This window comes from Euphorbia lathyris, chromosome 7 (assembly GCF_963576675.1).
Source record: "Euphorbia lathyris chromosome 7, ddEupLath1.1, whole genome shotgun sequence".
NCBI classification, from domain to species: Eukaryota; Viridiplantae; Streptophyta; class Magnoliopsida; order Malpighiales; family Euphorbiaceae; genus Euphorbia; species Euphorbia lathyris.
Window position 1 is genome coordinate 68,573,982 of NC_088916.1, and position 72,089 is coordinate 68,646,070.

Consider the following 72,089-nt stretch of genomic DNA (forward strand, 5'->3'; position numbering starts at 1 on the left):
ATGCACTCCATTTAAAAATGAGAATTTAAAGATATAGGACCATTGGTAGGACATCAATTTATGCATGAAAACAATATTATGATTGATAATGAAATACTATTTAATCATGCAAAGCAAGAATCATCCTAAGGCCTATATGCTATTACGAATGCATGGATCTCATTATTTCCACACATTTTTATTTAGTTTTTCAAGTTATATATATTATATAATTAAAATATTTTTTATTTTAAGTTGAACAAATTTTGAAGGAGTCCCATTACAATACATGTGATCAAGACTGCCCATCACATAAAACCCCAAATTGAGAAGTCACAATTTAATTTTTAAATAGAAATTTATATTAGTTTGTATTATATAAGATAGTACAAATATATAGAGTATTTTGAGTTTTTAATAATTTATTCTTATAGAAATATAACTAGTTTTTGACCCGTGCGATACACGAATTCATCTTGACATATAAATATTAAAAAAATTATAATTTAATAATTAAAATTAATAACATAAAAATGTTATCTAAATTAAATTTTATTATTTTATTTTTGCATTTAGTTTAAATAATCATTTTATAAATAAATATAATAATATAATTAAAATTAATCTATTATATTATATTATATTTTTTATCAATAAAAAATGATGAAGTGATACCTAATCTCTGTCGTTGCTGTTTTATATTATATATAGATAGATTGTTATACGAAAAGTATTTTAAAATATAATTTTTATATAACAATATTAAAGGTATGTATTTTTTTTTTTATAAACCATTGGTTTAATTTGTATATTTAGCACATAGGATTCTAAAAACGAACATATAGCCTCAAGCTTAAGGAGTTGTGGACCGCAGTTGAAGCTCAGAAATTAGAGGTGTTTGTCATGTTATAATCATGTTTTGTGATATATATAAACGAATTAAATTTTGGATAAATCCATTATGTAAGCTTTACATATATATAGATTAAAGTATTTTGTAAATTATTAACTATTATAATAAAGTCTAGTTAAATGATTTAATTTGGCTTATAAACTTAAGGAACAAATCAATTAAAGTTGAGTTGAGTGATTAAAGGCTTTAAGTCGTTTAAGTTATGTTATCGGATTTATGAGTGACAAATCTCTGATTAGGATTCTGATCACCTAAAATCACAATAACCATCAGAAAAGGGACCGGAGTCCGGCGAACCTTCTCTGATACTAAAGTCAGTGATATTACAGAGAGAATATCAAAGACCAAACAAAATATATCAGAATGATTAAGAAATTATATACCTGAAATCTTGGAAATTTAAGGGATTTAAGGGATTTCGGCCCTTGTCTCCTCCACCTGAACTTGGCGAATAAGTCAACATACCACGCTCCGTGTCATATAACCCACGCGTCGTGTTAAGTAACGGGCGCGCTGAGTAGCGATTGCCGCTCCGTGTGGGTGACCTTCTGCCCTCAATCGCCCAAGGATTGCCCTTCTCCCCTTCGAACAATGGCCCCACTCGAAGCGTGATCTAACTGACGCGCCGCATGGGGGCTAGTTCCTTCGTGCCTTCTTTCCGCTCCCACTTGGCACTTGCCCTCTTCAGCTCTTACTTCAACCCCCGGCCTCGAACTAGAGATGTCCTCATCACATCGAGGAATCTGAATCTCCAAGAACTTCTCCCCAAAATCAAACCATCGAGATGGTTGAGCATCTTGAAAATGAAGATGAAAACTTTACCAGCGAAGAATTAGCCAAACCCTGGAAGATTAACCCCAAAGTTTTTAACCAATCTTCCACAATTTGTGAGTTTCGGTTAAAACTCTTCCAGATATTTACCCTTGGTTGAAAGAATTGACATTGACTATGCCCAAAAAGAGTGATAGAGCCCATCTTCCCCCACCTCAACAAAAATGGGTATGTTTATCCAGTTCCTTGAATGGGAGATGAAATTCGCCCTCCCTTCGGACATATTAGCTGTTATGTACGAATTTAATCTTTGCCCTTGTTAGATCTCTCCCAACACCTGGCTAGAACTTCTTACCTATCACGACGCTTATTGGATTCTTTTGCCTCTCTTAACTCTACCCTTACAACCTCTATTTCTTATGCATGTTCAGCTCTAAGGATATTCAACGACTCATGAACCAAGCCTAGGTTGTAAATGAGTAGTTTGGTTATTTTATCCATTGGTCAAACTTTGGATTGACCACAAGGGATTCTATTATGTCATCATCTGCATCCACTAAGACCTTATTCCTTGCAGCAGTGCTAAGGTTGAATGTTGGAGGATGGTGGGATGATAAAACTATTAAGCTCAGTTATCGCGCCTATTTTTCAAATCCATGCTCATTTTACCAAATTGATATGAGGGGATCTGAACTAAGCTTGATGAGTCTTCAAGGTGCCTGAGATAAGATAGAAAAGTGGTCAAAGAGGGGCCAGAACCAGCGACTCTGCTCTGATGCCTAAGTCAGTGATTGAAATAGATATTAAGTAGTATGTAAACTTAGATGAGCAATAGGAATAAATGAATAATTTTTGGGTATTGTATATCATGCATATCTAGATTGTGTGCCCTAAATGTGAGTAGAGGACCACGTGGAAATTATTCAATTGTGAGATCAATAACGATTAAAACAATTGCACCTGTGATTCTGCTATCGTGGCACGAGATGTGGGTTAGAATGTGCATGAAATTAAAGCCTCTTTTGATTGCTCGGACATAGAAGAAGTTCACCAACGGCAGAGTACTATCGCACATATTCTATCCTAGTAATTGTTAAGAAAAAAATATATACTTTTAGATCTATATAAGTGATAAGGAACCCATTGATCTAAAATCGCAACTGACAAATAAGGTATAAGAATAACTTTTATTATTATTATCTCTAACACATCTCAATACACGAATACCTCCTAGACTTGAAGTGTGTAAAATGGAAGTCATATTGTTGCTATGCGTTGAGATTGTATTGATAAATGGAGTTGTAATGATTCGGACTAATATCATGCCAATGAACCAATTAATCAAATGTTTAAGCACTAATATGATCATTTGCTTGTTTTTTTTTTAGAGTTTTGGAGTTCGTTCTCTTAGTATATACATATACATAAGCTTTGAATACAATAGGATCTAATGAAATTCAAAGTTAGGGATTTAGACGAATGATGAAATTTCCCTTATGGGTTATATTAATTTACCGATTATTAATAAGTTATATATGCTTCCTCTTACCCCGTAGATGTAAGCAAAATAAATCGAATCATGTAAATCACAAATAAATCGAATCATGTCTAACTTAATGTTCCTCGTATATACTAAACTCAGTATAATCAACAATTGATCCAATAATCAAAACTTAGTTACATCAACATGAATCAATACAATCGAAATGATGAAGTCAAAATATATAAAAAGGAAAGAAAGAATAAATTGTAGATTATAAGAACAATATGGAAACATGAGAGTATACATGAGGGGAATATGCATGAGGGAGTGTGAGAATATTCACTACATAAGAAGAAGTTAAGGAGTACCTACCTTCTCTTGTTTTAACTCACGCACCAAGAAGTTAAGAAGAATACAACAAAAAAACTTTATGGCTCGAGGAAGTAGGAACAGAATAGAATTCTACATCACTTGCTCAGGCCTTTCACCCCAACATTACCTCTCTCATGACCGGATTGTTATAGGCCCACCAACTTCCGCTTTGTTTATACTCGAATCAATACATCGTATGTAAAGAGTTGGTTCTGATACCAATCGTAACACTCCAGTCCAATACCATTAAATATTGTTCGTTTTGACTCAAAAACACATTCGCTTTAAAATACATCTGCATATATTCATGCATTTCAAATATACTTGAATCACTCTTTCTCTGTTTCAAATATCTCATCGCTATCCTTAGCATCACTCCTAACTCGGACTTTTCTCCTGGTGCCAGATGTTACATTCTAATAACTTTGCTTTAACTTGTAAGATCACACCAATATTGATATATTTTTTCTCACACATCATTAAAGTCTGTTTCACGACTTTATATAGACCTCGTGATATTTATCCATAAGTTTTTTTTTTTAATAAAAGCGGAAAGCTAGACAACAGAGACTGAATAGTACATCGATCCATATGTATATCCAATAGTATTTATTACACTGCATGTAACCTAAAGAGCAAAGCAGCATATTGAAGTACAAATTGGAATTTTTCTTCAAATTTGTGATTCGGATGTATTGTTGTTGTTGGAGGAGTTTGGTAGATGCATAAATTAGTGAGAGAGATAGAGCAAAATGATATAGAGTTTTGCAATTTTGCTATTGGAAGTTGAAAAGAAGAGTGTGACAAGTCCTTGGGGGTGTAAGAGGCCAAATAACTAACTGATCATGAAGGAACAGCTAAGCTAATTATGCTTTATGGACCAAGCAAGAGTTACCCTATAAATATAAGCACAATGTCCTATTACAATTTGAAGTAAGAGAGAGAGAGATGGAGATCAAAGTTGTGCAAGAACATGAACATAATGAGAATATGCAACAAGGGTCAAGTTCAAGTCATCCTAATTTAGATGCTTTTAATGTGGAAGTTGAAGGAAAAACACAACCTTCTGTTGTTCCTCACCTTGAGGATTCAACTCTTTACCAGGTATGTGTAAAATTATTACTGTGGGTACCTTCTGGTCTCTCATTTAAACTATATTTTTAATTAATTTTTGAGTTGATCAAGAGGTTCAAAATTAAAAACGCATTAAGTCATGGTTATGCTTTCACTTTTCACTCCAAACAGTAGAATATAAGTGTTCAAGAAAAATCGCGTCTAGATCGCCTAGAGGCGTTCAAAATCGAGAATCCATTCGGATTATCCCCGCCTAGGCTCTCTAGGAGTTTTTTTTTTTCTCCTTTACCAATTTTAGGCCGTTTAGGTGGCACCTAGGAGGCGCTTGGGTGGCCGTTTAGGGATCACGTAGGCAGCACGCAGAAAAAAAAAACATTTTCTATTATTACTTTGATTTTTTGTTTTATTAGAATTTACTTTGAACATTATCACATGATTGTTGTGAGTTATGTTTATTATTTTCAGATATTTTTATTTAAATGCATTCTCTACTTGTTTTTGGACTTTAAGGATATTGTTTCATAATTTTTGGTGTCTTATGTTATTATTTATGCACATTATTTTTTACTTGTTCCATTTGTTCCAATGATATTATTATTAAAATATTATTTTTAACACATTTTTAAAAAGATATATGTTACATATATACAAGTTTTTATATTAAACTATCTTATATATATATATATATTTTTTACTATCTTATATTATTACTTTGTTAATATAATGCATATTTTAATTGAGTTTATATAATAATTTGTTTATTTCTATGTAAAAAAATACAAAAATACAAATCCGATTAATCTCTTATTAATTTTCAAGGGTCATGTTTGTCCAACTAGCACCTAGAATTGAAGATTAATATTTTTAAATTCGATGAAATATTTGGATTTTTTTATCCTAACTCGTATAAAATACAGTATAATTATTTTTATTATTTTTTTCACATCTGTTAATCTTGTTGTGATATATTACTAATAAATGATGTTGTAAAAAAAAATAAAAAAAAATAAATGATAAAATGACGCACTTGTAAAATGTAATGACACGAATCATGAATGAGAAGACAATTTGATGAATTATTTTTCAAATTGACCAAATTGACTAATGGTTCAGACATTAGAAATAAATTTGCTCCTAGCTATTGATATTAAAAGTATTTTTACATTTTATATTTTTATTCTACCCGTTCAAGGCGGACTCCGTTACTGACACCTGCTCAAAAGATCTTGTAATAATAAAAAATGATTGGACTGAAAGTTATGAATTATTAAATGAATATATATTCCTTGAACTAATTATAAATAGATTGACTTAATATGTTTTGTTTTGATGAATAGAAAGCAGGATGGAGGAAATTTGTATCGTACGTAGGACCAGGTTTCTTGGTTTCATTAGCGTATCTTGATCCTGGAAATCGTATGTCTCTTTTTTCATTATTAAAGTAAATATTCTATTAGTATAAAACAATATTACTGTACTTAACTTAATTAAATGTTATACATGTTTTTAACAGTTGAAACTGATCTACAAGCTGGAGCTAACCATGGCTACGAGGTAAAAAAAAAAAAAACTACAAATTGATTCCAAAATTAAACAGAGAAGTAAAAAATTAGAGTGTAATTAAAATGAATTAATGGTAATTTTTTCCTTTTATATTTTCAGCTTCTATGGGTTACTCTTCTTGGACTTACTTTTGCTCTTATAATCCAATCACTTGCAGCAAATCTCGGTGTCACAACCGGTAACAATTTACGCATTTGGAGATAATAATAAAAGTTATTTTTGAAATTTATCGGTTTAAACTTTTAGATTAATCGATTCTTATATGATATTAGAACCGTTTAAATCATATGAATAGGAAAGCATCTATCGGAGTTATGCAAGTATGAGTATCCAAAGCATGTCAAGTTTTGCCTATGGGTTTTGGCTGAGATTGCTGTCATAGCTGCTGATATACCTGAAGGTTTTTTATTTTTCCTAAATCTTAATTAATTTCATTATGTTTAATTATAATTAATTAATTAATCTCATTAATTTATTTAAATTTTGCAGTGGTTGGGACAGCTTTTGCACTGAATATTCTGTTCCACATTCCCCTCTGGGCTGGAGTTCTCAGCACTGGTCTTAGCACTCTTCTTCTACTTGGCTTGCAGAAATATGGGGTAATTTTTGCAAAAAAAAAAAAAAATCATATTTTTTTTTATAAATTTTTTTATTATTCAGTTCGAAACTCGTCAGCACCTTTAGATAGATCTTCTCCCAATTAAAGTTTTGGGCGAGATCACTAGTTTAAACAAATTGAAACTTTAATCACTCAAGTCAACCTTAACCGGTAAAATTATATATTTTTTACTGAGAAAAATTTAGAAATAACTGGAATATTGTTCATTAAAGGTTAGTGATTTGAAATCTGATCCGAATCATTATCACGACTATTTATAGGAAAAATGATATAAATTAAAAAGATTGCATTGAGGAATATAATTATTATAATAAAAAAAAACTAGTAGTAATAAATTTAGGGCAATCTTAAAAGGACATTACATATTCATTTATTATTGTTATATCATATTCAAAAAAAATTATTTGATTGGTACACTTAACAATAACTCCTCATATAAGATAATCTTTCAGTTAACGCACTGAAAATAATCTGTTGTCCTTAAATTCATATTTCCTTTTCGGTCTCTCTCGCGAAAAAAATCTCAATTTTTTATACGAGTTCTTTTGACTCACACGTTATATTATTTTAATTAAATATAGATTTATGTGGATAAACATGAATTTAGAAACAACATATTATTTTCGACTATTATTGATTCAATTATGTTATTGTAAATATGATTAATTAGGTCAATTATGTTATTGTAAATATGATTAATTAGGTGAGGAAGCTTGAAATGGTGATCGGAGTGATGGTATTTGTAATAGCTGGTTGTTTCATTGGCGAAATGAGTTACGTTAAGCCTAGTGCCTCCTCGGTTTTCAAGGGCATGTTCATCCCTAAGCTCACCAGCCACCGTGCTACGGGGGACGCCATTGCCCTTCTCGGCGCCCTTGTCATGCCGTAACTTCATTCCTCTATTTTTAAGCACAACAGAAATGAAAATATATATGTATATTGTTAACATTATTGCTTTTGTTTTTTAAAAAATAAAACAGGCACAATCTTTTTCTTCACTCAGCTCTTGTACTATCTCGAAAAGTACCAAACTCTGTCAACGGCATCAATGTAAGTATACAATTCTAATTTTAATTTATATTTGTTTTTTTCACAAAAATTATTTAATTTTATTTTTATTTGACAGGATGCATGCCGTTATTTTCTTATAGAGAGTGGATTTGCATTATTGGTAGCATTCATAATAAATATAGCTGTTGTATCGGTATCCGGTTCAGTTTGCTTAGCCGATAATCTATCGCAAGAAAATGCGAGTCGGTGCGACGATCTTACTCTTAACTCTGCTTCTTTCCTTCTTAAGGTAAAATTATTAAATGTTAATCTATTTATATAAAATGGTATATAAACATATGAGAATTATTAAAAACAAATTATTATTATATGATAAAATTTTAAATTTACTAAATAAAATTTAAAATGCAGAATATGTTGGGGAAATCAAGTAACATTCTATACGCAATTGCCTTATTAGCCTCTGGCCAAAGCTCTACAATTACGGGCACTTATGCAGGGCAATACATCATGCAGGTGAGACATGTAATGTTAGTCGACCCCAAATCATTCGGGACTAAGACTTTGTTGTTATTGTAGGGATTTTTGGATTTAAAGATGAAAAAATGGATAAGAAATGTGGTGACGAGATATATTGCAATTGCACCCAGTCTTATTGTGTCTATTTTGGATGGACCAAAGGGAGCAGGTCGACTAATCGTTGTTGCTTCGGTGAGAATTAACACTTCTTAATTACTATTATTGTGTTTTTAACGTTTCCAACTTGGAATAATTTTATGTCTAAATAATTGCTCAAATAATCAACTTCATAAAACGTAATTCATACCATGATTTAGAGGTAGAGAGTATGGAGGTGTTGATATTAAGAACTCGTAAATTAAATTGGTAATAAGGTGATGTGTATAAGTTAAAGAATGTTTTCAACTCTTCAGAGAATCTTTTCAACCAGATTATTTCTTTATCTGCTTCAGCAGGTGAAATGTACTCTGCTTCAATCGTAGAAAGTGCAATGTTCGGTAATTTTAATTGTTAAGAGATTTCTCCCCTGCAAATGTAAATACATATAACCCAAAGTTGACCTTCTATGATCGAGGTCTCCTACCATATCAGCACCAATAAAGCCTTATAAGATTGGTTCAGATCCTCCGTAACATAAGCACATCTTAGGATTTTCCTTCAAGTATCTGAGAATCCATTTAACATCTTCTCAAAGTTGTTTTCCTGGATTATCTAGGAATTTGCTTACGACTCCAACAACATGTGCAATATGGTGTCTTATACAAACCATGGCATACATCAGACTTCTGAATGTAGAGCAATATGGAATAGTTCACATGTCTTCCTTATCTTCGTTGGTTGTAGAACAAGACTATTACTCAGCTTCAGCTGACCAATAGGTGGAATGCTTACTGATTTAGCATTCAACATGTTGAAACGATCTAGTACTCGTTCAACATAATTTTCTTATGACAACCACAACTTTTTAATGCTTCTATCATGAACAATTATCATGCCTAAAATTTGTTATGTTGGTCCCAAGTCCTTTATGTCAAAGGACTTCGATAATTGCTCCTTTAATTTACAAATCAATAGAGCATTTTGTCCCACAATCGCCATATCATCAACATATAATAGCAAAATGATGAAATTGTTACTAGAAAATCTTTTGAAGTAAGCACATGGATCTACTTGGACCTTCTTGTAGCCATGACTACTCAAGAAAAAGTCAACCTTCTTGAACCACTATGAGGGTGTTTGTTTTAACCCATAGATACTCTTTTGCGGCTTGCAGACCATGTATTATTTTCCTTTCACTTCAAATCCTTCTGGTTTCTCCATGTAGATTTCTTCCTTCAAGTCACCGTGAAGGGATGTTGTTTCCATATCTAGTTGTTCAAGCTCCAAAATCCAGACTAAATGCCAATCTTAGAATTGCTTGAATTGTCATTTTAACCACTGTTGAAACCCTTTTACTACTAGACGAGGGAGTTCAACTAACTCATATGCTTGTTTTTTTTGTTCAAAGAAGTCATCTCATCTTGCATTGCCTACATCCAAGATTCTTTATTCAAATGAGTTAGAACTTCCTGAACACTATTTGGCTTTCCCTTATCTATAAGGAGAATATACTCAAAAGTAGGATACTTTAATATCGATCAACGCTCTCTAGCAGATCTTATAAGTTGTTTAGCTTCTTCTTATTGCGTAGGTTTCTCCCTCTACTCATCAGTATCTTTTGGCTTATGTCGCTCCATCACTTCTAGTAATTCATCATTGAATTGAATTCGTACACCTTCTCCACGTGTAGCTTGTTTAGTGGCAAAGGGAATTGATCAAAAATGGAACCAATCACATATTCTGACTTCTTATTCTTGTTGAAGTTTTTTGTAGTCTCATTTTCTTGAAAGAATGCATCTCTGTTTCTAATGATGTTCTTCTTCTCTAGGTTCCACGGTTTGTAATCGAACTGTTCCTTCTCATATCTAATGAAGATACAAGGAATTGATTTATCATCAAGATTTGGTCGATGCTCTTTAGGCACATGACAAATTTCTTTCATTCAAACACCTTCATATGAAAGCATCGAATATGTTTTCCAATCCATACTCTTTCTTGAATATCAAAATGTAGAGCAGTATCTAGAGACCTGTTAATGACATAATAAGTTGTGTAAGCTACTTCTCCCCAAAATGACTCGGGTAACTTAGCCATCTTGAGCATGCATCTGACCTTCTCTATGATGGTGTGATTCAACATTTTTGCTAGACCATTATGTTGTGTGGTATCTGGTACAGTCTTTTCATGTTGAGTTCCATGTTTGGAACAATAGTTCCTAGACTCGTGTGATGTGCATTGACCTCCATTATCCGTTCGGAGACATTTCAATTTATTGTTAGTCTCCCTTTCAACCATGATATGGAAATTCTAGAATGATTGAAATACATTATCTTTTATTCACAAGAAGTACATCCACAGCTTTCGTGATGCATCATTAATAAAAATAGCAATGTACTTGCTACCTCCTAAGGTCTTAGTTTCAAAGAGGCCACATACATTTGAGTGCACCAAGTCGAGAACATTTGAATTTTTAGATGATGACCTGTTGAATAAAACTCTATGTTGGTTACTAAAAAGCAATAGTCGCATGAAGATACTGTTGTACCACTAGCAGGAGCGAGCGCCTTTCTTGCTAGTATTTGCAACCCTTTCTCCTTAATGTGAGTCAATCTTCTACCACAAGTTAAGTGAAGGTTCCTCTTTAAGAGCATGTAATCCATCTTTGCAAATGACTGCATTTGTCTTGTACAAATTACAATACATGCTTCCTTTTGCAATCGCCAAGGAGTTTTGGGTGAGCTTTCCTTTCTTACTCCCAAAGAAATTCTCGAAGCCTTATCGATATAAAATACCACTAGAAATTAAATTAAGCCTCAAATCAAGAACATGTTTGCCTATTTGAGAATGGTTGTGTAGCCTATATTTGTCTTGATACAAACATCACCAATTCTAACAATTTTGGAATAGCCATTGTTGCCCATATTTAATGTTCCAAAATCACATGCTTTGTACATGGTGAAGAACTCTTTTTTAGGAGTGACATGATAGGATGTTCTAGTGTCAATCACCTATTCCGTCTCATCATAATTTGAGACTTATAGACACTGTTCTCTATTATTGAAGGCAAGGACCATAATATCCTCTATTATCGTAGTGGTGTTCTTATCATCTTTTTGGTTATTGCCCATTTCTGTTCTCACCTTAGTTTGTGAAAATTCCTTCTCAAATAGCCTTCTAGTCCACAGTGGTAGCATTTGACTCTACCTCTAGAGTTGGATCTTCCTTTGAACTTGTCTTCTCCTTTGAATTTATCAGGATTGTTGGGACCTCTAGTTTTGATCATGCCTCTGTGTTTTATAATAAAAGCTTGACTGTCATATGTGATTGTAGCTCTCCTCCTTATCTCCTTATTAAGCATGATACTCACAATGTGGTTGATCGATAACTTGCCATCAGGAGAAGAATTTCTCACTGATACCGCCAAGGTGTCCTAACTTTGTGATACAGTGTTAAGTAGCAATAAGGATTGAACCTCGTGTTCCAGTACAATCTTCATAGAAGACAATTGGTTAAATATCACTACAAAATTCATTTAAATATTCAGTGACTGAGGTACCTTCCTTATATTTGAATTGACAAGCTTCCTTATCAAGAAAAATTTATTGTCAGCTATTTTTTGATCATACAGCTCCTGTAACTTCATCCATAGCTCACAGGCAGACGTTTCCTCAGACACGTGGTGGAACACGTTGAAATCTAGCCACTAATAGATGGGTCTGATGTCTGTTCAACGTGTTCCAGTCTAGATCCTTCATGTCTTTGGGTTTGGCTTGTTCTCTTTCTATTGCTTAATGCATATCTATGCAGTATAAAATATCCTCCATCATTGGCTTCCAAATTTAACTAGTTTGAACCATTTAATTTAACCATGAAAGGTGAAGAAGAATTTTCCATTTTAATTGTACAAGCATTTGTGTGAAGGCAATGCTCTGATACCACTTGTTAGGATCCCATAAATTAAATTGGTACTAAGGTGATGTGTATAGATTACAACAGGAGAAATTTTACAGTACTCCTGGAGTAATACTCCCGACCAATGAAAATCGTTTTAAATCCCACTACATGGACATGATTGGTGGAAAGAAAAACTATATATGTATGTGTCGCGATTTTCATTGGTCGGGAGTATTACTCCAGGAGTACTCTAAAATTTCTCTTACAACAGAGTAATAATCAAATTATAAGGATAAAAATAAAGCAATAAAGATACACATAGATTTACGTAGAAAACCCTTTTGTAAAGAAAACCTGTGGAGCACCGAAGATAACTCCACTAATAATAATAGGACTATAAAGATTAAGGCTCTCTCAAGCACACCCAAACTTGAGGTATATAATAAGTTAGGAGACAGTTGAAATACCCAGATTGTAACCTTACATCCCTTAGTGTAGCATTTTCCGAAGCTCTCAACTTCCCCTCTTTATTTTTCTTTCTGCCTCTTTTATAGAATGAACTCTGTAAAAGGAAATGATTTTTGTTTTCTTGGATGAGTTTTCAGTTCTGCACCAAACGCTATTTATAAGCTATGATATGCACAAGACACCTTTATTTTTGGTAGGGGTGGGCACGGTTCGGTAAACCAGTCCATTAGACTATTTTATTAACCGAACCGAATCTATCGGTTTTTAATATATTAGAACCGAAACCAGTCCATTAACGCCGGTTAACCGTGTCAATGGTCAACCAATATTTTCGGTTCAATCTTTCGGTTAACGGTTTTTAACCATAATTTTTTTTAACTAAACCTAACTATTTAAATAATAATGAAATACTAAAATTTGAAATTGAATACTTTTAACAAGGGAATGAGGTGAGTTTTCTGAATGTATTAAATTTAATTACTATACATTACTTCATTAACAACAAAAAGAACAGAAACGATACTTCATCACATAATGTAATTATTTAATGGGAGAATTACTAAACTATCACCTTTTAAAGGGGTAGTTTACATTTCTAGCTCCTTTTTAAAAACTCACCAAAACTAACACATTTCAACAAGTAACTTTCAAGTTTACCCTCATCTTCTTCCTTAACATAACTGTGTGTCTTTGTCTTTCCCTCTCTCTCTCTTTCTCGCGCTCTCTCTCTCTAAAAAACAGAACAATCTACAGAACGACTACGAATACTACAACAATCAATCCAACCCACAGTTCATACAACAAAATTCCTACAATCATATAAGTTTTTCATTGGTTTTTAGTTTCATTGAAAAGATTTAAAGTTTAGTCCATTCATCGTTAAGATCTAACAGGTTGTTTCTCTACAACCTAATGTATATTGTTTCTCTTCATTTTTCATGTTTTTACTGATTGTGCGAATCCCAAAAACAGTGACATTGTTGTCTAAAAATACACATTGGTTGGAATGTCAGTTTCAGACATTTTTCCCCGACAGTGTCGATATTTGTCGATATCTGTAGATATCTGTAGATATGTGTAGATATTTGTAGATATCTGTAGATATTTGTCGATATTTGTAGATATGTGTCGATATTTGTAGATATCTGTAGATATCTGTCGATATCGACAACACATATCGACAAATATCTACATATATCTACAAATACAATATCTACAAATATCTACAGATATCTACAAATACAATATCTACAAATATCTACAGATATCGACAAATATCTACAGATATCGACACTGTCGGGAAAAATCTAAAACTGATATTCCAACCAAAATCCATTTGCAGATAACAATGCCACTGTTTTTGGGATTCGTATGACCAGAAAAAACATGAAAAAGGAAGAGAAACAATATATATTGGGACGAGATTGCTGGAAAAAGGGTCGCCTTCTTCCTCCTCTTCCGTTCGTCATTCGCCTTCTTCTCCTCCTCTTCCTATCGCCGCTATTCACTTCTCCTTCTTTCTCCTCGCCGTTCGCTTCTCCTCCTCTTCCTATCGCCGCCTTTCGCTTCTCCACCTCTTTGAGTATGCCGTCGTCGTTTCTCGTTCTTGCTCCTCTTCCTATCGCAACGTTTGATATGTTAGAAAAATGAAGTTCTGTTAAGGAAGAAGATGAGGGTAAACTTGGAAGTTACTTGTTGAAATGTGTTAGTTTTGGTTAGTTTTTCAAAAGGAGTTAGAAAAGAAAACTAACACCTTAAAAGGTGCTAGTTTTGTAATTCTCCCTTATTTAATAGTATACATAATGTAAGAAATTCATCAATATATGTTAATAGATGTTAAAGGCTTTTTTTTAATCTTGTAATATACTTTATGTTATATAATATATATTTTTTAAATTTATATTTATTAAATGCTTCGGTTAACCGTTAACCGCGGTTTTTCAATACCCTAATCCGAAACTGAAACCGGTACCTATTTATTTTTTTAACCATTAAGAAAATCACCGGCTCGATTAACCACTTTTTCGATTCGGTTACCGGTTTCATCGGGTTTTTTTTGTCCACCCCTAATTTTTGGTGCATTGTTGTGCCTGTATTTTAGGTGCATATTTGCATCGAAAATTGCACTATGTTTTCAAATAAAAGACATGTGTCTGGACTCTACAGTTGATACACCCCAACTGTTGGGAACCACCCCTAATGAAGATATTAGGTGGTTTTGCCCTTTCCCACCCCTCCATCTTCACCGGGTGCTATTGCACCCTAATAGATGAAGGGCTAATCTTAATCTATTTATTTATTATCCAAGCCCATGCTAAAATGGAGATGGAAGAAAATCTAGTGTTCTAATTCTCTATCTATTTACATTTACATGTCCCCTACTCAATTTCTGATACATTCATAATTATCCCACATTAACTTTCAATTAAGAAACGAAGTAGAGTTAAGGAACGTATCTAGATTTTGGTGGGAGACATATAAGATAAGATGATAGAGAATTGGGAACAATAAATTTTCTTTCCCATTTTGGTCTAATAGGGTAGGAGAAAAAAGTATTTTTAGCCAACTCATATTAGATAGATTTAGTTTTTGCACTCTAATCGGTCAAATGTCGACTCTACCACTGTTTGCGCCCAAAATTACTTGATTATAAAATTTTACCATTTCTTACATTGATGATATATTTGTACTTTCTAAAAATGTTAGGGTAAATTTAGATCTTATCCCTACCATTTAATTGATTATTATTACTATGTTTTTAAGATTATTTTAATCAATTTAATTTGCAGATGATACTCTCATTTGAACTTCCATTTGCTCTTATCCCACTTCTCAAATTTAGTAGCAGTTCAACTAAGTTGGGACCTCATAAGAACTCAATTTTTGTAAGTCGAGTTTCTTATTTACTGTCTATTTAATTGATTTAAAGAAATTTAATTTTTAATTGTAACTAAACATTTTTTACATAAATTTGATTTTAAATTATTCATCATCACAATTAATTTTATTTTTTAATTATTATTATGCAGGTGATTGTGATATCATGGATTTTGGGACTAGGAATAATTGGAATTAACTTCTATTACATAAGCACAGGGTTTGTGAGTTGGCTAATTCACAATAATCTACCAAAATCCAAAAATATATTAATAGGTTTTTTTATATTTCCTCTACTTGTATTCTATATCTTTGCAATTATTTATCTAACTCTAAGAAAAGACACTGTTGTCACATTCATGGAGCCCAAGAAAGGAAGCCCAATGGGCCTTGCAAAGATTGAAGATGGGCTCGGAAAATCTATTGAAGATATTGTGCCTTTTAGAGAGGATTTATCCGATATCCCATTACCTGGATAAAAGGGTTTAAATTAATTACCCATAAAAAAAGAATTCATTATTGGTAGGAAAAATTGTTATTATTATATAATATATTATTATGAGGCTCCCTTACTTTTCATATATATGGAGTTATGAATGTGTATATACAGTAAAACCTCAATATAAGAATACTCTATGTAGGAATAACTTCTATTTTGTTATAAAAAACTCGGTCCCAGCTTGGGCCAGTTATAAATAGGAATAACCTCCCAAACGTTATTTGTTATACACTTTTCAAGGCCCACCTTTAGAAACTATACCTCTATATAGTAATAATTATATATTTATATGTATATATATATTAAGAATTCAAATTAAATTATAAAATATTGAAAAAAACTATTGAAATTATCTATGAGTTGAAAACACAAACTACAACTTGAAATTATAAATATTTAGTATTTTTGTTGATGTTTACATTTTTCCCATAAAACTCTTCCAATTATCTATATATTGAAAACCTAGGCTCTAAATTGAAATTCTAAATATTTAATTTGTTCCATTAATGTCTATTGTTATACATTATATATAAACCATGCATGCCTATGGTAATCTTAACCAAGTATCGAGCAAATTTAAAATTTTATGTGTTGAAATTTTTTATTATATCAAACTCTATTTAGTAATAACCTCCCAATTGTTATACAAATAGCCCGGTCCCAAGTGTATTTCTATATAAAGGTTTTACTGTATATGATTTTTCAATGGATTTAACGGATTGAGCTATTAATTTTTCAATTTGTTATATTGACTCATTTATCAATTATAATCGTATTACGATTTATGAAATTTATGAGAAAGCTGAAAAGGTTAATTGTGAATATCAAATTCGGTTGATAGATAATGCTTAGGTTATATTATTTCTTATTAAAATCGCATAATTTGAAAACGGTTTTTAACTATGTCTAATGCAATGATAGAATAAATATAAGATTTTCATTTTTACATTGTTAAAATATAATTTTAAATAGAAATAAAATAATGTGAAAGAATTAAACACATAAAATTATGGAAATGTTCGAGATAATTATCAACATTATCCTAATATGTTTAATTATCTCCTAAGAGTTCACTATAACCACTATTTATATCTTATTCTCTCCTTTATATAGTTGGATTATGGTTCTAGTTACAGTATTTGTATAATCTCATTAGAATTTTATATTTTCCTCCTCTATATATATATTGTAACTATTTTATTTAATTTAAGAGAATCAATACAATCTCTATTATTCTCTAAATATCTCAATCTAACATGGAATCAAAGCAAGAAATGATCCCCTCTATGTCCGCTGCTTCCATTCCTAGTGCCACGGTGGCAATTTTGACCCGTTCTCAGTTTGATGCATAATCATCAAATCGGCAAATTATTAGAAGCATCCGGTTTTCCATGTCAAATGGAAGACCTCACATACATATTTTGACACGTGTAACATGGACCTACATATATTATAAGAGGCCCCACTATTTTAATTATTATGTGGGGTCACAATACACGTGTCCAAATGTGAATTGTGGTCCTCCGAGTGACATGGCAGACCCGGTGCTTAATATAAGAATCAAATCATAGCGATATTGAATTCACCATGAAAACTAACCATGTTTCTTCCTACGTATCTCAACCCTAACAATTTGTTAATCCTTTCTCTCACCCTCAAAACACTGATTATTACAATCTGGATTCATAGACTACATATTCTTATCCTGCACCACAATTTCCGACTCAATACCATCATCCTTTTAGTTTTACCCCTCATCCAACTTCAATTGTCATAATTCAGTCCACCAACACCGGACCTATTCCTTCTAATATCCAGCCGAGAATAACAACTACGAGCCACCCTCAACTTATCGGCCAAACTATCTCTCAGCAGCCTTTTATTCCCATTCCTCAACCTCAACAAAGTCTGTTCAAGTTCACCACCCAACAACCTCACTATGTTCAAATACAATTGTCACCCTACCACCAGTGCACTAACCACTCCAGTTCATCACTTTATTTCAACTCAAACCTCATTCTCATCTATGTCGTCCATCAATGTGAAATTGACTCTAAGGAACTATCATGCTTGGAAAACAAACATTGTTGCGGTTCTCCACTTTCTCAAAGCATATGATCATGTGGTGAATGATACGCCACAACCTTGGATATATGTACCATGTGTTACTCATGCCATGACCGATGGCTGTTTCATACAAACGAAGACCTGATGGCACCATTAAGCGATACAAGGGCTGACCTGTTGCATGGGGATTCACTCAGCAATCTGGCTTGGATTACAAAGAGAGTTGCAGTCCAGTTGTTAAGGCAACTACAGTCGTACTATTTTTGCCTTAGATGCCTCTAACAAGTGGTTTCTTAATCAACTTGATGTCTCTAATGTCTTTCTCCACAGGAACTCACTGAAACCATTAATATGGAACAACCTCAAGGTTTCAAGGACTCCGAAAATCCAAATCATGTTGATCTCGTCTAAAAATCTTTATATGACTTAAAACAGGCACCACATGAATGGTTCATAAATCTCAAACTTTTTTTTGGCAAAAAATAACTATCTTTATTCAAAAGCATAATATGGACAAATTATTCAGCATGCCATCATTTTTATTTAACAGAAATTTTCCATTCGTAACCTTGGGCGTGCCTCCTACTTTTTTGGCCTTGAGATTGGATATTCTATGTTGGGAATTTATGTGTGTCTATGTCGATGATATTCTGGATCGTGTTAAAATGCCTAACAACAAAGTTTGCTTCACTCTTATGGATACAACATTGATCTTGTCAAAGACATTGGAACTCGTTTAGACTCTAGGGATGAGTTTCAGAGTACTGTTGTTGGTGCTTTGCAATATCTCACTCTTATAAGACTGAATTTTCCCTTCGCCGTCAATAAGTTATGTCAATTTCTTCACTGTGTGGCCGATGGACACCAAAAAGTGGTTAAAAGGATCGTGCGCTACCTTCAAGGAACTCCTACCTATAGTCTTGTGTTATCTTCATCACCCATCTAGTTTGCACACTGCTACTTGGATAGTGATTAGGGTGGATGTCCTAATGATTATCGTTGGATTGGTGCCTATTGTATCTATCTACTTTGGAAATAGCTTGGTTGCTTGGCATGCTCGAAAGCAACCAAGTATTGTTTGTTCTTCCACTGAGAGTGAATACAAGATTGTTACCAATGCATTTGCGGAGCTTCTATAGCTTCATTCCCTTCTTATTGAGATTCATTTGCCAATACCAAAGTCGGTTCAGTTGTTATGTGATAATGTGGAAGTCATATATCTAACTGTGAATCATGTCTTTCATACGCGCACAAAACATATAGAGCTTGCTTTATCACTTTGTTCACGAACAAATTCAACGTGGTTTTATCTTTGTTCGATTCATTTCAATAGAAGATCAAGTTGTTGATATCTTGACTAAACCTCTTTCAAGTGCTCACTTTCAAATACTTAGTAACCGTATGAAGCTTGTATCTCGACATCGACTTGACAAGAGTGTTCGAGATAATTATCAACATTATCCTAATGTTTTTAATTATTTCCTAAGAGTATAGGATAACCATTATTTTTATCTCATTTTCTCCTTTGTATAGTCAGATCAGGTTCTGGTTATTTGTATAATCTCAATAGAACTCTATATCCTCCTTTATATATATCTTGTAACTATTTTATTCAATTCAATCTATTTATTCTCTCAATATCTCAATCTATCAGAAAAGACAAGAAACCGATCGTAGAGAAACTCTAAAACATACTCCCAAAGCCATATACCCAACCAATCAATTGATGTCACTTGTACAATCATTTCTCACAAAGTGATATGCAACCCTTTTTTATTATTATAGCCTTATATTACTTGAGAATGGTAGACCATGAAAAAGAAACTTGACCTAATTCAAAACTCATTAAATTCACACAGCATAAAATTCCCTCAAGTTTATATTTTAATTTTGTTATTTAATTATCTTATGTTCATTGAGTACATGTACAAATTCGGACAATAAATAATATTGCTACACAGATTTGAAATATACACCAATACCCGAATATGTATATTTTAATCAAAACTATGTTATAATTTATATATTCTGTAAATTATGTTTGCTAAGTCCCATACTCACTGGTTGTCCAACAAGACAAAAGGAACTATTTACTTGATAATAAATAAACATAAAAACAAGAGAAACTAAAAAAAAAAAACCATATCAGCCAAAGGTTGGTTGCTCTTTTCAAGTTGCATGTTCTGTACTAATACTAAGATTATTCATCTGCAGAACAAATTTCCCTAATTCATTATAATAATTCATAACTTAATCCAAATAAGATATGTTCTCTTCTCTTACAAGCCCTAGACACTGCTCCAAGGAAATTCTATTCAGATCAAAACTCTAAATGCCAAGGTTGATGAGAACATACAACATTCTTCGCCTATCCCTGTTGCAGCACACAAGGCGAACCAGTAGCCAGATCGGATGATAAAATTATCCATTTACATTACTGTTTCCTTTCAACCTAAACCAGAGCTAGGCCCTGATACAGACCTCAGCATTTGATTGAGATTTGGCTGTGAATTTCCAGGGGCGTTGAACATAGCATTTGATGGAGCAGAAGATGATGGCTGTATAGCTGCAAGGGGAAGCCTTGGCCCCATTGGAAACATCGGATGTGCTTGTTGTCCACGTTGCATAAATGACAAATGGGGATGGACTTGTTGATTGTTTCCATATCCCGACACGCTTGGTTGCGAAGAAGAAGTAGGTGATACTACTTGTTGCCTGTTGTTGCCACCACCGATGTTATTGTTAACGACCATCGAAGGAGAAATGGCTGTCAGGTTCATTTGTGAAGTAGCCCCAGCAGGTCCAACACGAGTTGATAGAAGGCGGACACGCTCTGCAGCAAATCTCTGCCTCGTCTTCTCTACTTGTTCACATTCTCTCATTAGCAGAGTTTCCACTTCTGCAAATTGCTTCAGTTTTAGCTCCAACCGCTTCAACTGTCACCACCATGTTAATAAACAAAAGGTTTTGACATTGCAAATTCTTTAACATAAAATAACAACAAATCCAATTCCTCCAAAATCTTTTTTTTTTCTATCCATGCAGAGCACTGGCCATGGGTTAAAAGCTATGTTGCACCGACACAGAAACGTACACCACGAAACGTAATTTCTGAAACATAGCCTTCAAGAGGAAACGGAAACTGAAATGGACAAGAAATGCAGAAAAAGCTACTAAAGGGGATTGTCTGTGCTACATAGGTTAAGAGTATTTAAGATCCACAAACTTCCGAGTATAATTTATCACAATCACAAAATTTCAATTCGTGTAAGAAAAAGAAACCTTCAACTTCAATAGGATTTCATGAATACTATGTAACTCCAGCAAATTTTTAGCCGGTTTGCTGACCTCACATCCTAATAATAATACTTGGCACATAACAACTATCTGATCCAAATTAGAACTTCGACATCTTCTGTAGGTGGATCTTACATGTCACACCTCCATTTTATAGAATGTTAGGTCAATAATCCACCGAGAAACTATAGCCCGTTTGAAGTTCAAGAATTTTCTATACGAATTGAAGCTTTGTGACTATGATAAAAGTACCCTAAAAGTTTGAGGACAATCAATGCTTTTAACCCCGTTACCGTTTGCCAAAAAAAAAAAAAAAAACCTAAAGTATGAGTTGTCTAACGAGATATAAAGCCAAACAATGAATTAAACTTCAAAATAAAAAAGTCTAACTCAAATCCAATGACTAATGTTTATTGCATCCACTCAAACATAATAAGAAGTTTGTATTTTACACTAGGGTAAAATACATTCATTGCCCTTGAACTATAAGGCTACTAACATTATGGCTCCTAAACTTCATTGCGTAACATAAAAGTCCTTGATCTTTACATTATTGTAAAGTTCAAGTCCAGATAAAAGAAAACGTTTGAAAACTTAACGAAATGATGACCTAAACAAGTTTAACTACATCATCAACTCTTTTCTTATCCATGTCATCATGAATTATGGCTTAATACCTATTTCCAGATCATCAATTCATTAATTTTTTTAACGTGTTTCCTTTATTTTGGAGTTTAATGATACTATAATGTAAAGTTCAAAGACTTCTATGGCACAAAATAAAGTTATAGTGCTTAATTCAAGGGCCATGGATATATTTTACCCTTGTACACTACATAAGAAAAGACAGAACAAGAGAATGAAAGAGAGAATAGAAATAGAACTTGTTATACCTGATGATTAATGATATTGGCAGATAGCCTTTGAATCTCCCGCTCTTCATGATCTGCAAAGAGTTTGGCCTTAGTTGCTGCAGCAGAAAGACCAGCTTTTGCAGCAGCATTGACTTTTTCTACAGATAAAGGAGCACCATCCGTCTCGTTTTGACTCCATGGACCGTGCAAGTTCTCTTCTGAAGTATAATGCATTGAAATAAGTTGGAAAGAAAGAAGAGTTAAAAGAAAAGAAAACAGAAAGAATTGAAATAAAATATAAGCTAGGAAAAAATACACCCTCTAACCAACCTTTTAGTTGAACTGAATTTGCAACCTCTCCGTGAAAATTACCTTCTCTGCCATGTGATCTCTCCGAATTCATCCTTCATCGGAAAGGGAAAAGATTAGATTGACATTGGTCTTACTACAGAAAAAACATAATACTTCAAAAGGCATTAAATTTCTCTGTTTCATCATTATTTTTGCTGTTAGACAAAACATGTGCATTTCATAGGCCCGAAACCAATGCAAAGATAGATTAGGCAGGCATTTGGAAACAGTTACTAAAACATTGAGGGGAAAGGAAGAAAACACATCTACCAAAACATAAGAAGTCCTAATGAGCAAAACTTCATAAGAACAATAACTACACACATCAGTCATGCCAAGCAAAGAAATTACACTTACCTATTATCCCCCAGTGCTGCCAAGGAAGCATTGGCACAAGCTGCAGCAACTCTTGGTCCAACAGAAGAGGCCAGAAAGGCAACCTACAAATTTCATACTTGTTAGATCCAGAAAAGGGAAGCAACTAGCAAGCAAACTATATAAATAAAAATAGACAAGGTAACTCCAATATCTCATTCCATCATTACTTATCCAGCTCCATTCTCTCTCTCTCTCTCTCTCTCTCTCTCTCTCTCTCTCTCTCTCTCTCTCTCTCTCTCTCTCTTTAAATCAAAAAGTGGAATTCTTAAAAATATTAGGTGTTTTACATGTTCAAACCACCTACCTCCATCCTTTTTTTCCTGTCTTGAACAATTGGTTTGATAAAAGATTACAGTAGGCAAAATGCCTTGTGGACTCAATGAACAAAAGTACTCCCTCGTTTTCGAAAGGATGTCATTTAAAGTTTTGTAACATGGATTAAGAAAGTCATTAAAATGTCCTAAATATAGTGTTGTTTTACTAAAACATCCATATAAATTATAATATTTTTTGAAATGTGACACCTTGTTAATTTTATTGTAATCAAGATTAAATGCAATGATAGATTTGGAAAATTTTACTTACACTTCTCTTGATTTTCTAAAATGACATTTTAAAATAAGAGCATTTTACTAAAATGACATCCTTCTGAAAATGGAGGGAGTATTTCTCTCCAAAAAAAAATTGGAGGGAGTACTGAACTTGGAAACAGAATAACAAATTTTAAGTTCTTTGAAGCAACTGATGTAGTTTTTCATAGTCTGATTCTCAGAGGGATCGCTATAATGAAATTTCAAGTTTCAAGTTTCAAGATCATATTTAAACTCTCAGTTATTTTGAGGAGTCGTTACCTAGATTCACCAGTAAAGTAGTACTTGAGTTTTCAATGAGTGTAACAAATGCAGCCTATTTTAGTTAACTTACAAAGTTATCTCACAAGGGGTTGCCATAGAAAATCTCTCGAGTTCTAAAATCTCTCACAAAGATTTCTGTAAGCTTCTGAAAACATAAACCAAGATACCAAATAACTCAGTTTTATGTCTACTTATATGGAACCACCCCAAATTTTACTAAGTACTGTAACTTTCAAAATCTATTCAAGGAGACTTCCATCCCTTTATTTTAGATTTTCGGTTAATTTCCCAGGTTGCAACTCTGAGACAACCTGAGTTCGTTCTTCCAATCAATAGTAAACCAGAGTAGACCATAAAGAAACAAGAAAGAATGCACTGGTAAAGGGTTTAAAAACAGTGTTATCACTCTTCGTAATACATTTAGCATTATCTATAGTCTGTATCAAACACATAAACTTCAGAGTGTTTTTCACTGAAAATAGATGAGCTGTAATAGATCTGATAGAACATGCATTTATCTTTTACTGGCACTAAAAGGATTTCGTTATTTAAGGCTCACTAATCAAAGTAATCCAAAAACTTGTGTAGACTCTCTAGTTTAGCCAACTCTTTTAATTTTCTCATTCTGTATCCAACTCCTGATATTAGTTAGTCTCAGTTTACCTATGGGACTGAACTGAAGTATGGGAGGAAAAACAATTCCAATTCATGTTATATAGATTGTCAATTTCTTTTCTTTTTTTCATTTAAAAAAGGTCTTAGTGTTTCGTTTGAACAAGAAATAAAAATGTTTTCTTTTAAGAAAATTTTAATGAAATTTTGAGATTAATATAATTGTTGAAGTTCAAGATATATATCAATAAAATAAGAAAGTTTGACTATTATTTTAATACCTCATAGTTGCAGGCTGTAAAAAATTCAAAGGAATACAATACAAGAAAACACAGTCTCTCCTGCAATCTAGTGTAATTCTTCAGATTGAAATGTTCATTTTCAAGTGAATACTTTAAAAGCCTTAGATAAAGATCACCTACCAATGCCATAATGGGATTCCCAGAATTTGCAAAAGGGATCCGACTCTCTGAATCCACACCTTGAAGACAGGGTCCTGCAGGAAGTATAGAGATGTAGATACAGAAAGTCAGAATAATGTCATCAGGGTTTGCAGGTTGGAAAGCACAACCAAGTAAAATAACACCTGACATATCACCATTAGAATGTGAATGTAATCTGGCACGGTCATCTCTGCTTGATGGATTAGATGACTTAGACATGCCAGGAACCTCAACATTTTCCAACAGACCATCTTCCATTGGTAGACGAAGAAAATGAAGAATACACTGAGATTTTGACTTTGTTCCGACATGTTCTGCAATTTCATTCCAATGCTCATTGTAAATTTCCATTGCCTCAAGCAGCAGAAAAGTTTCCTGATCACTCCAACTTTCTCCATCTAAATCACAATTATCCTTCATTGGATCTGTCTTTACAAAATCCAAGCTTGAATGACCAGTCACAAACCTTCCCTCATGGAAGCAGTCAGAACATAGCAATACGTCAATCTGTTAAATGAAATGTTAATTGGTCATTAGAATGAAACAGAAAAAAGGTCAACAAGAGGCTTTTAAAATCAGATGTTTCCAGCTTGTCTCTACATGCCCACAAAATAAACAGTTTCTACAACAACAACAACAACAACAAAGCCTTAGTCCCGAAATGATTCGGGGAAAATAAACAGTTTCTAATTAAATAATTTAATATTGATTTTAGTTTACACACTAATAAAGTGTCACAGACTACGGAAATAGAGAGGAATCCATGGGATACCATGTAGACTAACATACTACATTGACATATTTTAACTTGTTACAAATACACATATATACACATAGAAGGAGAGGAGACCCATACCTAGCAAACTCATACCTACAAGACCCATACCATACAAGAGACTTATCCGCGATAGAAGGCATATAAATTGTTTTCTGGAAGGTCTAACATAATAGAAAGATCAGTTCAGGGCTTCTCCCACCACAAAAGCAGTCAATCGGAAAAAGAGAAAAAACAAGGAGTATTTGAGCAAGCCTCCAGTGCTGGTGCCGCCGAAGGATAAAGTGCCACTGAAGCTCTATCTTTCAGCCACCAATGATTCTATAGGATGTCTCTTAGCAAAGGAGAACTCCTTAGGTTATGAGCAGGCTGTATATTATTTGAGTTGGTTCTTAACTCCATAGAAGATTAGGTATACTCCGATTGAGACCACTTTCTTCCCTGAAGTAAGTCCGGTCATTCCATACAGCAAAGCTAGCGAGGCAGGTAATGGCAATTAAAGGAGGATTTTTAAGTTACCTTGTTTTGTTGGGTTGGTTCACGCGCGCGCAAACGAGCACCAGCCGCAACAGCAGGAAACTATGGCCAATAGAGTCAGACACTTAGCTACATCCGCATGCAAAAGGAATGTGGTTCTGGTTGAGGCTTTCTTTCCCTTATTAGTAAAGGGGGTGTGGGACGTTCACGGAGTCCGTGCCTTCTGTACCACCACAATACTGGTCGTTGTTGGAATGGACTCTGTTACGCGGTTGGATGAAGATGTGGCTACGTTTAGTTCACTGATATGCTGCCCTTGCTCTCGGAGGTCGCCCTCGAAGCTTTACTCACCGACGCACCTATTTAAAGGCTATTTCCGTTTAATAAAAGCAAGCAAAAAAATTACTGCAAATTGAGATCGTGGAGTTCTCCCTTAACAAGCTCCTATCTATTCCGAGATAGTGGGGTTCTTTCTTAGCGAGCTCCGAACTGTTTCAACAAGATAGGTAAAGGAAGGAGAACTTTTAAGCACTCCTTCCTAGAAGATTTTAGGGTACAAGGTCCTGTAACTAGATCCCAAACCGTGTTCATAACAACGCTCCTTCACAAACCTACTTGTTTTTTTGCTGCTTCAGCACCTCAACTAATCCTTCAATTGTTGTGTGCTCAACTTATTCTATCCAACTTATAATTTATCCACACAAAATGAACAGCTCATGCCTTCAAATTTCAATTATTTTTCTACTATTGCCATTAAGAAACCATAATTTAGATCAAGAAAGCTATAAATTTTCCTCTTAATTTTCTCTCCCATCTCCATAAAAGACCATCAAAAAGTTGATATCACTGTAGTCGTGAATAATTGAATATAAGCATGTATACATCAGCAACCAATAATAGTCCCTTTACCAGCTTTAAAATGGACTAAAATATAAACATATCTTTATAAATTAAGGCATAGTTGTTAAAGGCGCTTGGGGGTTCTGGAGCCTTGGCGCGCCTGAATGACACAAGGCGCATTAACAAAATAAAATTTATACACCTATAAATGATAATATTTAAATTATAAGAAATGATAAATTCTAAAATCAAAATGCAATAATAAATAAATTCTAAATGCAATGAACACCATATTCTAAATCTAAAGTATAATTTTCAACTAAATAGTAAATTCTAAATCGACTAGTAGTTAATTCTTATCAAAACCTGTTCGGGTTGGCTGTTCTTGAAAGTTGAAATCTTTTGTAGTTTGTTCTTCAAAGTTAAACTTATCCTTTGTTTCTCTAATTCTGAATTCTCCCCTTGACGGCTTTATGTTTCACATTTTCTTTCTCTTGGATACTTCTTTACTACTTTTTCTCTTTACATAGTTGTTTGTCTTGTGTGAATGTCTCTTCCTCTTCCAATCCTAACGTGTATTTTCTGTTCTTTTTTGTATTATTATTTTGGACCTTTAGATGTGTCTATTCTAAGGTGAATTTTAAACCTACATTAAGAACTTCAACAAAATCCTAAAAATATACATATGTCACAGAGACGCACCATTAACAACTAAGTTTGAAGCCCAACCTTCCTTTTCCAAATTCTATATTCAACCAACTTGATATTTCATCTCAATCATATCCACCTCAATGCAAAAAGATCATTGTAAATAAGGTGAAACATGTGATTTGCATCATATCAACAAATGAGGATTGTCTAAAGCACAAAAACTTTGCTCACATAGTTTGAAGTTTCAACAGACAAATTTTCAGTCTATTTTTGAAAGGATGCCTTGTAAGGTTTTGGCACATGGATTAAGAAATAATTAAAAATATCTTAATTAAAGTGTTATTCTACTAAAATATCCAAATAAATATTCTTCGGAATACGAATTATTTTGTTAAGTTTATTGTTAATCAACACTAAATACAAGGAGAGACTTAGAAAAAATTATTAAAAGTTCTCTTGATTTTTACAAATGACAAGTATTTTTTACCAAAGCATTTTCCTAGAAAGACATCTATTCAAAACAGAGGGAGTAGTTCAAATCACAAATTTTCTTCACTTTCAGCTATTACTTAAAGGACAACTGCCAATAAGTAAAGTAAAAATAAAAGAACGATGTAATGATTAAAATAGAAAAAGAAAGCAGAGATTTATTTTTACCTCCTTTTGTGACTGATAGTATATGCTAGGAAGAGACTGAGAGCAATAAGCACAACGATTATCAGATAAACTCTCTCGAATTTTGTCGTCCAAGTCAGAGATTTCGTCATCACGAGAAGACAATGATGAATAAATCTCAGCTGCCTTAAACCTACATTTGGGCTTTTCGAATTTGATCAAACTATCAATTGACTTTAAAGCAGCTGATGGCACATGAACCTCGCCATTTGAATCCTCTCTTAAGTAGGATCCACCATTCCAAGATTCACGGCTTGGCACGGCTGTACAGTAGTTGATAATTCCCCAATGATCAAGAAACCTAACAATTCGAGCTAAATCTTCATCTTCGACACCAGTAACCAATCCCAGACAGTCAGAAACTGTAATGCTCTTCTCTGGATTCTCCATGTATTTAGCAACAACATAGTTCCTACATTCCATGTATTTTTCTGGAGTGTGTTCTGGTGATTTCCCAGAGAAAAAATGTGGCACCACCTGTCTCTCCAGTCTATTCACCACGGCTGGAGAAAACCAATCTACCATAAAGAATCCAAACAAGAAGAGACCAAAATCAGTACAAGCATATACTAAGGAAGAAAAGTAACCATTGATATCAATTTCAAAAGCCAATGTGGATAAAGTGCTATGCAAGCCTACACGAGTGAGCACATGAGTGCACAAAAAATTTACTAAACATACCGCAAGTCTTTGATACATTATGGCAGAAAAGGTCTGCCTGTATAAATTTCAATGACAAAATAAATATTACACAGCATAAGTCTGACTTTTATGATGGACCTGGTCCCTAAGGATATCTCTCTCTCCCAACCTATGTGCACACGCATAATGCATTAAAGCAAGGGTACAATAACATGGAGTCCTTTCAATAAGGTTTATATCATGTTTACTAACCTTCAACAAGGATTCCAAAAACCGCTCGCTTACCTTTTTGGGAATTACAATTTCTATTTACAAAGGAATACAATGCTTACATGAATATGGATCAGTATCAGAAAATCAATTCTAGATAAACACTTGTTGATCATTTTACACATGCAGGAAACCCCCTTAAAAAACTCAAGAGTGTTCATTTCTTCCCTCTCATGTCCTTTTACAGCCTTAGATCTTAAGCACAGTTTCCAAGAAAATAAGCAACCTAAACAAATCTCGTTATATGAACAAAACTGCAGCAAATACAATTTGTACGTCTTTTAGCAATACAAAGAGATTCGATCCCAGACTCTCCGTTTTGCTGCTATAAAATTCAAAACCACAGTTTTGACACAATATAGTTCACACAATCGATAACAGAGATTAGTCAATAATATCCTTCAAACAACATGGAGCTACTAAGCCTAAAGTACACTATTATACCGAGAAACCACTTTTTCATAGCAAAGCAAACAAAAACTAAATCATCCAGGTAAAAGATAATTCTACAACACCCTAGCATATTCATCACGACTAACTACTTCGGCACAATTTTTTATATTGGTACTTGCACAATCAAAAAAATTAACTGATGAAGAGAGTAGCGAACATACCGGAATGCAACGGAACAATATGAACTCTAGTCCCAAAGCGTTTTACAACCCCTTTTCCCTCCAAAATAGGAGGCGGCGTGACCACATAAGCAGAATTTCCACCATCATTTCTCTCCTGATCAGCCCCAAACCCATCAGCAGGCACAGCAGACAGTGCCTGTAGTTGCCCATGTGATACATTCTCTAAATCAGGCACTTGCCCCCTACTACTGCTACTATCCCCAGCCAAATTCGCCCTCTCCAAAGCCGAAATAGCAAGAACCGAAGCATGAGGTCGATTCACAGCAATTTTCGTTACGGGAGGGAAGTCACAAATTCGAAACCCATTATCAAGAAGCACCTCACTTTCAACATGGTTGGGATCGGGATGTGCAGATTGAGGATGATTAGGGTTAGGGTCCTCAAAATCATCATCCCGCTGGTCATGATTGTCATCATCAGCAGCATCATCTTCATATTCTTCGTCTGGGTCATCATGTTTAGGTTGTTGTTTACGAGTAATTTGGGGCTCCCGCTTCCTCCTCTTCCATTTGCCTCTACCATCTGTTTTGAACAAAATTGAAAACAGGAAAGAAGTAAAAATGAAAGAAATTGAACAAAGAAGTGAAAAATTGAAGAGAAAGAGAGAAAAGGGGGGAGAGGTTTTGGGGTTAATGGTGAGTAGTAGAAGTAGAATTAGTACCTGAATGGAAAGATGGGGATGCTGGCATTGTTGTTGAGGGAAATGTGGAGATTTGTGGGGTCTTTGATTGGTTGAATGGAATCAAAGGAAGAAGAGAGAGAAAGAGAGAGAATGATGGGTGCGGAAGAGGAAAACTCTTCTCTCTATCTGTCTGTGAAGCTTTGTGCTGTTGCTTTGTTGTTGGTGTCCTTGATGAGAGCAAATATCAACGTTATGAGTTTTTTTTATTTTATTTTTCCCACTTCTTGTTCTATTTTTCAACTTTTTTAGAAATTAGAATCTACAGTCTCAATGACATGCATCTTAATGAGAATGTAGAATTTGCTTCATTCACCATTAGATCTAGACTTATTAGAATCCTAAGGTGGAGATTCAAAGCATAAATAAGCTTAGATCTAACGGTGAATGAGCAAATTCACTTGCTCTTTTTACTCCATTTTCTGCTCAGGATGGTGTTTTCCTATTAAAAAAATAAAAGTTTTAGGTGTTTTGTAAATGGCAGTTAAACTTTCATCAAAGAAAAATGGCAGTTAAACTAATCTCCTTTGAAATTTAGTTGTCTTTTTTTTTTTTTTTTGAGTTTAGAGGTTAATGAAACGAGAGTTAAAAATTGTAATGGAAAGAAAATGAAAGTGATGGAAATAAAAGTTAAAAATGAATTTTATTTGAAAGTTTATAGAACCTAAATGAGAGTTCAATGTCTTTAACCAAATAGCTAAATCTCTCTCTTTTAGAATGAAAAACAAACAAGAATAAAAAATGGAGTAACCAAACACCCTTTTAATCCAAATTTAACAAACTCTTAGGTATTAAACTCGATTGTTTTTATGTTAATTGGTCAATTTTTATCATAAATTGTGCAATTATACTCCTAATATTTGCAAGTCGAACCAATTACATCCGTGAGTACAAGTATATTTTAGGCAAAAAGAATGTTAAGTACCTTATCTTTCATTTTTTTTTTTTTGTTCATTCTACTCTTTCATTTATTTGGATATATTAAGTCACTTATCATTAAATTTTTGTCATATTAAGTTCTTGATGACAAAAAAAAATAAGTTTTTTATATAAAATTCAATTAACAAAGTATTATTCATTTTTTAATTTGGATTTTGGATTTTTTCACAATTTAAAAATAGCTTTTTTTTATGTGTAATATGGTTATAGAGAAACAATAAAACTTTATTTCGAACTGTAAAATATATAATTTCATACACATATGAAATGAATAGCGTCTTTTTAACTAAATTAGATGTTAACAACTAACTAATTTTGGTAAGCAGATGTTTAATTTAACTAAAAATAAATTATCAATGGTTTAATGTATCCAAATAAAATATTAAGGGCTTAATGAACCAAAAAATGAATGGTCAGTGACCTTAGGCTTTTTTTTTCCTAAAATACAATTGTAGTTAGATGTAAAATTGGTCCGGCTTGCAAACACGAGATATATTGTTTTTTTTCCTTTTTTTTAATATATCCACATATGTACACATATTTTTTATGTGACTAATGAGTGATAATATGACGCACGGGTATAGGAAAGATAAGAAGATTCATAACAGTGTAGATTGTTTTGTTAATAATGACTGAAACTTTATCAAACTTTCAAATATTAGGGGTAAAATTGTGTTAATTTATATACATTAGGGGTACATTTTATGGATGGCAATGGATAGGGTACCCGCAGATGGTGTCAATCTTAAACTCTTACCCGTTTATTTTTTAATTACTTGTACTCGTTTCATTACTCTAACGGATATACTTCATGAATCTCATATTCGTCCCATTTAAATTGTGGGTACTCTTACCCGTTAAGAATCAATACATAAAACAAAAAATATTACAAATTTAAGAAAAGATAAATTTAATAAACCATCCATAAATAATTCATCTATAAATTTAACAAATATTCCAATTCAAATGCTAAATCAACCTTAATTAATAAAAATAGATTTGCTTAGTGGTCAATTTAATAGATGAAAGTGAAATATATGGCGAGTATTTAAGGGTTATTCTCATACCCGTCACGGGTAATTTTTTTGAGCTCATACTTGTCTCAATTGTACTTTAGATTTAGAAGATGCAAAAAAAAAAAAACAATTTAAAAGAGTCGTTTTTTTTTCACAATACTTCTGCATTATTATAGAAAATATAATGGTTTTTATTATATGCTTTTAAAGACACTTCAATCTTTTATAAGGTAAATTACACCCATGGCTCTGAATTTTACTCATTTTAATAGCGTGGCCATTGAATTTTAATTTTTAACAGTATAACCATTGGACTTTATACTTTTTTAACATCAATGGCCACTCAACACATCAAAACGACCGTTGACGGTCTCAAAATAAAAAATTCAAAAAATTAATAATATTCTAAGAAACTTTAATTCTTAAAAATTTTCGTTTTGAAATCATTTAGGTGTTGTTCGGTTTGGAGAGATATTAAATTTTTAAAGAGAGAAAGCTTCAATAAAGGTGATTTTGGAAAATAACTGAACAATTTTAATTCTTGAATATTTTCATTTTGAGGTCGTTAATGGTGATTCCGAGGAGTTAGTTAAAATTGAATAGTCGCCGATGTTAAAAAGTGTAAAATTCTGTTACCATACTATTAAAATTAAAATTTAATGGCTATAGTATTAAAATAAATTTTTTTTTTGGTAGAAACAGGAAAGAAAACAAACCAACACCGAGACAAAAGCTAACATGGGATCAGCCTAGGAAAGTTAACCCCAACTCTGTCCTCTAAAAGGAGAGAAGAAAGATAGATAGGAGGATCAGAAAGGGTGGAAACACCTAACATCCCCTCGTGCCCAGCCGCCGCCAAGCGATCCGCAATTCGATTTTGTTCTCTGTAGATGTGGCTGAACTCTAAGGACTCAAAGGAGGAGCCAAGACTTCTTATTGCTTTGATAAGGTTCTGGCTACTAAGACAAAAAGCATGATTATTAGAGATCATACTAATAGCCTCCATATTATCAGACTCCACAGCAAGCCTTTTAATACCCAGCTTTCTGGCAAGCTTGACTCCAGAAAGAATACCCCAAAGTTTCGCTGAAAAGGATGAGCCCAAACCCAGGTTATGGGTGAATCCAGACAACCAGGCACCTCCCGCGTCCCTGAGCACGCCTCCAGCCGCGATCTTTCCATTGTTGAGACATGAGCCATCCGTGTTCAACTTAACCACTCCATCCTTCGGCCTACACCACCCAACGAGTTGAACCTCTTTATTCTGGGTAGAATTGGCAAGGGGGTCCCCTTTGAAGCTCCCCGTAATGGTAATGAGCTTTTTAGAGAAGAACTCGGGTAAGTTCTGAATAAAAACAGTCTTCTCACCAAAGATCTCCTCGTTTCTACACTTCCAAAGGTGGTGGCAGATAATAGCAAATAAAATGTCTCCCTGCTCCATGCTAGCCATTAACCTACCTTTAACCCCATTGGAGAACCAGTCATTCTCAGGGTAGGCAAAGAAGGAGGGGAGAATGTGGTGCGGAAGAACTTTCTGCCAAACCTCCTTACTCTTAGGGCAGTCCCTAAGGGCATGGCACAAAGATTCAACTTGGCTTCTGCATCTACTGCAAGCACCTAAATCCGCCAAGTGACGTCTATGTCTATCCGAATTAGTCAGCAACCTGTCCTTGACTCCAAGCCACAGGAAGCTCCTCATTCGGTAAGGGATTTTCAGAGCCCAAATGGATTTCCAAGTGTCCGAAAGAGGGTCGGATCTGTCAAGAGTAAAAGCTTCAAAGGCAGACTTGCAAGAGTAAGCTCCATTTTTTGTTAGGGCCCAGCAATGCCTATCCTTGTCCTCCTCAAGGTTACTAATCTTCACTCCCCTGATTCTGAGGAGAGAATCAAGGCTCAAGAAGGAATCAAACATAGACCAAATCCAGTCCCCATCAGAGTCCACCACATCGGCAATCCTCCAGTTGCGGAAATTGCTAGGTGGGGGAGAGCAGCAAACCTCTATAAGAGGTTTATCTCCGATCCAGGTGTCATACCAGAAGCTTATGGACTTACCATTACCCACCTCCAGGCCAACCCCCGTACAGAACTCAGCAAACACAGCACTGAGCCCTTTCCAAAGGAAAGAACAATTGCCAATCCTCTCTTTAGGGCCCCCAAAGATTTTGTCCTTTCGATACTTGCCACAAAGCAATCGAACCCAAAGAGAAGAAGGGTTCTGCCACATTCTCCAGAGGAGCTTCATCAACAAGACCTTATTGTTATCTTTAGCTTGTTTGATGCCAAGACCCCCCCTGCTTTTAGGCTGGCAGACCTCCTTCCAAGGAACTAGGTGAATCTTCCTACCCTCTCCAGACTCACCCCAAAGAAAACGCCGGTTGATTTTATCAAGCTCATTGAGAACCGGCTCAGGCAACTTACATGCTTGCATGATATGATTGGGAGATGCGCAGTTGACAGACTGAATTAAGGTTAGACGGCCAGCCAAGGAAAGAGAATTGGCCTTCCAACTAGCACACAACCCATTAGTATAATTTACCCATCTTTTTTATCACCAAAACTACATATACAACAACTTAATTAATAAATTGTTTCAGGAAAAAAATTGCTTAATAGATAAATACTATAAAATTTAAGGTTAAGTTGAACTCCAAATTTAACTTAAGTATTATCATGTTTTCATTCATAAAAATATAGAAGAGTTTTATCTACTGTTACATGGATTCGACTCATTGAAAAATTACGAAATTATTCTTAAAAGAACACTTTAAAATCGATTGTATATGAAATGTGTTTCCCAATATTGTACTAAAAGTATTTTCAAACATTGATTATTATTATAATCTATAAAATTAAAGATACTCCGATATATTTTGAATTATAATTTTTGAATTACTTATATTTTACTATTTTTTATTAAATAATTGCCTTTCTATATATCATTATTTATATATTTTAATATTGATATCTTTACAATCTCCTAATTGTGGATTATAACAAATTAAGTTTATAGAAATAAATCTCAGGTTGGATTTCTACTAAATGCATTTCCAGTGAAGGTACATGTAACCTAAACAAAATATTGAAAATGAGAAATTATACATTCAACAACTCACTTTTATAAATAATTTAAATTTCATCCATAAATATGTTTCATGTGAATAATTTTTTTTAATATATATATTAATATAAGTATTAGAATTACATTCAATGGGTCGAATATTAATAGGGGTAGGCAAAAAAACCAGTCAAACCGGTAACCGAACCAAAAACCGATAATCTGAACCAGAAAAGTGGTTAACCGAACCGGTAGTTTTCTTAATGGTTAAAAAATAGATAGGTATCGGTTTCGGTTTCGATTTGGGGATAGAGTGTTAAAAAACCGCGGTTAACGGTTAACCAAACCGTTTAATAAATATAAATTTAGAAAAATATATAGGTCATTTGACGACAAAGGCAAGGCAAATATAAATATAAATACATAGATTATACTGCTTAATATAAATACATAGATTATAACATATATTAATATAAATATATAACATAGATTATATTGCTTTACTTTAAAAAAAATACTGCTTAACATAGATTATAACATACATTTCTTTATGTTTTAAATGTAAACTTGATGGATTGTTTTTAAGTTTGGTATCTATGTTTGAATTCTGAACTTTTATATGAATTCGTTTCGTTTGAATTTTTGAAATTATATGTATTTTAATATTGTTTAAAAATTCAGGTTTGGGTAAAAATTATGGTTAACCATTGATTTTTTGGTTAACTAGTGAGAATTGGTTAAAACCCGTTAACCGAAAAACCTAAACGAAATTAATGGTTAACCGGTTGTATGGTTAACCGATTGATATAGACCGGTTTCGGTTTGGATGGTTAAAAACCCGTTGATAATGGTTCGGTTAATTTTTTTTGCCTAATGGACCAGTTAACCGAACCGTGCCCACCCCTAAATATTAAGGTATGTCCAATGGATTCGGTTGGACCCTTATAAGGAGCAATTAGGGTTTCATTCTAATTGCTGTTTATGAGCTTATTAGAAGAGAAATTAAGAATTAACCTAGTCCACCTCCCTCTTAGTGTGTTGTCGTCTCTCTTTCTCTGTTCGACGCATCTAGCTCATATATCAATTATTTCTTCTCTAGTCCATTGGTGTAGTTGAACGTGACCAGTAATACAAGATTGTGTTGATCCTATCTTCCGTTGCTCAATCACGTCTACAGATACTTGCACTACAATAGATAAATCGATAACCCAAATCCATTATATTTGTGATTGAATCCATTTAATATAAATCTTCCTTGATATTAGAACTACATATTTTATGTTCTATGATTTTTGATCCAACATACGAAGCCAAAAATTATTTTTTAATAAAATAAAATTAGAATAAATATTTTGTATTTTATTTTTTGAGAAAATAATTTTTTGGATGCGTTTTCTGCCTGTTTACAACACGTAGAGACACTGAAACTGTCAAAATAGAGAATTTATGGCTCTTTAGGAATAATCAGATCCTTATTTGACCATTTCTAGTCTCAACAAATGGTGCATTGTACTATAAACACTCGTTCATGCTCGTCGCCTCGATAAATGGACCATAGTTACCACTGATAGGCTTAAATCGCATATTTCAATTAAGAGCAAGTGGACTCTATCGTATCAAGTAGTAAATCTTTCGAAGAACAGTATTGATCCCATAGAGACTAGTATTTAATGCCCTATTCGTACTCGAATTCTATATTATTTAAGGATTGATTTGAACGTGATAAGTTTGTAACCTTAATTACCAATAAAGAAATTAAACTAGTAAAGCAATTGGACAATTAATATGTTTAAACGAATGAATGAAAGACTAGGATTTAGGATCCCCGTGCTAACTCTTATGAATCAATAAGTGTATGTTGTGTGAGTTTAAAGATTAAGGCCCTGTTTGGTAAAGAGCGTTTTGGGATAAAAAGAGCGGTTTTGACCAACATTAGCGGTTTGACCACTGAAACCGCTGATTGGAGTGTTTGGTGGAGAGAGGTTTGGAAGAGAGTTTTGGGATGAAAACGCTAATTTAGAAAAAGCTCCTTTTATGAGCTTTTTGAATTAGCGTTTTGCAATATTAAAATTAATGGACTTCTTTAACCCTAATTATTTTATGTATATGTTTATGTATTAAAAAAAGAAATGCCCTTATTCGTCTTTTTGCACAACCCGCTATTATCAATCAGCTAATTTTTACCAAACATATCTACACAAACAGCTAGTCAAATCAGCTAGTCAAATCAGCTAATGTAATCAGCTAACAGCTAACAGCTAACGTAATCAGCTAATTCTCAAACAGGGCCTAACTCGAGACGATGATTTTCCATTAGAAAATAACAATTCCGGTTAAGAACTTACTAAATCTATCTCAAACACTTTCATGTTGATGCTTAGTTAGGTAAAATCCTTAATAGTGCTTGAAGGCATTAGATGTTATGAAAACCAAAGCTAAGTCGTAACCTAGACCACGAAGCTGCACTATCCGGTTAAAGTATAAGATTAACTAATATGCTAAATTGACTCGTTTACTTGATTAGGTTTCACAATTCAACTTCTCTACCCAATTACTTGGTTAGGTTTCGTAGATAGAGGTAAGCATTACTTTTAGTTAATTCTTTGTTAATCCTACAACACAATCTAAATGCTTATTTACGATCCATACTCGTAATCACGGTTCACCTCCATCCTAACCTATAGTGTTTTAGCTCATATTTGTGTTGAAACACCTTTCCACGTGATTTTGATTTGACAAAATTATTTATGTGAATGATAAAAATATTCCAACACATTAAATTTAAATGCTTTGATTTATTCATACTAATGTGTTTGTTCAATGTTGAGTTATTTGATTTATAAGACATTAAGATAAAAAGCCTAAAGGCCCATAAGTGGAAGTCAAGCCCAAGTCAACAGATCAAGACCTCACGGCCCATGAAGACAAAACGTCGTCGTACTGAGTAAGACATAAGTCCAGCAACAAGAAGGATCGAGAAGCCTTCTACCAATAGCTTCAAGATGAAGCTGCTGAGTTGAACGACAAGAAGTACAAGTCAGCGGCAGAACAGAATAAACTTAGAGACAAAGTATTTCTACTTTGGGTAAAGCTCAAAAGGCGCAAGAAGCTGTCTGGAAGACTTTGCCATAAATGTGGGAACATTCTGTTTCATCTAACGAAAAGCTGCTGAGCACTGGCGAGGACAGAAGATACAAGAATATGATTGGCCGAGGACGCTGAGCACGTACTGAGTGAAAGCGATAGGAAGCCGTTTGCCTCCAACGGTTATTTCGAAATTCGAAATCACAGGTGCTTGAAGTGTCACTATAAATAGGCCACTCAAATGCTTCATTCGATGCAGATCTTCAATTAAGTCGAAACGCTGACCAAATTGATACTTGAAGTTCTATGAGAAAAGCAAAATAAATCTTACACCAATTCCAATCTTGTGTAAAAGTCTAGAGTGATTTTATTCATCTAAAGTGTCTTAGCAATTGTTGTTTAGGACAAACACTTATCATTTCTAGAAGTATAGAAAGGAGAAGCTGAGTACTCGGTTATAGTACTCAGCGGTAATAATAGGAGTGAGTAGAGGAATAGAGGAAGGTACTCTTGTATACTCAGCTTCTGTTGTAAAAGGTTTCGTGCTCTACTTTTAAAGAGCTCAGTAGAGGATTCAAAAAGCTCGGAACGAGTTCCGGGGACTGGATGTAAGCGGAGAGGCCGAACCAGGATATGTCTGCTGAGTAACATATTTCTAACCCTTAACTCCTTTATATATTGCTTGCTAAAAAACTGACCAAGTAACGAACTCACGCTGAGTTAAGTGCATTGAGAAGCTGAGTTCAGGAATAGACTCAAGTGTTATCTCCTGACTCAAGAAAAGAAACAGACTTAGTCACCAGTTGACTAAGCTTGTGTCTTAAACTACTCAGCACCGCTGTGTAAACCTTTTCTTAAAGAAAAGAAGTCAGCCTTAACGGAAAAAAAATTTGAATAGTTCCTATCCCCCCCTTGGAACTAATCTTATCACGTTACACGGGACCAACAAGTGGTATCAGCGCTTAAAAGCTCACTGAGCAAGATATAACTATCTTGAGCTAATCCCCACAATGGCTGAGAACATCACTCGTTTCCTCCCAGGAAATCAGACAACTCAGAGTCTTCCTGAGGGAATGTCCATTACTCGGCCTCCTCTGTTCTTCGGGTCTAACTACACCTTTTGGAAGAACAGAATGAAAAACTTCATTCAGGCAACAAATATGAGTGCATGGCTTTCTATAGTCCAATGCCCATTTGTTCCTGTTGAAACTGTTGACGGCCAAACGGTTGTTAAAGCTGAGACTAAGTGGACAGAAGATGACATCAAGAAGCTACAAAATCATGCTTCGGCTATAAACATGCTTCACTGTGCATTAGATGCTGCAGAGTACAACAAAATTTCAGGTTGTGAGTCAGCACAGGAAATCTGGAAGAAACTGGAGGTCACCTACGAAGGAACCAACAAAGTTAAGGAGTCCAAGGTGAACCAGCACATGAGGTTGTATGAGCTGTTTGAAATGAATGATGATAAAGGAATCTCTGAAATGAACTCAAGATTCACAAACATAATCAACGAGCTCAAAAGACTTGGCAAGATCTTTACTGAGGAAGAGCAAGTCAAGAAGATACTGAGGAGTCTTCCCAAAAGCTGGCAAGCTAAGAAAACTATTGTTGAGGAAGCTCAAGACCTGACCACCTACAAGTATGATGAACTCATTAGATCTCTGCTGACCCATGAGATCTCAATGAAGAACTTTGAGGTGAAGGAGAAGTCTGAGGACAAGAAGCAAAAGTCTCTTGTCATGAAAGCTGACTCCACGGATGGGAGCTCAACAAACGATGAAGAAATGGCCATGTTCACTAGAAAAATGAAAAGGCTGTTCAGAAAGAATGACAAATATTCCAAGAAGCCTTACAAGAAATTTGACAAGTACAAAGTTGAGTCCAGCGACAGCAAGTACAAGAAGGACAACTCAAAGCCCATCACATGCTTTGAATGTCATCAAACTGGCTATATCAAATCAAGCTGTCCTACCTTGAGGAAGGAAAAGAAGAACAACAAGAAGGCAATGGTGGTAACCTGGAGTGACAGTGATGAGTCATCATCATCAGAAGCTGATGCCACTGAGTCAGCAAAGATTTGCTTCATGGCTGATGAGCTTGCTGAGCCTTGTGTTTCTGAGCATGCTGACCCTTCCATTGCATCTGACGATGAGGCACACTCAACTGAGGTAATATCACTACTCCTGTTCAGAAATGAAATGATAAATGCCCTGAGTGACCTCTACACACTTATCAAAAAGTGTAACAAGAAGGTTAGAGCACTCAGCAGGCGATATGATGAGATTGAAGAGGTCAAACTCAGTGACCTTCGATATCTTCTCCAAGACAACTCAACTTTGCATAGCAATATAGAAACTATGCACAAGTTTGTCTCTGAGGTCCAATCAGATTCTAAGAAACTGAGAAAGGACATCACATCTATTCAGAATCAATTCAAGGTTCCGAATAAAAGAAATATTCCTCTGAACACTCTGTACCGAAGTACTAGTCAGCAGAGATGGAATCCTCAACGGAATGTCCAGTGTGACTTCTGTGGGAAGAAAGGACACACCACAAAGGTGTGCTGGCATGCTCAACACTGGGGTGCTGACCAGTCAGTGAGATATCCTAAACGGAAGGTCAGCTGTGACTTCTGCGGGAAAAATGGGCACACTATCCAAGTGTGTCGTCATAAGATTAAACATGATGTTTCACCTGTTGAGCCTAACAAACAAGGACCCAAAAAGACTTGGGTACCTAAAGATAACTAGCTATATTGCAGGTAAGCCTAAGGTGTGTTGAGAAGTCAAAAATGTGGTACATTGACAGCGCATGCTCGAGGCATATGACTGGTGATGAAACTCAGTTCATCACACTTGTGCGTAAACGAGGTGGAAGCGTAAGTTTCGGAGACAACAAAAAGGGTAAGATAGTAGGGTCAGGAACCGTTGGTGGTAATCCTACTATTGAGCCAGTCTCCCTAGTCAGTGGACTTAAATATAACTTACTGAGCATAGCTCAGCTATGTGACAACGGCAGAAAAGTTATATTTGATAACACTGGATGTAAAATACTCGAGGGAAAAACAAATGAATTAATTTTAACTGCCCCTCGTGTTGATAATGTCTTTATGCTGAATTTGGAAAAGAAATTTTCAAAAAATGTATGCTTAGTGTCAAAGGAAGAAAATTCCTGGCTATGGCACAGGAGACTTGGTCATGTAAGCATGGACCTCCTGGCCAAATTAGCAAGAAAGCAATTAGTTGAGGGTTTGCCAGAACTTAAGTTCGAAAAGGATCAATTATGTAATGCTTGTCAGTATGGAAAACAAAGTAAAAAATCTTTTCACGGTAAAAACATTGTCTCAACCAAGCGTCCGCTCGAGTTGCTACACTTGGATCTCTTCGGACCAGTCCAGCTGCTGACCTTGGGTGGTAGGAGATTTTCCTTGGTCATTGTAGATGACTTTTCTCGGTACACTTGGATCATCTTGCTGAGTAGCAAGGATGAAACCTTTGAGACGTTTCCAACATTAGTAAGAAAACTAAAACTTGAAAATGATAAAGACCTAAAGTTAGCTCACATCTGAAGTGACAATGGTGGAGAATTCAAAAATCAACAGTTTGTTGAATTTTGTGAAGCCAGCGGCATTGACCATAACTTTTCTGCTCCTAGAACGCCTCAACAGAATGGGGTAGTTGAGAGGAAAAACAGAACCTTGGTTGAAATAGTCAGGACAATGCTGAGTGAGAATAAGCTTCCGAAGTACTTTTGGGGAGAAGCTGTCAACACAGCTTGCTACATACTTAATAGGGCTCTAGTCAGACCCATATTAAAGAAGACTCCCTACGAACTTTGTAAAGGAAGAAAACCCAATATTGGATACTTTCGTGCCTTCGGCTGTAAATGTTTCATTTTAAATACTAAAGACAACCTTGCTAAGTTTGATTCAAAAGCTGATGAAACTATCTTTTTAGGCTACTCAACAAACAGCAAAGCATACATAGTTTTCAATAAACGAACTCAGGTCTTAGAAGAGTCCGTACATATTGAGTTCGATGAAACTAACCCTGCAAGAAAAGACAAGCAGCTGACTGAGGATGATCCACACTCAGCACCTGCTGACCAAGAAACAGCCGCTGAGTCACTACCTCAAGGGCTGACCAAAGGTAAAAGCGAAACTCAAATAGTCTTCACTGACCAATCTACACCTGCAGAGATTGTTGAAACACAACCAGCTCAAGACATCACTCTACCAAAGGAGATCAGAATACCAAGAGGACACTCAGAGAGTGCTATTCTTGATGCTGCTGAAAACACCCTGATGACCAGAAATCAACTCAGGAGATACCTCAGCAATGTAGCATTCATCTCAGTTCTGGAACCAAAGAACTTCTCTGAAGCTGAGCATGATGAGTTCTGGATGGGTGCAATGCAAGAAGAACTTGATCAGTTCAGAAAAAATGAAGTATGGGACTTAGTGCCAAACCCAAGAAGCTAGAAGACCATAGGAACAAGATGGGTCTTCCGCAACAAGCTAGATGAACAAGGGAATGTAGTCAGGAACAAAGCAAGACTTGTAGCTCAGGGCTACAGTCAGCAAGAAGGTATTGACTACGGTGAGACCTTCGCCCCAGTGGCAAGGCTAGAGGCTATAAGAATTTTATGTGCTTATGCTAGTTACATGAAATTTAAGTTATTTCAAATGGATGTTAAGAGTGCATTCCTTAATGGAGTTATAAACGAGGAAGTCTATGTTAATCAGCCTCCAGGGTTTGAGGATCCCAAGTTCCCAAACCACGTTTATAAGCTCAAAAAGGCTCTGTATGGTCTCAAGAAAGCACCACGTGCTTGGTATGAGAGGCTGACCAGTTTCCTGCTGACTAGAAATTATGTCAGAGGTAAAGCTGATACAACCTTATTCATTAAGAGGAAGGGTAAAGATACCCTACTGGCTCAGATATATGTTGATGATATTATTTTTGGTGCCACTAATGAGTCCATGTGCAAGGAATTTAGTAAGCATATGCAGACTGAGTTTGAAATGTCAATGATGGGAGAACTCAACTTCTTCCTTGGACTTCAAATCAAACAAGGGAAAAATGGCATCTTCATCAGTCAAACCAAGTATGCTAAGGAGATATTGAAGAAGTATGAACTTGAGAACTGTAAGCCAATATCTACCCCAATGGGCACTGACACTGTCCTCTGCGCTGACGAAAATGGTAAGTCAGTAGACAGTAAATTGTACCGAGGTATAATTGGCTCTCTACTCTACTTAACTGCTAGTAGGCCGGACATTCAGTTCTCAGTATGTTATTGTGCTAGATATCAATCTAACCCTAAGGAATCTCATTACATAGTTGTAAAAAGAATCCTTAGATATTTGTAAGGCTCAGTGAATGCAGGTTTATGGTATCCCAATACTTATGATTTCACACTCATTGGATACACTGACGCTGACTACAGACGAGACAAGCTTGAACGAAAAAGCACCTTAGGAGGATGTCATTTCCTTGGAAGCTGTCTTGTGTCTTGGTTCAGTAACAAGCAGTCATCAGTAGCCCTGTCAACCACTAAAGCTGAGTACATTGCTGTTGGAAGCTGTGTGGCTCAAGTCCTCTGGATTAAGCCATAGCTGGAAGATTATGGTGTTCAGACTAAAACAATTGAAGTCAAATATGACAACAAAAGTGCCATTGATCTATCAAAGAACCCAATCCAGCACAGTAGGATGAAGCATGTTAGCATAAGGCATCACTTCATCAGAGACCATGTACTCAAGGGAGAGATCAAGTTGACTTATGTCCCAACGGATGAGCAGCTTGCTGATATCTTCACCAAGCCATTGGCTCGTGAGCAATTCAACATACTTAGAGAAGCTATCAGTATGTTTAATCCTCTTCAATAAAATTATATGCTTAAATCAAACGTTGAGTGATTACCATGCTGAGTGATTCGTGCTAAATTAGTAACTATTGCATACTGAGTATAACATGATATGAAATTCCCCATGCTGAGTAGATGTACACACTGAGTGATTATCTTAAGCTGAGTTACTAAGCACACGAATAATTATTCTACGAAAAACTGACTACTCAGAATACCAAATGTATGGCATTCTTAACGCTGAGTAAAAGATCCGTTGTAGAATTAATACTAAGCACGCGCATTAAATAGCCACCTAGGATGACGTATGCACAATAATTAGAAAACACATGCGCCGATTGTGTCATAAATGCCAGAATCATTGTCGGTTGATTATCTCGAGGTCAAACTGCCACCTCAACGCTTCAGATCAACTCGACACCCCTATAAATAGCGGATGAATTCCCACTTCTACCTCTTTACACTTAGAAATTCTGGCAATCAAATTCTATCTCTCTAAAAATCCCAAACCTCTCAAAAATCTCTAAGAATCATGTCTAATGATTCTCAGAATGTCTCCGGTGCCGGTTACGATGATAACCGCTCTGATGAAAATCCTTCATCTCCTGCTCAGTAGGAATATAGCGAGACTCCCACCAAGTATTAAGAACCTGGTCAGCATGACCATTCTAAGGTCACTACCCCGAGCAAGAAATCCCAGGCTGACCAAGCTACATCGTCAAAGAAATAGAAGGACAAGGGAAAGAAACCAATTGAGAGAACCTACACACCTGTCTACGAAAGTGTAAGGGGATACAAGGTTGACCACTCCTGATGGTTCTCGAAGGGGTTTGTTGAAGCTGAGCAACCTTTCTGCGAGTGGATTTCTAAGAATGGCTGGACCGAGCTATTCTCTATTCGAGAAGCCACTTACCCAGAGTTGGTGAAAGAATTCTACGCTAACCTAAGAGCCGCTGATGATAACAGTGACTATATGGTCACCAAGGTCAAAGGGAAAGACATCTTTATCAACCCTCCTTACCTTGCCAAACTGCTCAAGCTAAAAACCGAAGGAGCTAAACTCAGAACAATGAATGACCACAGTAAAATTAAGTATCCCACTGAGTTCTGCAAACCCACCGGTCATTTAGGGGAAATCTCTAGTACTTCCATGGGTCAACATCAGAAAATGGCACACGACATACTGACTAACTTCCTCTTTCCAAAGGTCAACTCAACGTCTTCAGCATCTAACTTCGAGCAGTGCTTCATTTGTCACATGCTGACCTACCAGCCGATCAACATGCATGTTTTTCTCATCGGTGGTTTTCAACAAAGTACTGGAACCCTTAGGTTAGGCTCACTTATCAACAAAATCCTCAAAGACTATCAGGTGAGCTTGGTTGAGGAAATTAAAGTCTGGGGGACTGAGATTACTGCAGCTGCATTGTTCGGCTTGGTCTACGACCAATCGATTGTGCCCAAGAAAGGAAAAAGGGCCGCTGTTAAGGAAACAGAGGGGATGCTGACCAGAGAAGGAAAGAAAGCAAAGAAAGCTCACGCTGATAAGCAAGACAGAAAGAGGAAAGTTGTTCAAACCTCTTCCAAAGACGTTGATGCTGCACCGAAAAAGATTTGGTTTGTGTCCAAAGGAACAAAGCCTCAAGTTGCACAAGGTCAGGTTGGGCCCAAGTCAGCAGAAAACCTTAAAAGGCAAGTTGAGCCTGAGGAAGAAGAAAAAGAGGACACTCCTGAGCAACCACTGAGAAAGAAGAAGAAGATCTCTTCTGGGTTGAGTCCTATTGATGCACCCCCACTTGACGTCGTCATCTCTGAAGACTCACATTTTATGAGAAGTCAAGGCATTGATCTTGAGAAAACCCCCACTGACCAAGAAGAAGAAGAATTGGGTAATCTCGGAGGTCAGTTTGATACTGAGGAGACAGTAGATGTTGAGCAACATGAGACAATTAACACTGAGCTGGTTGAAGAAGAAGCTGAGCCAACAGCAAAGGATCATGCTGACCTAGGGGCCAATTCACCTTCTGAATCTCTTGACTCTATTCAAGCTGAACCCTCTCCTCCAAAGACTAAGAAATTAAGGAGACTTAAGAAAAAGGCTCATAAATCCCCAGTTATTGACCTTCTGGGTGACTCACCTCTACGGGATCCCATAACTAATCTCTCTGACATGCATTTCAAATTCTTCTCCAATCCCACTGAGTTTTCTCCACCAGAGCAACAGAAAAAGCAAGCCTCTATTTCTCAACCTAAGGAACATGTCGACTCAACTGCTACTCAAGGTCAAGTTGATACCGAGCAAGTGCTCGAAGTTCCTGCTCCTCAACATACTGAGATAGCAAAGGAAAAACATGCTCAGGTCAGTTCTGAAATTCCTCAACCTCCTCAAACTAGTCAGCTTCAGCCTGACTCTGAGCAAGTAAATGACTCTGCCGATCAACTTCTTCCACATCCTCAAGAGCAGAATATCAACCAGTCAATTCCTACTGGTAGTCAAAATAAAAGTCCAGCCACTGACCACGCTGGCACTTCAAATAATGAACAGCACCAATCACCTCCTCCATCTGGTGCTACTCATATTCCGGCATCTGGGCCAAACATTGATGAATCCTATACTTACCTGCACGCCACTGAGTCTGGTCAACGAATCATTGACTCAGCTCAAGCCCTACTCCGGGATCTTCATCAATCCAATGTCGAAGCCGCTGGGTCAGTTCATGTTGAGCAAACTCAACTTTCCTCTGTCACTCAGCTTCTCACAGAAATCAAAGGTCTTAAGGATCTTCTGAGTGTTATGACATCTCTCCAGTCTCAACAGCCCAAGCAGGAATCACTAGTAAAGCTGGCTGAACTCCAGCTGACTATGGTAAATCACATGAACTCTCTCCAGGGTCAATTTCAAAACCTGTCAGTTGCGAACTCAATGTATGCAACCTCTGCTGAGGTTCATCACCTCTTTTCCCAGCTTCATTCTGATCTAGCCATAACCAACGAGCAACTCTCTTCCTCCTCCCAATGCTCCATTGAGCAAATTAGTGAGGCTGTCCGTCTACTCAACTTGAGTAAGGAAGAGATGGAAACTGACCAACTCAAGACAAATGAGCTTTTGCAATACTCCAATCCATTTTCAAACATGCGCGTCACACGAATGTTCAGCATCAGTATTATGATTCGACTTTGCTTAAGATGTTTCATCAAGCTTATGCCATGCTGACTGATACTATCACCTGGGTTGGAAAGTCTCAAGAATATATTCTGAGTATGCTCAGTGCCTTGGTCAGGGTTCCCCATTCTGTCTTGGATGATGGTGTTCCTGTTTTTGATGGTCTCAATGAAAGCACGAAAAAGCTTAAGGCATATTCTGTGCAGTTAACTCGTGCTGCTCTCAACGACACCTTAATTCCTCCTCCGCCCGGTGCTGGCAAAACGGGGGAGAAAGAACAAGCTGGTAGAACTCAGCATACAGGGGAAGCATCTGGTAGTCAGCAGCAACAAAGACACGCCAATGGAAAAGGCAAAGATAGCATTGTCCAAGTCAACAGAAAGAAATAGTTTTGGCTAGATTTGTTAAGATCTTGACTTGTACTTTTGTTGTTATCTGTCGTATTTTGTTTTGCTGACCATCTATCTAAACTTATGCATCTACCATTCAAATTGACTAAATTTTATGTGATGCTTGTTTATGTTTTGTGCTAAACACTGACGTATCTTCATTAAATCAACTGTGTTATTTATTCACATTGCCTTATGATTGTCTGCTGTGTTGATCTAAACGTTGACCTCTTTTTAATGTCTTCTTAAAGAAACCTCATTGAACAAAGATATACTCAGCGTACTTTAATATCTAAACTCAATCTTCCGCATAACTAAACTGAGTAAAAAAAATATGTTCCATGAGCTGACCTAATTCAGAAAACTAACCTTAGACTTACTTGATTAAACCTTGAAATGTTTAAAGTAAAACTAAGTCAGTAAGCTCAACACTTACGGGGGAGTATCTTGAGAAAAACAAGGTCAACTATCATGGGGGAGCTCAACACTGAGTTCCTTACTGAATATTTTTGCCAACATCAAAATGGGGGAGTTTGTTGAAACACCTTTCCATATGATTTTGATTTGACAAAATTATTTATGTGAATGATAAAAATATTCCAACACATTAAATTTAAATGCTTTGATTTATTCATACTAATGTGTTTGTTTAATGTTGAGTTATTTGATTTATAAGACATTAAGATAAAAAACCCTAAAGGCCCATAAGTGGAAGTCAAGCCCAAGTCAACAGATCAAGACCTCACGGCCCATGAAGACAAAACGCCGTCGTACTGAGTAAGACATAAGCCCAGCAACAAGAAGGATCGAGAAGCCTTCTACCAATAGCTTCAAGATGAAGCTGCTGAGTTGAACGACAAGAAGTATAAGTCAGTGGCAGAACAGAATAAACTTGGAGACAAAGTATTTCTACTTTGGGTAAAGCTCAGAAGGCGCAGGAAGCTGTCTGGAAGACTTTGCCATAAATGTGAAAACATTCTGTTTCATCTGACGAAAAGCTGCTGAGCACTGGCGAGGACAGAAGATACAAGAATATGATTGGCCGAGGACACTGAGCACGTACTGAGTGAAAGCGACAGGAAGCCATTTGCCTCCAACGGTTATTTCGAAATTCGAAATCACCGGTGCTTGAAGTGTCACTATAAATAGGCCACTCAAATGCTTCATTCGATGCAGATCTTCAATTAAGTCGAAACGCTGACCAATTTGATACTTGAAGTTCTGTGAGAAAAGCAAAGCAAATCTTACACCAATTCCAATCTTGTGTAAAAGTCTAGAGTGATTTTATTCATCTAAAGTGTCTTAGCAATTGTTGTTTAGGACAAACACTTATCATTTCTAGAAGTATAGAAAGGAGAAGCTGAGTACTCGGTTATAGTACTCAGCGGTAGTAATAGGAGTGAGTAGAGGAATAGAGGAAGGTACTCTTGTATACTCAGCTTCTGTTGTAAAAGGTTTCGTGCTCTACCTTTAAAGAGCTCAGTAGAGGATTCAAAAAGCTCGGAACGAGTTCCGGGGACTGGACGTAGGCGGAGAGGCTGAACCAGGATATGTCTACTGAGTAACATATTTCTAACCCTTAACTCCTTTATATATTGCTTGCTTAAAAACTGACCAAGTAACGAACTCACGCTGAGTTAAGTGCATTGAGAAGCTGAGTTCAGGAATAGACTCAAGTGCTATCTCCTGACTCAAGAAAAGAAACAGACTTAGTCACCAGTTGACTAAGCTTGTGTCTTAAACTACTCAGCACCGCTGTGTAAACCTTTTCTTAAAGAAAAGAAGTCAGCCTTAACGGACAATTTTTTTGAATAGTTCCTATCCCCCCCTTGGAACTAATCTTGTCACGTTACACGGGACCAACAGTTTGAGCTAAGACACTAAGGCATGATGGGATGGATTGAAGATGAACTCATGTTCAACAAGTTAGGTTTATTAATTCAAGAATAAAAGAAGAAGAGAATGTAGATGAAGAGAAAACTTGAATTAGACGAACTAAACTTGAGAATAAGAGGTGAGAAAACAAACCAATGTCAAAGCTTGCTTAACTAAACTAATAATGGAACAAAAACAATAATCTAAACTAATGTAAAATGAAATATAAATCAGAGTATGTGAAAACGGAAAGTAAAACTAAGTTACAACTAAGCTAATCCAATAACTATTCTCATTAATCTCTTAATTACATTGTAAAAGCTCCTATTTATAGTGCTTTGCTCATCCTCTGATCTCTAGTAGGTCTTCTATCCTTCCTCTGGTTGGATTATAGTTGTAGAAGTTGAATAGGAACGAGCCCTTTCATAGAGTTCCGATTGGAGTCCAATGCTCATTTTTGTCATTGCTCGCCAACCTATTATCCATGCTCGCCGAGCAACCTATGAAACTCATGTTTTACGACTTTGAACTTCATTTATTGACTTATAATTGTAGCTAGTCCAGGTTGCTCAGTGAGTTACATGGATGAGCAACCTTCTGAACTACCATTTTTCTCCGTTTAAGGCCCGAAACTACCTGAAATCGCTCAAAGCTCTAACCAATACCAAAGTAAGGTAAAAGTTAGTAATAATAAGTGGAATATATACATTAAGACTCAAAAATATAGATATAACTATATTGGTGATAACAGACGACACTGATTTAGGACCACAATTTCCCCTTCCTGGTTAACTTATTCATCTTCCATTAATAAAAGTGTGCACAATCCTCCCTCAATGCAACGGTGTTATAGAGAATAGGGTTGTCCATAGAGGAAGCATGACCCTTTCCTCTTACAATCATCTCATTCCTTCAATATTATGTGTCTAATACCGCAATTTTGAATTTGACTTGGAGAGGCAGAAGAACTCACGCTTGAAGAAGTTGGTGACTTAGGGAATTCAATTCTAAGGATGGAAGAATTTTTGTAAGAAAATTCCATTATTAGTCTGGTTAAAGATCTATTAACTGACCCGGCCCATTTTGAGTTATCTCGACCCAAGGAACTGTTTGCCCTACTACTCCCATTTCTTGAATAATTAGCCATGTACGCCGCCTAATTTCCTCTTTAGAATAACATCCTAACAATTTATAATTTAAAGCACCACTATTGCCATGTCGGAGCTCCACCATCTCTGTCGTTTTTGCAAGTCTCATCACTTATAGGAGTGACATGAGGTTGTGCATCCTTACCTTTTCACTAAGATCTTCTCGCAACCCATTAATGAAATAACCCACATATTGGAGCTTGGGTTGTTGTGGAACCAGTGATGCGATTAACTCAAAACTCTCGATATACTCTACCACTATGTCATATGGACGTATTGCTGCTAATTCCTCATATGGGTTTTGTATATCTAAGTAGCTGAAGCGCTATAAAAGTTATTCTTTGAAAACATAGTGGTTGGAGGTGGTGGTGTGTAGGAGTGTAAATGAGTCATGGCGAGTCCGAACCTAGGTAGGCTCGATATTAGCTCGTTAGTATCTCGAGCCGAGCCTTTTCAAACCGACCTTTGATCGAGCCGAGATTTTATCGAGCTTCTAACTAGTTTTAACCAAATTCATCATACATGCATAGAATAAGTAGCATAGAAAACAAAAAATCCTCATAACATATTTCATATGATTTTAAAATATTTATAAAGAAAAACAATTCTGTGTTATTGCCGAGATTCAAGAATAGTAGATAGTACTTATGGTCGGAAAACACAAACATAGAGAAAAATTTCAAACAATGAAATATATATTAAAGTTTGTAATGTATTTTTTTTCCTTATCAAAACCTAATTTTCTAGCTAACAACTCAAACGCCTAAGTTTTTTGTGTCATTTTTTATCAGTTAAATCTTACGTGAGTTGTGAATATATAATAATGAAATATATATAAAATAATTAAAAATAATCGAGTCTGTTCGTGAGCTTTTGAGTCGAACCTGAGGAAACTCAGACTCAGCTCTTAGTGCTCGAGCTGATCCCGAACTCAAGTCAAGCCCTTTCAAAACGAGATTTGGTCAAACTTTCACTGAGACGAGCTTGAATAGTTTGCAAACTACCAAACCTCATTGACACCCCTAGGTGTATGGTTGATTCTGAAGTAAGTTTCTACTAGGGTTACCTACCCACACGGAATTATTCACTCTAACAATAATAACTTGACTTTTCGGCCAGCCAAGAGCGAGTTGTTGGTTTTGATAAACTAGAGAGTTGTTGGGGGGTATCATTTCCCAATTCAAGGTGGCCCTTTGTCCCAAGGTAGTTCAAGGTGTCACCTTGTCCCAGGGGTTGTATTTTGGCCAATGATTGCGCCTGCTACTAAACTTAGATCAGCTATGGAGGTTGGCTCTACTTCTGGCGTGGTACCCTTGTCAAGCTTCTTTAGTATGGAAAAGAATGACGTCATCATCACGTGATAGGTTAGAAAAATGAAATGATGTCACCTTACGCATTTATCAGTTGTCATATCACACACCTACCTACCATTTCACATAGAAAACATAAAAAAAAGGGTAAATTCCAAAAAAAAACCCCTGTGGTTTGATGTTGTTCCAAAAAAACTCTTGTGGTTTGGTTTTACAAAAAAAAAAGGACCGTGGTTTCGCCGTTACCCGAAAAACGGAAAATGACTTAACACCGTTAAAAATGCTGACGTGGCAATGGGTAGAGTTGGAAAAATATTTTTTTTTATTTCCCTCTTCTCTCTCCTCCTCCTTCTTCTTCCTCCTTCTTCTTCATCTCTTCTCTGAAATCTGGAAATTTCCAGATTTCTCTGCTAGAAAAAAACGCAGCCATTCCTTTCAAAGATTACTACACCGACTGGTTCAACACTCTCAAGAACCCTCTTCTTCCTCTCCTCACTCAATCCCTCTCTTCCTCGGCTCTTCTCTTCACTCCTCCCATCGCAATCTCCTCCTCCACCACTTCCTCTCTTACTACGACGCTCTCGATCTCGCCGTCACCACCGATCCAAACAATCTCCCTCACCTCCTTTACCCTTGCTGCTAATCGATTAAGGAGGAACATTGAGTTTGTGCGTTTGGGATTCTGATTTTTCATGGAGCAATTCGGGATTCTGATTTTTCATGAATTGCATGATTCAATCAGTGAGTTTGTGGGATTATGTTGTTGAAAAAAAAAACAAGCCCAAGCATCAATTCAAACAAAATCAATTTTGACTCAAATTTACATAGTAGAATTTCAACCTCTCCGTGAAAATGCAATCCCCATTGCTCACCTTAAATTGATGCGATCCAACCTACATAAAGAAAACATAAATAATCACAGAGAATACGAGAGAAAAAGATGGGAGGTAATGAGCGGAATTAAATAAACCTGAACAACCAGTTTCTGTTTCGCCTTCACTTTCAGTATACTCTCCCTCTGTCTCTTCGTCTTCCTCGTCATTTTCGCTTTCGTCACGAGAGCTTGAGGAGAAATTGCGATGGTGGTAGTGGACCCTGAGGGAATGATACGAGACGATTTCGATGCCGGTAGCTTTCAGAGACGATCTGGAGATCAGAAGAAGAGGAAGGAAGGAAGAAGAAGGAGGAGAGAGAGGAAAAAGAAAAAAGAAAAAGAAAAAAATAAAAAAATCGATTTTTCCAACTTTACCCATGTGCCACGTCAGCATTTTAACGGTGTTAAGTCATTTTCCGTTTTTTGGGTAACGGCGAAACCACGGTCCTTTTTTTTGTAAAACCAAACCACAAGGGTTTTTTTGGAACAACATCAAACCATAGGGGTTTTTTTTGGAATTTACCCTAAAAAAATGGTGACATATCAAGTGGTGAACATAAACCATGAAAACTTGAAGTTTATTGTCAATCCCCAATTACACTGAAACTAAGATTAAACCTTCAATCTAATGATGAAAATGAAGCCCTAAAGCACTTTGAACAAAGTTGAGGGGAGCATCTGATATCATACTATCATAAAAAGAGTGTACATTTTCCAAAAGTATAACCATAAACATGTGGCCCAATCAAAAGAAGAGTTTGAAAAGCACAAGCACCTTAGCGTTATTTCCCATCGGAATAAGCGGAAGCATCGAGCACCCTAAAGATAATCGAAATGGACAAAATCTTAAGGTATCACTAATAGCTCCCATTTATATAGGGTTTTTAGGATTGTTTTAGTTCTTTTTTGCTTTATTTCCATTTAATTTCAGTATCATTTTGCTATCTTTCAGTTAAAATCAGTAATTTCCATTATTTATGGCATTTTCTGTATTTTCAGGTGTTTTGGGACTGTTTGAGCATTTTCGAACCAGACCCGTGCCTTGTGGAGCACCTCCGGACAATTCAGGGACCGTCGGAGCAACTTTCGGAAGTCCATGGCCCAAAACAAAGAAAAACCGGATTCACCCCCAATTTAGTGCATGTCTCACCGAGACAGTGCCTGTCTCGTCGAGACAGGCCCTCGTCTCGTCGAGACACTGCCCGTCTCGACGAGACGCCTAGTGTCTCGTCGAGACACCCTCTTATCTCGTCGAGACACCTCTTGTCTCGACGAGACGAAACGCTGGGAAGCAATTTCCCAGCGTTTCCTCACTCCCTAGGCGCGAATTTCAACCTGCAAAATGCCCAAACTACCCCTAACTAAGCCTGCACTATAAATAGAACATGATGTCATCTTTGTGGGGGGACTCCTTTTTCCTTTTTATTCTTCTCTCTCTCTTTCCTTGTATTAGTTTTGATTATTTTGATTTACTTCGATTGAAACGGTTCTTAGCTTCTTGAAGATTGATATAGGAGAGAGTCCTCTCCCGATTTGTAATCAGAATCAGACGAAATCGGGTTTTATATTCCTAATTCCTTATTCTGTGTCTTACTTTTTGCTTATTTGAATTAATGATGATTCAGGCTTATAATAATTGCTTGTTTAGTTTAACTATGAACTAATCCCTATCCAATCTGGGATGGGGATGATTTGATTGCATAACCATGTATGATTAGGGATTTAGTTTACTGGATTGTTTCCAATTGATTAGATTATGTGAGCTTAATGTCTTAGATTTGTCAGGGATAGGATGATTGCTAGAATGAGATTCGATGATGATCAACTAGCCTGACATAGCAGAACCTAATGCCTTGAGTCTGACAAATTTAGGATTGCAGATAGGTAGTTACCTGACCAAGGAACTACCTAATCCGAATTAGCATAATCTGACCTCACTAGAGACCACTAGGAGTGCGGGCGGCTGGGCTACGGCTTTAGCCTTAATCACCACAGACCCTAATGCTTTGCATGCCCTAGGTTATATGCCGAATCAAGCCGTCAACCAAATGCATGTGAATAGACTACAGGAGATTGACAATCTCCACGTGGTTAATTAGGTGGTTACCGTCAATTATCATTATGATATGAAACTAAATCCCAGTAAATCATACATGGGATCCAATTAAGGGAATTCCCATCTTAGATTGTTTCATCAATTAATTCGAATTCTTCCCTGTCAAACGCTTTTATCTTTTATTTTAGAAAATTTGCCTCTTTAATCACTCCACCACATATTCAACCTTCCGAACAATTGTGTGCCTACCTTGGGCCGACTAGTTGTGATAAATAGTCCTTGTGGTTCGATCCTGTGCTTAGCACTATATTACTTGCTGCGATATGATACACTTGTCCTATTAACCGCTATATAATTTACGAGCATCAAGTTTTTGGCGCCGTTGCCGGGGACTATTTTTGTTTATAACTAGTTTACTTTTGGTGATAGGTTTATATAATTGTTTGGAATTCCAAGAACCGAGGTTCTGGGAATTACTCATCATTGCATCTTGATTCTTAAGCTGATATTGTTCTTGCAGGACGTAAAAGGGGGACACAATGGCCGAAGATCCGTCGGTCATGGAGTTGTTGAGGGCAAAGCGGCCTATAAGCACCTCTGGCATCCTCGATCCGACAATAACAGCAATGTCATTTGAAATTAGACCAACAATGATTCAGATGATCCAGAACTCGGGACAGTTCGGTGGGGATTACTACGAAGATCCTAACTCACATCTTGACAAATTCATGGAATACTGCAGCACTTTCAAGTGCGAAGACGTCACATCTGAACAGATCTTCCAGAAGCTGTTTAGATTTTCTCTGAAAGAAGAAGCTGCAGAATGGCTACAATCCATTGAGCCAGGGTCTCTCACTGACTAGGACACTACAGTATCAGCGTTTCTAGCAAAGTACTTCCCTCCGTCAAAGACTGCACAATTCAGAAGCGACATCACCTCGTTTAGGCAGTCCGACAGTGAGAACTTGCATCTAGCCTGGGAGAGGTTCCAGAAGTTGTTAAGACGGTGCCCCCACTATGGTTACCAGCGGTACCAGCTTGTTGACATGTTCTACTCAGGAATATCTCCTGTTAGCCGCGCCTTTCTGGATGCAGCAGCGGGAGGAAATCTATTCAACAAGACTGCAGTTCAAGCGTGCAATCTGATGAAAGAATTAGCTGAACGAAGTGCATGTTGGCAAGTTGAGAAGCTGGCTCCAAGAAGAGGAACAACAGCCGAAGAGTTCCCTGGAATATTTTCAGAATCAAATCATCAGATAGCAGCGCTTACAGAAAAATTAGATCTGCTGGGGACTCACCTGAAATCACCAGAACCAGTAGCAAGCTGTGAGGTTTACAGCGGAGGGCACAAGAACGTGGAGTGCCCGATGGTACTTGAACAGATCCATTATCTAAAACAGTATGGGTCAAATAGCACACTTTGGCAGCAGGACAGACACCGAGGATCAGGTTCTGAGACTGAATGGGAGAGAAGTATAGATGTCCTGAGAGAGAGCCTGAGTGCCATAGAAGGAAGGATGGCACACAATGAAGCTTTCTGCCAAAGGCTTCAAACACAGGTCAGTAAATTGGTAGAAGAGGAAGCACGAGCAATCACGCTTAGGAGCGGAACACAGGTAAGCGCACCAGACTTTGTGCCTCAGCAAGACAAGGTTTCAGACCCCATTCCTGGTAATATCTCTACCCCGTCTGCTCCACAGGTAAGTGTTTCTGATCCAACTCCGATTACTGAAACTGATGTACCACCAACACAGATTACCTTGCCTTATCCTACTTCTGGGAGAGCTAAGTTAGACAAGGATTATTCCAAAATGTTAAATGTGTTTAAGAAAATCGAGATTAACCTCCCGTTTCTTGAACTTCTTGAGAATATGCCTGTGTACGGAAATTTTTTAAAATAGCTGATCTCTAAAAAGAGAAAATTAGGAGATCATGAGACTGTAATGCTAAGCCAGGAATGTTCTGCCATGCTAACAAATCCGTTACCTAAAAAATCTAAAGATCCTGGTAGTTTTAGCATTCCCTGTACAATAGGCAAGGTTCATTTTAAACGTGCTTTATGTGATCTTGGTGCAAGCATAAATCTTATGCCGTTGTCTGTTTACATGAAATTAGGAATGGGAGACCCAAAGCCCACGTCAGTCATAATTCAGTTGGCTGACAGGTCTATAAGGCGTCCGATTGGAGTGGTGGAAGACCTTTTGGTCAAGGTAGATCAGTTCATCTTCCCAGCTGACTTCGTGATCATGGACATTAAAGAAGATGATCAAGTCCCGATCTTGTTAGGGAGGCCTTTTCTCGCCACTGGACGAACACTGATTGATGTTGAGGGAGGCAAATTGATTCTCAAGCTTCAAAACGAGGAAGTTGAATTCAACATTCTAAAATCTATGAAATTTCCTGTTGATGATGAATGTTGTAATTTTATGAGCGTAACTGACTCTTTGGTTGAGAATGTTTTCCAGGAAACTGAAGAATGGAACCTGAGTATTGAACTAGATGAGGAGCCATTGGATTTGGAGACCAAGGTAGAAGGTAAAGAGGGTTGTCATTGGGCCCAGCACGATGAACTCCTGGACAGAGAAACCAAGACAAGGCCTAAGACCTCGATTGAAGAACCACCAACCCTCGATCTCAAACCGTTACCTGCCCATTTAAAATATGTGTTCTTAGCACCTCCTTTACACTTACCTGTGATTATTTCGGCTGAACTTACAGGTCCTAAGGAAGATCGCTTGGTGGAGGTGCTGAGGAAGCACAAGGGAGTGTTTGGATGGCAAATGTCTGACATCAAGGGAATCAGCCCGTCTCTCTGTGAACACCAGCTCTATATGGAGGATAAGGTGAAGCCGACTGCTCAACCACAGAGAAGACTCAACCCAAAAATGAAGGAAGTAGTGAAGGCTGAGGTAATTAAGTTGCTTGATGCAGGGATGATCTATCCAATCTCTGACAGCCAGTGGGTGAGTCCCGTGCATATGGTGCCGAAGAAGGGGGGCACAATAGTGACATTGAATGAGAAGAATGAACTAATCCCGGTGCGGAAAACTACCGGGTGGCGAATGTGCATGGACTACAGGAAATTGAACGACGCCACCAGGAAGGATCATTTCCCTCTTCCGTTCATTGATCAAATGCTTGAACGCATGGCAGGTAAGTTTTTCTTCTGTTGTGTGGATGGGTATTCGGGCTACATGCAAATATCAGTGGATCCTGACGATCAGGAAAAGACCACTTTCACTTGCCCTTTTGGGACATTTGCATATAGACGGATGCCCTTCGGGTTGTGCAATGCACCTGCTACATTTCAGAGGTGTATGACAGCTATATTTTCTGATATGATAGAAAAATTCATGGACGTCTTTATGGATGATTTTTCTGTTTTTGGTACTACTTTTGATAGCTGTTTGCATAACTTGGGATTAATGCTGCAAAGATGTGAGGAAACTGACCTAGTCCTAAACTGGGAAAAGTGTCAGTTTATGGTCACTGAGTGTATAGTTTTAGGGCATAAGGTATCACGAAAAGGGATTGAGGTAGACCCTGCTAAAGTTGAGGTCATTGAAAAACTACCTCCCCCTTCCAGTGTCAAAGCAGTTAGGAGTTTTTTAGGCCACGCTGGTTTTTATAGGCGCTTTATTAAGGATTTTTCTAAAATTGCCAGGCCTATGACCCAATTGTTGCTGAAGGATGCCAATTTTGTTTTCACACCTGAATGTCTTGAATCTTTTAACACTTTAAAAGACAAATTGATTAAAGCTCCCATAATGGTTAGTCCCAACTGGGATTTACCATTTGAGCTAATGTATGATGCCAGTGACACAGCTGTAAGTGCATGCTTAGGTCAAAAAGTGGATAAAATTTGCCGACCAATTTCATATGCTAGTAGAACTCTGAATGATGCTCAATTAAATTATACCACCACAGAAAAAGAGTTATTAGCTGTGATTTTTGCACTTGACAAGTTTCGTTCATATTTGGTGCTTTCAAAAGTTATTGTTTACACTGACCATGCTGTATTGAGGTATTTGTTTTCAAAACAGGATGCCAAACCTAGACTCCTTAGGTGGATTCTATTACTGCAGGAGTTTGATCTGGAGATATGAGATAAGAAGGGAGTTGAAAATGTGGTTGCTGATCATCTTTCCAGATTGGAACAAGAGGAGGTGGATGCAAACACCGATGCAGACATCCAGGAGACATTTCCCGATGAGCACTTACTGTCAATTAGACATGTCCCTTGGTTTGCCGATTTTGCTAATTTCCTTGTAGGAAAGCTGATCCCTCCAGACCTCTCTTACCAGCAGAGGAGGAAGTTCCTGCACGACGCAAAGCAGTACCTCTAGGATGATCCCTACCTATTCAAGGTTTGTGGCGACAACATCATCCGTCGGTGCATTCCTGAGGAGGAGGTAGCTTCCGTCCTTGCATTCTGTCATTCTAAAGAGGTAGGTGGCCACCATGGTGCGGACAGAACTGCAGCTAAGGTACTCCAGAGTGGGTTCTATTGGCCCACAATCTTCCATGACGCTTTTAATTTTGTTAAAAACTGTGATAAGTGTCAACAAACTGGTAACATTTCACAGAGACATGCCATGCCTATGAAACCAATTTTAGTCTGTGAAATCTTTGATGTTTGGGGGATAGACTTTATGGGACCTTTCCCGAAGTCGCTCAAAAACGAGTACATCCTTGTAGCCGTGGACTACGTTTCTAAATGGGTGGAGGCTGTAGCCCTGCCTAGTAATGATGCGCGGGCTGTCATCCGATTCTTGCAAAAGAATATCTTCACACGGTTTGGCACCCCCCGCACCATTATTAGCGATGGCGGGTCTCATTTTTATAATCAAGCTTTTAAACAGGTCCTACATAAATATGGGGTCACTCATAAAGTGGCTACCCCGTATCATCCCTAGACCAGTGGTCAAGTTGAAGTGTCAAATAGAGAGATCAAAACCATTCTTGAAAAAACAGTAAATTCCTCTAGGCATAATTGGTCACTCAAATTAGATGATGCCTTGTGGGCATATAGGACAGCGTTCAAAACACCAATTGGCATGTCCCCATTCAGGCTAGTTTACGGTAAGGCATGTCATCTCCCTGTAGAACTCGAACATAAAGCTTACTAGGCTACCCGTTTTCTAAACTTTGATACACGAGTTGCAGGTGAGAAACGGTTATTGCAGCTTGATGCCCTGGAAGAGTTCAGGCTCAGTGCCTATGAGAATTCACGGATCTACAAGGAGAGGACGAAAAGATGGCATGACAAGAGAATAATCAAACGCCACTTTGAGGTAGGGGATAAGGTTTTACTGTACAACTCTAGGCAACGATTATTCCCTGGTAAGCTGAAGTCGAGGTGGTATGGACCGTTTGAGGTCACCCAGTTATTCTCCTCCGGAGCAGTCGAGATCACAGACGGCCACAATGCCCCTTTCAAGGTCAACGGGCAGCGTCTGAAAATTTATAAAGATAACTTGGGCGTAGTGGAAACACTGCGTTACATAGAGGCCCCCTGAGGGAGTTTTTCCTATCCTATCTCTTTTCTTTCACTTACTGTTCAATTTCATAAATATGCATCCTTTGGAATTAAATGCATGATTTAGTGTGGGGGAGGAGGCAATAGGATAGGACATTTTGTACATATACCAATTGCATGTTTTATGCCACTATTTGTGTTTTATGGCATGTTTAGCTTTTGCTTTCAATATTTTGCTTTCAGTAGTTAGAAATAAAAAGAATCTTAGGCAGTTGATTTTTGATGCATCTAGCAATCCTGACATTACAGTTGAAATTGTGCTTTGAAAGTCTGAAAGCTTAGTTGAAATCGATGCATGCAAAAACTTGTGAACAACATTTGAGTCTCCAAAGAGTGTTATTTAACTAAGATTGACATGGAACGTTTCGTTAGGTGAGGCTAGGATTGTTGCAAATAACCCATAAATTATGAGCTAAAGCCTAAAGGTCAATATTTTAGACTCATTTTTAGGAACAATCGATCTCTTAGGTGTGGGATTACAGTTATTGTCATTATGCTCATAGGAATTGCATCCAATACTGGTTGAATATTGTGTTATAATTGAACTTGAAATGATTAGGCAATCTAGGTTTAGCCCTTTGTGAACTAGCCTATTCTTTGATTAGCTAAAATCCCTTACCAATTCCACTAGATAAGCCCCTTTGAGCCTTATTTACCCATTTTCTTTGATAAACCTTGTTACAAGCCCTTAGCCTTCCTAAATACCCTTTCTCACCCAAGTTAATTGACTCAATTTCGGTTAGAAAATCCTTAGGCACACATCCTTCAAATTTCCATTAGCTACCATTGAAAGGTTGTAATTCTAAATAGAAGAAGTAACCAATTCAAATTGACCCTTTGTCCCCTCTATCTCAAAAGAAAAGAAAAGAAATATATATGGTTCAAAATTGAACCGAATAAATTATAGAGGAAATGATAAAAGGCATTCTTTAATTACTTCCCAAACTGAAGAGCGTTTGCCAAATTCATATTTCACCCAAACACTTGAGTGCAAGAGCGACCACCTGTGAGCTAGCAATCGTAGTCCTTGCCTTTTCGTTTTCGCAAAGTGTTGGTTGATAAAACTAATTAATCAGTTTTGGAGATTTATCTGAGGTTCACTTTGTTTTGAATTGTGACGTGAGTAGTCTGAGACCGTATAGATGATAAAAATGCAGTGGATCTTTGTCTGTGTACGGGAGCTATTTGTTGAGTTTTAGTTGCCTTTGATTCTTTCTTGCTTGCGGACAAGCAAGATTCAAGTGTGGGGGGTTGATAGCTCCCATTTATATAGGGTTTTTAGGATTGTTTTAGTTCGTTTTTGCTTTATTTCCATTTAATTTCAGTATCATTTTTCTATCTTTCAGTTAAAATCAGTAATTTCCATTATTTATGGCATTTTCTGTATTTTCAGGTGTTTTGGGACTGTTTGAGCATTTTTGAACCAGACCCGTGCCTTGTGGAGCACCTCCGGACAATTCAGGGACCGTCGGAGCAACTTTTGGAAGTCCAGGGCCCAAAACAAAGAAAAACCGGATTCAGCCCCAATTTAGTGCATGTCTCGCCGAGACAGTGCCTGTCTCGTCAAGACAGGCCCTCGTCTCGTCGAGACACTGCCCGTCTCGACGAGACGAGGCGGGCCGATGGTTCCCAAAGGGAACCATCGCGTGGTGTCTCGATGAGACGTCTAGTGTCTCGTCGAGACACCCTCTTGTCTCGTCGAGACACCTCTTGTCTCGACGAGACGAAATGCTGGGAAGCAATTTCCCAGCGTTTCCTCACTCCCTAGGCGTGAATTTCAACCTGCAAAATTCCCAAACTACCCCTAACTAAGCCTGCACTATAAATAGAACATGATGTCATCTTTGTGGGGGGACTCCTTTTTCCTTTTTGTTCTTCTCTCTCTCTTTCCTTGTATTAGTTTTGATTATTTTGATTTACTTCGATTGAAACGGTTCTTAGCTTCTTGAAGATTGATATAGGAGAGAGTCCTCTCCCGATTTGTAATCAGAATCAGACGAAATCGGGTTTTATATTCCTAATTCCTTATTCCGTGTCTTACTGTTTGCTTATTTGAATTAATGATGATTCAGGCTTATAATAATTGCTTGTTTAGTTTAACTATGAACTAATCCCTATCCAATCTGGGATGGGGATGATTTGATTACATAACCATGTATGATTAGGGATTTAGTTTACTGGATTGTTTCCAATTGATTAGATTATGCGAGCTTAATGTCTTAGATTTGTCAGGGATAGGATGATTGCTAGAATGAGATTCGATGATGATCAACTAGCCTGACATAGCAGAACCTAATGCCTTGAGTCTGACAAATTTAGGATTGCAGATAGGTAGTTACCTGACCAAAGAACTACCTAATCCGAATTAGCATAATCTGACCTCGCTAGAGACCACTAGGAGTGCGGGCTAGCGGCTGGGCTACGGCTTTAGCCTTAATCACCACAGACCCTAATGCTTTGCATGCCCTAGGTTATATGCCGAATCAAGCCGTCAACCAAATGCATGTGAATAGACTACAGGAGATTGACAATCTCCACGTGGTTAATTAGGTGGTTACCGTCAATTATCATTATGATATGAAACTAAATCCCAGTAAATCATACATGGGATCCAATTAAGGGAATCCCCATCTTAGATTGTTTCATCAATTAATTCGAATTCTTCATTGTCAAACGCTTTTATCTTTTATTTTAGAAAATTTGCCTCTTTAATCACTCCACCACATATTCAACCTTCCGAACAATTGTGTGCCTACCTTGGGCCGACTAGTTGTGATAAATAGTCCTTGTGGTTCGATCATGTGCTTAGCACTGTATTACTTGCTGCGATAGGATACACTTGTCCTATTAACCGCTATATAATTTACGAGCATCAATCGCCATGTGGGAGTCTTCTAAAATACATGTACCCCCAAAGTTACAACACCAAAATATATTCACCTACTCATTTCTCTCACACGTACTCTAAAGTTTTATGTAGATACTAATATTAGATTACTTTCAACGCTACCACACATAATCTCTTCTCCGATAGAAAAAATCCACCTTTAGGATTTATTTCAGCTTGGAATTGTGTAAATCAGTTTATCTCTTTGTGTTGTGAATAGGGGTACAAACGAGTCTGCCTAGTTCACAAATTATTCGAGTTTGGTTCGGCCAGAGTTCGGATCAATTGGATTTGGCTCGAGCATTAATGAGTTCGAGTCTGAGCTTTATTAGGTTCAGCTCGAAAGCTTGTGAGCAGGCTCAGGATTTTTTTTAATAATATTATATATACACATATATATTATTGATTTTCCATATTTGTTTAATCTTATTACTTTGTTTAAATTTGTTATAGATTGCATGTTATATTTATTTTTGGAGTTTAAATTTGGTATTCATTCGTTAGAAGGCTGATTTTAGCAATGTTTTAAAAACTGGATCGGAAGTCGAACCAAATTGACAACTAGATCAAGAGTCAATAGATTCAATCGGTTGATTCAGATTTTGTTGAACCGGATGAAATAAAAAATAATATACATAATACATTATTTAAATTTTATGAATTTTTATTTTCATTTAATATTCGAAACTAATAGTTATAGAATTTTTTAATAAACATAATTTTAAATTTATTCATATATATGGTAAAAAGTAAATGTATATTATCCAATCATTAAAAAAATTTATTGAGTTTGACCTACATTTTATGTATTTTGATGTTTCCCATATCCCATCGGCATCAAACATTTCTCTATAAAATAATTAACAACAATATTCTTGTAATGGGTTGAGAGCAGTTTGGTTACTTCAAACTAGGGTCAATCCTGTTTAGCGGTTTGATCTGGTTTTTACTGGGTTGATGATATTGACTCAAAATATATAGAATCAGACCAAATTGCTTTTTAATACATTGGATTAAGCAAATTCAAAACTGTTTAAAAAAAAATTCAAAATGAACCATTCGGCAAGCTCGAACCAAACCTATATCGAACTCGAACGACATACATATTTGATAAAGCAATCAGAAAGTTGAACATATGTTTGATAAAATACTTCAAATTCTTTGATCATATGGTATATGGTGATTTCTTGATCAGCTAATAGAAATTTCTACAGTTTATATAATTTGGTAATTTTGCACATGTATCTAACATTTGTGTAGCTCTAACCAAAGTTTGAAAACCTCATGGATTCAGTAACAAATAACAAAAAAAAAACCTCATGAATGTTTCTTCATTTCGAAAGAAGATGCTTAACCCAAACAAAAAAATTAACCGATTATGTACATATAACTAACATAAACATATAAATAATTCCAGTATATTAAGAATCAATCAAAGAAGGAATCCCGCTTTTATTAATAAACTAATATCATCACAAGCACAAAATAATCATCCACAGGATAAAACTGAACTTTCAGTAGATTACAAAAGACTAATCTTAAAACAACAAAAACATTAGAACTAATAACCTTCATAGAAATAGCCTTCAAACAACGAACATTGAAACTGATACGGATACAAACACAGAAACAGAGAGAGGTTATTTTTAAAACATAACCTTCATAAAATAGCCTTCAAATAAAAAAAAAGACATATATGGAACAGACGCGAACAAGAACACAAAATTTAGAAATGCTACTAAAGGGAAGTCTTTATGCAACATAGGTTAAACTGCTATCAATTTCTGGAGGGGTCTTCAAAACAATCAGTTCTCAGAATTTTGACAGAGAGAATGAGTCCCCTGATGTTGAGATTGTATGGATCATGGAGAAATTCATAAGCGAAGTAGGAGACTTGGGGTGTGATAGAATCAATGACATTTTGAGTATGAAGATCATATTCAACAACTTTAGCAATTGTAGAGACAAGTGCATTTCGTATGATGCATTGCCTAATCCCAACTAATGATAAGTAGATGAGTGGCTGAAGATATGATTTCTGAATTGTGCAAACTGGCATTGGATCCAAATCAGCTGGAGATCTGATTTCTGAATACTGAAATTCCACTTCGATTTTAACTTTATCATCAAATTTCGCAGCATCACCATCGTCATCTTCCCAACGTATACTGCAGGAAATCTCGTATTTAGGTTCTATCATTAAATGAGAGAGCAACAAGGTCGAAGAACACCACAAAGGAAATCTATCATGGTCCCAACTTCCTATGCTACATGATTTCTCGTATTTTAGCACCATTGTTTTGTTATATAAGCTAAACTAAAGTTGAAATCTGAAACAAAATTATTAGACCGAGGAGGCTCTAAACGAAACGCTGAAATGTAAAATGTGAATGAGAAAAAAGAATTGAGTTCTTCTCATATATATATACTTTTTACATGTGATTTTAGATCTATGCAAAGCCTTTCCAAATAAGGAAAGGCTACATTAATATGTGAGTTATAAAGAAAATGTAATTTTGGATGTTGACAAAGTGGATTATACTATTTTAAATAAGTTTATATTTATTATTGAAGAATTTTGATTTTAGGTTTTCTATATGGATGAAAATTAATGACAATTAATACCTCTGTTACACTAAATGGATTTAATTCCATAAATGAGATTTAATTCTAGTAACCATCATTTAGCTTATATGTAATTTTAGGATTATTAATTTTTTACATGATATTGGTGCAGCAGGAATAAAGAGATTGTTGAATCGCGCACAATTTCAGACTGAAACTTTCAAAATTCAATGTGAAAACTTACCATTTCATTAATCAAAATCTACTTCTCTCTTGTATAAATAACATGCCTTTAAATAGATGAAATAAAACCTTAAAACAGAAAATGAAAAGACAAAAAGAGAAGTCCTAAAAAACGGTAAATTGAAATTAATATTAAATTAATTATGATAAATGCTAACTTAATACTACATTAATTACAATTAATTGTTCATAGAAAAACTTGCAATTAATTATAAATTTCAGTCGTAATTAATACTAAATTAGTTACAATTTATACTAAAATTAACATTAAATTAATGATAGTTAATTGTAAATTTTTGAATTTTTCGAACATTCGAAACTCCACAACTTGTTCAAAATTACCGAAATGCCACTACATCATTAAAAAAATTGCAATTAATTATAAATTTCAATCGCAGTTAATACTAAATTAGTTACAATTAATACTAAAATTAATACTAAATTAATGACAATTAATTGTAAATTTTTGAATTTTCCCGAACTTTCGAAACTCCACAACTTATTCGAAATTACCGAAATGCCACTGCATCATTCTTCCAATAAATTTCGTCCTCAAATTTTCATCATCCGAAGAATCATACCGGGCCTTTTTTTTTTGGCAAACACCCTTTCAAAATTACCTGTAGAAAACCTCATCCACACGAAATCTCTCATTTCGAACTCAACATGACACCGCTTTTTATCCGGAACCCCAACCTCTTCGCATACTGGCTTAGTTTCCTGCACCACTTCCTAATCTACATTTTTTTTTATCAAAGATCGGTTTACCTGTCACATCCGACCCTAAACGATATCAAGTATGATGGGAAAACAAGATAACGAACGCATATCAGTCCAAAAGGTGAACCTATTTTCTACGAAATCGACTTATAGCACTTTAAATGTAAAGGTTAACAATTTATTCTCTTAATTCAATGAAGTTATCTTATGATTTATTATATTCTTAAACGAATATTCTAATAGACTAAAAAAGCATTTATTCAGACTAGCTAAAATTTAATTATTTATTTGGCATGAACTTGATAATTCTATCAAGCTTTCTATATATCCCGATTGCAACACCTTTTAAATTTTTAAATTGGGAATAAAAGCCATGTAGTTTTACTTATGTCAGTATATCTATATTTCTCTTAACACATTAATACTCTAATTGACATGCTAATGATTTAATTGTATATTTCATTTATTTACTATATAATTTCTTTTTTCTCACTACAATTATTCGTAATACTGTTATTGACCATAAACCAATGTTTAGTATTCTAAAATTATTTAATAATTCATATAAAATAATCTATATAAAATATATACACGAATATTTTATTGAATCAATAATATCAAAATTAAGCTTAAAAATCATGTTATCAAATCACAAATAAATATCGACATTTTTATATTAGCATTTTTGTCAAAATAAATCGTAATCAAATAATTGTTGATCAAAACGACTCATAATCAAATAAACTTTTTTTTTTATCAAACTAGCTCATAATCAAATAACTTAAAATATTATATCCATCCTAGAGTTTCTCCCCTTATGTCTCAGTCTATAAACCACATGTATAGTCGAGATGTCTCTTTAACCTTGACTAATCCATTATTGGTCTTACTATAAAAAAAAATATTGGTCTTACCCAACACTTCGCTGTCAATACCCAATTAAGTCTTTAGACTATATACGCGGGTCATGTTCCTTACTGAATATGGTTTTCAAATATCAAAACCACCCGTCCAGATTACTCTAGATGGATATTAAAATCATTTCCAAATTATAAACCAAATCGTAAAAACAATAATATTTATCAATTTTCTAAATATCAAGCCACAAGCCAGGTTCCCCACCGAACAAGGTCTTTATCGGATATCACTGATTTCCACAATATTTCTATAACCTCTATGGGACAGGTAATGAACCTGAATCTAACAATTAAATTAATCAACAAATTAGGCTTACCTCTTGTAGCGCAGATCTGTTGAACAATAGCGGAATTGATCATCCTTTTGCTACGTATCACCGATCTAGGAGATTGCTACACCACATGAACAATCTTCGTTTGTTCATGAATTAAGAGCTCACTGAGGAACAGAGGGGCAGCGACTACACAGAGTTTTCGTAGAGAAACGGTCTTGTGCAGTCTCTGATGTTTTTCCTCTTTGTGTATAGTGCAAATCTCAGCACTTCGCCTTTAGGTTTAGCCTCCATACCTTTCTATTTATAACTAGGCTAAACCCAAACCCAAACCCTAACCCAAACCCTAACCCTGACAGATCAGGTTACGGACTGGCCATAAATGAATCAGTAAATGGGTCAGGGCCCATTTACCCCATTTATTCCTACATCTCCAACTCGCACGTAATGGAAACATATTCTGTTGGTCCCTAGTAATTAGTTCCAAGGGGGGGGGGGTTAGGAACTAATATAACTTTTTTGCGTTTTGATTATGCTGACCTGAAGTTATTTTAGGAGTTAGTCAGCTCAGCTTTTGGTCAGCACGGCTGATTGTATAATAAGGCAGTTTTAGTACGATGCTGACTAAGACTGCTTTACTTGTGAGTTGGGAATTGACACTGTTGTGGTCAGCTTCCAGCTCAGCACTCAGATTTACTCAGTTTCAGTTTTAACAATTTATAAGCTGAGTAAATATAACTAACAATACATGCACATACATATATATATATATTGAGAGAGAGTTCAGAAGTTACTCAGCACGACTTATCCTGGTTCGGCCTCTCTGCCTACGTCCAGTCCCCAGTTCCTCCTGGGATTTTCAATCCAATACTGAGCTCTTTCAAGGTAGAGCACAAAACCCTTTACAAGGCAGTGAGTATGCAAGAGTACGTCCTCTATTCGTCTACTCAACTCCTACTAAGCACTACAACCCAGTACTTAGATTTTTCTACCACTGAATGCGTACAACCAAGCACTCAGTACATACCTCTCAATATTACTATTGATTACACACTTGTTCTTTTTCAGGTAAAGAACACTTTAGATGATTACAGACAATCAATCTAGCATTTACACAAAGAATAGAAAAGTTGGTGTAAGATCTTTCTTGTTTTTGAGTGCTTTGAATATCTTTCTCTCTTGGATTTTTCTTTTTGTTGCTTCTGTAGTTGTATATTATCCAAGAACCACCATTGTCCTTTTATAGATGAATTTCTGGTGATTGAAATCATTTGAGGTGATTTAGCCGTTAAGTCCAAAACGACTCTTTTAGCAGACATCTTCTGGTCAGCTTCAGTCTGTTCCGCCATTTCCTTTCTCTGTTTGCTTCAGGCGTCAGATCTTTGTCTTCTTGCATCAGACTTGTCTTTTGTGTCAGTTGTCTTTTACCAATAATCCATAGACCCATGATTCTTGGAATTAGACTTCTATATTTTCGAGGTTTCAATTATTGGTGAAGAGGATCGGCAGATTTTGTCTTCTTGTCAACGAATCCTTCATTCTTATTCTGACTGTAACTCAGCTTCGTTCATTTCTGTCGAATGTACAAGTTTCAGGCTGAGGTATTTCTTAGTCAGCTCCGTTCTGTATGTTTTCTCAAGAAGGAGTCTTCTGCTTTGGTCAGCTTTGTTCGGGTGATTTAGAAGGAAGCTTATGATGCATGTTCTACTCTACTCAGCTTCTTTGTTCTCCCATGCTGAGTTCCATTTCACTCAGCTTTGGCTTTATGCTGACTTTTAACCTGTCTTACTTTATATATATATATATTTGCACTCAATATTGAACAAACTCATTAGTACAATTAAATCAAAGCATTTAAATTTAATTGCCTCTTAATCATGGATTAAACTTAAATGATTTTGTCAAATCAATTTTCCTCTGACATAATTCCTGGTTAGTAGGAAGTTGGTCAACCTTTCATACCAAGCTCTTGGAGCTTGCTTCAGGCCATACAAGGCCTTTTTAAGTTTATAAACGTGGTTTGGAAATTTTGGATCTTCAAAACCGGGAGGTTGATTAACATAAACCTCTTCGTTTATAAAACCATTAAGGAATGCGCTTTTGACATCCATTTGATATAATTTAAAGTTCATGAAACTAGCATATGCACATAATATGCGTATTGCTTCCAACCTAGCAACAGGTGCAAACGTTTCACCATAGTCTATCCCTTCTTGCTGACTATAGCCTTGAGCTACTAGTCGAGCTTTGTTCCTAATTACATTTCCATGTTCATCTAGTTTGTTTCTAAAAACCCACTTAGTTCCTATGGATTTCTTGTGAATTGATCAAGCTCTTCCTGCATAGCGTTGATCCAATACTCATCATGCTCAGCATCAGCAAAATTCTTTGGTTCATGAATTGATACGAAGGCAACGTTGCAAAGAAATTTTCTAAGCTGATCTCTAGTCATTACTTTGTTATTTGCATCGTCAAGGATGGACTTCTCTGAATGTCCTCTTGGAATTTTTATCTCCTTGGGTAGTGTTGAGTTGTTTGGAACAGGTGTTTCTATAATCTCTGCAGGGACAGATTGGTCAGCAAAGGTAATTTCAGTTTCAATTTTACCTTGGCTCAATCCTTGAACTGATGGCTCAGTATGCACATTTTGATCAGCAGACACTGAGTTGGGTTCTTCCTCTGTATGTTGAGTTATTCTTCCTGCAGGGTCAGTTTCATCGAAATCTACATGGACTGACTCTTCCACAACTTGGGTTCTTTTATTATAAATTCTATATGCTTTACTGTTTGTTGAGTATCCTAGAAAGATCGCTTCGTCAGCTTTGGCATCAAATTTTGCCAGATTATCTTTGGTGTTGAGTATGAAACACTTACACCCAAAGGCACGAAAGTATCCAATATTGGGCTTTCGTCCTTTCCAAAGTTCATAAGGGGTTTTCTTTAGTATAGGTCTTACTAATGCTCTATTTAATATATAGCATGCTGTATTGACTGCTTCTCCCCAAAAGTACTTTGGAAGCCTGTTTTCACTCAGCATTGTTCTAGCAATTTCTACTATTGTCCTATTCTTCCTTTCAACCACTCCATTCTGTTGAGGAGTTCTAGGTGCAGAGAAATTGTGGTCAATGCCATTGGTTTCACAGAATTCATCAAACAATTGGTTTTTGAATTCTCCACCATTGTCACTTCTAATGTGGGCTACTCTTAGGTCTTTTTCGTTTTCAACCTTTTTGACTAATGTGGTAAATACTTCAAATGTCTCATCCTTGCTACTTAGCAGGATAACCCAAGTGTACCTAGAGAAATCATCTATAATAACTAAGGAAAATTTCTTACCTCCCAAGCTGAGTGGCTGGATAGGTCCGAAAAGATCCAAATGTAGTAATTCCAATGGTCTTTTGGTTGAGACAACCTTTTTGCTATGGAATGATTTTTTGATTTGTTTGCCTTGCTGACAAGCATTGCAGAGTTGATCTTTCTCATACTTTAATTTTGGTAATCCCTCAACTAATTGCTTTCTAGCTA

At 36.1% G+C, this 72,089-nt stretch overlaps 2 protein-coding genes across 4 annotated transcripts; one reads left to right on the forward strand and one right to left on the reverse strand.

Annotated features, from left to right (window-relative positions):
• Nucleotides 1-4,331: 4,331 nt before the first annotated feature.
• On the forward strand, nucleotides 4,332-16,299 carry LOC136235924 (metal transporter Nramp7.2-like). Its single transcript, XM_066026010.1, has 13 exons — nucleotides 4,332-4,622; nucleotides 5,930-6,008; nucleotides 6,106-6,146; nucleotides 6,255-6,333; nucleotides 6,451-6,555; nucleotides 6,645-6,754; nucleotides 7,478-7,659; nucleotides 7,755-7,824; nucleotides 7,901-8,074; nucleotides 8,197-8,301; nucleotides 8,365-8,496; nucleotides 15,555-15,650; nucleotides 15,795-16,299. Exons 1-13 carry the CDS (start codon nucleotides 4,467-4,469, stop codon nucleotides 16,119-16,121), a joined length of 1,656 nt encoding a protein of 551 aa, XP_065882082.1. The 5' UTR covers nucleotides 4,332-4,466; the 3' UTR covers nucleotides 16,122-16,299.
• Nucleotides 16,300-20,335: 4,036 nt separating this feature from the next.
• On the reverse strand, nucleotides 20,336-30,819 carry LOC136235562 (SWI/SNF complex subunit SWI3C). 3 transcript variants are annotated; one of them, XM_066025301.1, is made up of 9 exons: nucleotides 30,624-30,819; nucleotides 29,942-30,484; nucleotides 28,398-28,933; nucleotides 25,153-25,504; nucleotides 24,977-25,050; nucleotides 23,068-23,150; nucleotides 22,690-22,763; nucleotides 22,399-22,577; nucleotides 20,336-21,144 (listed from the first exon to the last, which is right to left on the reverse strand). In XM_066025301.1, the coding sequence occupies exons 1-9, from the start codon at nucleotides 30,649-30,651 to the stop codon at nucleotides 20,656-20,658; spliced, it is 2,358 nt and encodes a 785-aa protein (XP_065881373.1). In that variant the 5' UTR covers nucleotides 30,652-30,819; the 3' UTR covers nucleotides 20,336-20,655. The 3 variants fall into 3 exon arrangements, with proteins under 3 accessions (XP_065881373.1, XP_065881372.1, XP_065881371.1); XM_066025300.1 differs by having other exon boundaries at nucleotides 22,399-22,574; nucleotides 25,141-25,504; XM_066025299.1 differs by having other exon boundaries at nucleotides 25,141-25,504; nucleotides 30,624-30,818.
• Nucleotides 30,820-72,089: the final 41,270 nt, after the last annotated feature.

Excerpts from the sequence above, each read along its gene's own strand:
- LOC136235924 (XM_066026010.1), top strand. The coding sequence starts at position 4,467 with ATGGAGATCAAAGTTGTGCAAGAACATGAACATAATGAGAATATGCAA. Across the intron at positions 4,623-5,929 it reads AGGATTCAACTCTTTACCAG|AAAGCAGGATGGAGGAAATT; the intron begins GTATGTGTAAAA and ends TTTGATGAATAG. Across the intron at positions 15,651-15,794 it reads CTCATAAGAACTCAATTTTT|GTGATTGTGATATCATGGAT; the intron begins GTAAGTCGAGTT and ends ATTATTATGCAG.
- LOC136235562 (XM_066025299.1), bottom strand. The coding sequence starts at position 30,651 with ATGCCAGCATCCCCATCTTTCCATTCAG. Across the intron at positions 23,151-24,976 it reads GGAATCCCATTATGGCATTG|GTTGCCTTTCTGGCCTCTTC; the intron begins GTAGGTGATCTT and ends TGAAATTTGTAG. Across the intron at positions 21,145-22,398 it reads CCAATATCATTAATCATCAG|TTGAAGCGGTTGGAGCTAAA; the intron begins GTATAACAAGTT and ends TGGTGGTGACAG.